The following is a 60,948-nucleotide window of genomic DNA, read 5'->3' as shown; positions in this document are numbered from 1 at the left end:
CTTCAGAGACACGAATAGCTGTCCTCATCATGGAAGTGACTCCCCTAGTCCAGAGGGAACGGTGCTTCCATGGGGCAAGATTTACCTGGGCAGGAGGAGGGCGGGGATTCTCAGAATACCCGCTAACACTTTGGCTGTGTCTTAAGTGGCACTTCCTTTATGTTAAGCACCTACCTGGTAGCAGACAAGACCTGACTCAGACCTCCCCGACTGGCTGTTCTCTCAGACAGCCCTGCTCCAATTGCTGTTTGCACAAAATATCCTCCCTCCTCTTGGACTTGGAGAAATAGCTGAGGGAACTGCACCAGGCTCCTGTCAGGGGGCAAAATCCACTTTTCAGGACTGCTGACAGCAGGAAAACATCTAGTGGAGTACTAATGATGTAGTATATGTCACATATATTACCAATTAGTTTGACCTCTTCACGTCAAAGCCCCTCCAAAAATGATTCTATCCCTGCTGAAATATACCCTCCACCATAGAGCTTTGTGTATCTCACATGCAGAATTTGTCTTGTTTATTTCTATCCATGATCATATGTCTTTTTTTTTATTTTTTTTTTTATTTATTTATGATAGTCACAGAGAGAGAGAGAGAGAGAGAGAGAGAGAGGCAGAGACACAGGCGGGGGAAGAAGCAGGCTCCATGCACCGGGAGCCTGATGTGGGATTCGATCCGGGGTCTCCAGGATCGCGCCCTGGGCCAAAGGCAGGCGCCAAACCGCTGCGCCACCCAGGGATCCCCATATATGTCTTTATTATCTTTTCCATATTTAACTAAGAACTCCCTCAGAACAGGGACTATTTCTTCAACTCCAAATTCTTGGTAGCACACAGTCTAACAGAAGTGGATTCTTCATGGTCATTTATGACAGTAATCGGTTCTATTTCTTTTTAAATTACAGATAGTAAGCATATATTTTAATAGCAAAATATTACAGGCACAAAAAAATGCTCTTTTTAATAAACTTAACCAAAGAATATAAATAAACATGGCACATTTTACAAAAAAGTAAGAACAATATGACCTACGCAAAGAAAAACTCTTGGTTCTACGAAAACAAAACACGCACCACACACCTCAGTGGGGATTCATTTGGAACTCCTTTGTGAAACTGACATAAAACATTTTAACTTGACATTTGCTTTATCTCATATGATACACATAACAAAATACATTAAAAACCTTGTTGAAGTATACAAAAATGCAATATAACTTCTGAGTCCTGGGTGTCTAAGTAACAGAAGAAATGTACTGATGAAGGTATGCACTTGGACTGCAAAAGCAGTGTTAGATCATAGCTTTGCACCATACTCTTTTTAGTTTTGGGGTCTCCCTCCACTTTTATCTCTCTTCCTACCTATAAAACTTCTACTAAAAAAGCAATATTAATAAAGATAAGAGGAGGGATTCGAATCTAATTATGAATTCTGGATGCCAGCATCTTGTTCTCTTATTTCAACCCCCTGATTCTAGCTTGAAAATGTGGAGTAACACATCATCATATATTTTGAGTGGATTTAGTGTTGCTCCTTTAACTGGCAACAGAAGTTGCTCTTGAATGAGGCTCAGGGTGCTCGGTGAAATCAATGCAAGGTGATTCTTACTTCCCCTGGGCCAGTGTGGACAGCTCACCCTGGGGAAGAGATTGCCATAGCACACTCTTCTCTGCTTGGGAAGTCTCTCAATCCATGGGCAGAAGTGTTGGATGAAGTCAAATTGGTGCTACAAGTGCTCTATTATTGTTAGAGTGATAATAATGCCAATTACTATTATTAAACTACAAGTCATCTACTATTTTATTATCTTTCCTCATTTGTTTTCTTACTCTTGAAAACATTGCCCCCCAAAATGATGAAGAGATTTTTTTTTAGGTTTTACCTTCCTTTATCTTCCTACCTGATAGTCCACAGGATATTTAATTCTCACAGGTTTATCATTAGAAGGGAGGGAAGGACCCTCTAGATTTCTGAGCCTTTTATGAAGAGAAAATAAATAACTGCCAACATTTCCCATTTTAGTTTTGGAAATTGTTTCTGTATGAAGAGAAAAGACAAGCAAAAATAACGCTGCCTCCCCCCATCTTTGGTGTTTGCTATTTCCATACACTTGATGTAGAGGCAGTCAAAGTACACAGCTGTTCCCGTCCTGGTTGATGGCACAACCTGGATGTCAGATGAGCTGACTGTAAGGCAGAATGGGACTCTAGGCAACTAATGTCAACCAGCTTGAGGACCACAGTGAGGGAAAACAAGATCCCTTTATCTTCTATTGGGCATTCTGAGAGTGAGCATGCCTGGGCTGGTGGTTCCATCTGTTTTCATCAGAACGATGATGCTTTGATATTCTCAAGAAGACAACAACATCTTGAAGGGCAAGCAGTGACCTGTGAGTCAGCAAATGTGGTGTGTTCTGAAAAGTCCAAATCCGCATCTGCTTTTGATTTGTTTTTAAAGAGAAATCCTTAGTCAGCTTTCCTCTGAAGCCTGCTGTGGATCACAGCATCAAGGACCATGCCACCCTGCTCCTGAGTCAGGACATCCTTAGTCAGGAAAGGTCTATTTAAAGATGAATGACCGAGATCGGATTGTGCCTTCCCCTTGGTCGAGCTGCTTTCTTATTTGAGACTGTAATAGAGCATGCACGTGCATATTTATTATTGAGTAATTTTAAGATAACGAACTTGACATATTAAATAAGACATGCTGGTTAGTAATAACATGGTGCCACTATAAATGAATTAATAGGTGACAATTTTCAGTATGGGTTTTTTTTTTTAAGATTTATTTATTTATTCATGAGAGACTCAGAGAGGCAGAAAGAGAAGCAGGCTCCCCGAGAGGAGCCTGATGTGGAACTTGATCCCAGGACCTTGGGATCAGGTCCTGAACTGAAGGCAGAGGCTCAACCACTGAGCCACCAGGTGCCCCTGGTATGATTTTCTATATTTTTCTCAGGATAAATACTGTAAAGTAGTTTCTAAAACACATACAAATTGGGAATTGGCCTAATACTTATGGCAGTTCATAAAATGCAATACTACTCAATGAATCAAAATGAATACTTAACTCTAAGTTTATTGATAGGGAAAAATGTTTATAATACATTGTCAGTGGAGCACACAGGTAAAAAAAACACTGAAGAATGACTAAATTTTGTTTTTGAATACTTATTTGCACAGGGAGAAGTCTGAAAGTGTGTGAATTTGATATTTTTTACCTTAATTTTCCCCAAATAATGATGTCACTTGCATAATTACAAAATACAAAGAATAAAAAGCTGATTCCTATCTGAGTAAATGTTTTATGTGGCAAAGTATTTCCCCACTGAATAGCAAATACTTCGGAACTATCTCAGACTGAGTGGTATATTTATTTGCATTTCAAACTGAAAAGATAACCAAAAACAAAAGTCCTAGCATCTAGAAAAGGATATGCAACAAATTTCTACATATCAGCTAATTACATAAAATATCAGGAAAAATTGTTTATATTGGAAAGCATCAAGGGTTTCAAGATGGTATTTATGAAAATTTTTAGAAAGCTTAAAGGATAAGTTCTTGACTAACGACTCACTAAGTTGCAAACATAGATACAAAAAAATGTATGAGACTGGTAAATTTTTATAAGTGCTCTGTCTTCCCCCTGGCAGGGGTACATAGGAAGTAGACCAAATAAACCACATTTTGTCTTGATCTTCACAAAGACACTGAAAGCTGAGCTAAGTTCCTCTGGCAACCTTCCTCCTCTATTTAAAAGGATTTTCTACTATAGAAATATGTCAACTTTCCCCTAACTGACCTTCTGGTCCCATGGGACCTCCTCTGGGCAAGACTGGACCAGGCTGCACACTCAAAGGAAGACTAACATACTTGAGGGCATGAGGCTAAGGCTCTGGGGCAGAGATCCCAGTGCAACTCTTTTCTCTTTTACCCCTGTCTACGTGCCTTCTGTGTCTCATGAGAATAAACAGACTATTCCATGAGCCTGCCAGTGGACATCCCATTGATTCTTGGGGATAGTCTGACACTAGCAACAGAAATACGTTTGAAATCATCAACATGTTACTTCTGAGTCCTAGGCATCCAGAGGACTTGTATAACTCACCAGTTTCCAGCGTAATATCTTGATCCACTCATCAGCTTCTACTCCTGTCTTTGCACAGAGATAAAATGTCCTGAATGGGAACACCAAGCTGATAAGACAAAAGAAACACATAAGATGCTCCAGACGGTTGCCTGAATATATCGGTTGAACAGTAATTAGAACATTCAACAGGAAAAAAAAGAATCAACAAAGCTACTGGAAGAACTGGTGAATTCCAGCAAGTGGCAGAAATGTTGAGGAAGTTGTAGATTCATATTATCATCATCAACCAGATTTCTATTTTCTTTCTTTTTTTGGGGGGAGGGGCGGCGGTCAGATTTCAATTTTCTAATGAGAATTGGAAAAAGAAAAAACATGACCAGGACACCCCCAGATCCTTTTGTTGCTTATGTCTTAGACTGAATACAACACTCGTATTTATAATACAATATATAATATAATAAACACTTTGTGTTTATTCAGCTGATGTGTTAAATGACTCAGAACCTGTGCTGTGATTCAAAGAATAAGTAAGTCTTATAAGAGTTTTCTGAAGAAACTCATTTGTGTTGGCTTGATTGGATGAGAAATTATCTCTCCTCTGTGGATGTAAGCAGTTTTAACTATTCAGAACACAGGAAAAAGGATAATAAATATCTTCAACTATTCATTTTGCCCGCTCTGTCATGAGTTAATCTCTGCTGGAAGAAGACAAACTTTCCTACTCGCATGAAAAACTTATTCTAGGAATATGGTAACTCTTCATTGACTGTCTCTTTGGCTATAGTCAAATCTTTTGACTAATAAGGTCAGCCCTAACTTACATCCTGCCTGTATTTCCTATCCTTACAGTTGGGATGCAAAACACTAAAAATCCTTTTTCCCTCCTCTCAAGAAAAAAAAAAAAAAAAAGCCTAAAAAGCCTTGAACTAAAATTCAGAAGGGTTTCTATTGCTTAAAGCCAAGCAGTATATCTTGTTTGTATCAGTAATTAATGTTGAATAGACAAGAAGTAAGTCCCTGTGCATAGAAGGTAAACCTTGATGTGAGGTCCAGGTGGGTGAGGAGCAGACAGTGGGGAGGGAGTGGTGCTACTGCGCACACACTGTATAAAACTTTCTGGAATTGTCATTGTTTGGTACTCCCTGTGAGAGACATTATTAATTGCCTATTAATGCAGATAATTTTTCCTTTCTTCTTGCTAACAGGACCCCAGGCAATAAATTATAATTAGTTGGGAGCAAATTATGATCCTACTAGTTTTCTAACTTCCCCTGCTGCCAGCAATGGCCATGGGGCCCAGCCCTGGCCAATGAGATAGGAGTGGAAATCTGATAGAAGATTTCTGAGAAAATGTCTGCCTTTGTGATCAAAAGGGACAGAAATGGCTGATACCAACCCTCCATCCTTCATGACTGACATGAAAATGTGAGGCCTAAAGCTGGAGTAGCTCTCATGGACACTAAAGTAGCAAGTGAAACATTAAAGGCCAAGAGAACTCTAGAGATGCTGGTGCTGATCTTGTCAAGCTAGCTGTCTGCCTCCTGATATTTTGTTATATAAGAAGTAATGCCCCTGCTGGCTCATATGGTTACTTTTAACTGAATTTTAAAAAGATACCCATTATTGGTTGATGTTACAGAATTAATGTTAATTTAGGGGGGGGGAATAATGGTGAGATTTTTATTCTTAAAAAGTGTGTACTAGAGTATATAGGGGTAAAGTGCCATGATATCTCCAACTTATAATTCAATTGGTTCAGGACAAAAATGAATAGTGGTAAAACTGACAGGGCAAAATGTTAATGATGCATGTAGCTGAAGGGTATATGGGCATATGAATCTTTCAACATTTGTATATTTGAAAAACATTAAAATAAAACTTGATGGGAAATAAGACACTTCTTTTTCAAGACATTTTGCTTTTCCCAGTTAGAAAACTGTCATAATATACTGATTTGGTTAGAACAAAACACTTTTGTGTCATCTGCCAGAAATTGCCATAATAATACAAATCATTCATTGTTGGAGGCAACAAAGTTAAAAATAAAATTGAGTAAAAAAACTCCAAAGGAACAAGATGAGAATGGCATCCTGTTACACGTATACTTAGGCAGCATACCACATAAAAAACTGTAGCCACCAGACCTGCCTATTTGTTTAAGTCCCTTTAAATGAGCCATTACGTCACACTCAGCTGGAAGCACTCCTGACATATATGTCCTGTGTGTTAGTTAAATCCATGTACCTCAGATCAGGACATTCATACACATAAGGACATTCAGGGTTTTTTCTTTTCTTTTCTTTTCTTTTCTTTTCTTTTTTTTTTTTTTTTTTTATTCCTCAGCGAAAATAATTGGCAAGAAGACTTTTGAAATCATTTTCTTTACAAAACAACTTACCAAAAACAGTTTACCCTTTCCTGTGAATAATCAAATTGTACAGCCGAACACTCTGTCAAGTCTAAGATCCGAATCGGTTCTGGTGACTTAAAAGAAAAAAAAAAAACAGCCTATTGTCATCACACACACACACACAAAAAAAACACATAAATTTGTTCAGCACCTATTTCCCTAAAAATCTTCCACTATGGCCATTTTATTTTCACTGAGGGGGCTGATCATGGAGAAGCTTACTAAGGGGTGTCATAACCCCTGGTTTGGGGATTGGCTAGTTATGAAACTGGATGTTAGAAGAAGATTGTCTTTATCAATTTAAATTTAACAGAGATGCATTTTAAATACGGAAGGGAATCATAGTTTTCTTTCATGTTTTTAAACTTCTGTTTTCTCAGAAAATTGGGGTATGGAAAGTAAGAAGAAATAAAATAATTTCAAATTGGCTTAATGAAATGGGCATGGGAAACAGATATTGTTGTTTGTTTGTTTGTTTGTTTGTTTGTTTGAAGTAGGCTCCATGCCCAGCGTGGAGTTCATCTTGGGGCTAGAACTCAAGACGCTGAGATCAAGACCTGAGCTGAGATCAAGAGTTGGGGATATTTTTGATAAAGGGAGAAATTGCTGCAGAGAGAGCTAATACATGGTGACAAGAGAACAATCCCATTGCCCTAAGAGGATGCTGTGCACTGGGAGCTAGTTGAGCCAGTTCAAAAGAGCAGTTGCTGGAACACACATCTCATCCTTGTGAAAGAACTCTGCTCGAGGCTCCTGGCTGGCTTAGTCCATGTAGCCTGCAGCTCTTGATCTTGGTTGGGGTCATGAGTTTGAGCCTCATACGGGGTGTAGAGCTAACTTAAAAAGAAAAGAAAAACTCTGCCCATATCACAAATCAAGAATTCATATTTCCAAACATTTATTGGTGTTTCAGTTGCTCATAGGGAAAAAAATCAGAGATCTCAATGGCAGATGTTCCTTCCATCTAGAGAGCTGATTTTTAAAAGGAAAAGGTATTATCATGTTTCTCACCATCTGGTCTTTGAAGTATTTCAGTTCATTCCTGTGCAGCGTGAACCATCTTGTTTTCCAGGTCTGAGGAAAAACAAAAACAAAAACAAAAACATGTAGGTTTTGGACATGGGAATGCAGTATTTGAACTGGACCATTTCCTTTAATTTGAAAAGAATCTAAAAGATTAGCTACAATAAAATATTGTTATGGCAAAGTCATCTCTGAAGAAAAGTTTGAAAATATCTACAAAGACCAAAATGATTTCATACATAGAGTTCATGATGAAGGCAGAGATATTGATAGATGTAAACAAAGTAATAGTCTATTATAAATATCCAAGGTGATTTATGACAAATCACTAAATGTTTATTAACTCTATGATAAGAATAGGTACCATTTTGTAAGCACCTATTATGGGCTAGATACTACCCTTGGAGATTTATATATATTACATCCTTTATACAATGCCAAAAATATTCTTGTTTAACAAATACACAAATTGAAGTTGAACAACCTCAAACTACATGATTTTCTAAGAGTTGTCTAAGAATTCCACAGTATTGGTAGCAGGTGCTGTTGGTTCCCACCTTCTCCCTCCTAGGTACTAACAGAACCCTCATCTTCTCTTGAGTGGCAATATGCCCAGTTAAAAAAACTAACAGACAACTTAAAAATAAGTATGTTATAAGCATAAATACTTTCCACCCTTAGGGAGCATCCAGTCTAATAGGAACACAAGTAACAATATTTAGGTTAACGTCAAGCAGGTTAAGTGCCCTGACTCTTAAAATAGGGAGGAGTAGACATATTCTATGAAGGCCTTCTTAGCACATTAAAATGAAGTAGCGTACTTTGAAAGGCACAATTACACAAATGGAGGGACAGTGGATGCCCCAGATTAGTAAAGTTTTAAATTGTGCTTTCTTTGGGATTTTATAACATAGTTACATTAGTGCCAGTGATGTTTTTGGCCTACTTTTAGGTAAACATTTTATACAATTTTGACTTCCTTGTTTAAAAAACAAGAGAGAAATCTTCTAGAGTTAACTTGCTACTTTCTTCCAGGATTGTGCCATGAAAAGGACTGTATGTTTTGGGGGCAGTGGCGGGTTGTAACAGTAAACTACTCTCACACCTTTGACATTGCCAAAGAAAAGTCAAGTGACTTTCCAGAATGTTGACTAATATTAGTGATAAAGATCAACTCTTGAAACAGGAAAATATTATAACTGGGTCAAAATAGGCAATTATGCTTTTTTAAAAGAAAAAGTCAAAGCAAGAATTTAGTCTACATGACATGTTGTCTGTCTGTGGCCGGTGCTAGCAAAAACATGTCTTCTTACCTTGACCAGGCCCCCCTGTTTGGTGAGGTAACCTTCTTTGGTGCCCAGCTGAAAAAGAAAGAAACTCCAAGTGAAGCCCAGAACTATTACAACATGATTTTTGTCTTTCTATTTCGGTCCTATTTGAACATGAAACACCAGTTTGCCTTTGACCTTTAAATAATTGCCTTACATTTCTTCCCCGAGACACTTGAAAATCCTCCCTGTGTTGTGAGAGACTGTTCCCAGACTGGATCATCTGGAGGAATTCTGTAGCAACAGGTGATCACTGGAAGACTCTCTTCTAACTTGAGAGTAATTTGCAAGCCATAAGCCACATCCCGGCGCTTGTAAACGTCAGTGTTGGGCAGTGTTAAGTGAAACCCAGCTGTTTATTTTTTATTTTTAAAAATATTTTATTTATTTATTCATGAGACGCACAGAGAGAGATAGAGAGAGAGACACACAGAGAGAGAGAGAGGCAGAGACACAGGCAGAGGGAGAAGCAGGCTCCATGCAGGGAGCCCGATGCGGGACTGGATCCTGGGTCTCCAGGATCACACCCTGGGCTGAAGGTGGCGCTAAACCGCTGAGCCACCTGGACTGCCCAACCTAGCTGTTTAAATTGTTGCAGCGGTGTTCCCCACAAAGGTGCCTGTGCGCACCCACACACACATTGACATTGGGTCAATACATCTAGGAAACTCTGGATGAAGTAGGAGCATTTCATTACTCCCCAGAGCCTGCATTATGCCAGTATTCCTTGTGAATTTTAAGAGGGAACATGAGAAATAGCATTTCCAATATTTATTTTATCACATGATCCTCTTCCATTCCCCCCCCCCACCGCCCCTTTTTTTTCAGAGACCATCTCTTGAGACCTCTATTCCGTGAGAAAGACTTTCAGGAATGCAGATTTATTCACATTTGCTTATCCAAAAGGGATTTGAAGTGACAATGAGTCACTTCTTAACTCACATAGCATTAATTCAAGGATAACACATAGCAGGCACCTATAAAAGGTAAGGACTGGTGGGGAACTGTGCAAATAGAAATATGCATAAAACAAGGATCCTAAGACGAAGAAATGTATAACTTCATAAATTGCAAAAACTGAATTCCTTGTAGGATATTTTGTTTGAGCATGACGTTACTCTGTATCTTACATTAGGCAGATAACAGAACAAAGAGAAAAATGTTTCCAAAGCAAAGGGAACAGAAATTTTAGTAGGAGGGAGTCATTAAAAAATGATGAATCCCACAACAGGAAAGCTAAGGAAGCTAACATTTTAGATAGGACTTATTCTTGTATCAGGCTTGCAAGATATATTATCTCACTTAATCTCTACCAACACAACCAACTGGTATTTCACATCTCCCAGGTCCAAAACAAAACTGCTCATTCCCGTCCCCCAGACCCACCCCTCCTGCCATCTTAGCAAAGTCCTCCTGGACTACCGTGTGACTCTCTTTCATGTACCACATTCAACCTGTCCTAAGACTTGTCTCTTCTACCTGCACAGCACACCCTGAAGTTCACCAGTTCCTACCCCCACTCCCCAGTTTGAACTACCACTGTCTCTCTCTGGACCACTACAATCGCCCCCTAAATACTCGCCTTGCTCCAAACTTTGGCCATATTCCATTTTCCACTTTGTGGTGAGAATGAACTGTTTTAAAAAAATGTTAAAGCTTAAATTATGTTGCTCAAAACTCTCACAATTTCTGCTTGGCACTTAGAACAACAACAAAAAATCCTTTATCTTGTCCTCCAAGGCCTTCTATGTTGTTCAAAGGAGATAGAGCTGACATTTCGGATGGGAGACTTCTTTTCCTGTGTAGCAGCACAGTTGGCTTCCATGGCCCCTGCCCATCGTTGGGAAACAATTTTCCAGGGCCTCTTACATGTCTGTATGTCTTATCAGCAAGGTACCGACAGCCCTTTGTTCCAGACCCATTTTTAAAACATGTTTGTAGAGCACACAACCTTAGAAGATGGAGAGAGTGTCTTCCTCCAGAGGAAGGGGCAGATGACCAGCGGTCTGCCATGAAGCCATGGAGCTTGGTTAGTCTGCGAGCAAGTCAAGTCCAGGCTCTTCACAGTTTTTGACACCTGCTAATGCCAGTAATGCTCCAAAGCACTGTGAATTTCCAAACACTTAGCTGGGTGGTGAGCCCTTTGAGAAAAGATCCACCCCTCCTTCCCTCCATGATCGCATCTCCTACCACATTTCCTCTCGCTCACTTCATGCCAATCATGATCTTCCTGCTAGTCTTCAAAATACCTCGATTTAGTTCTCACCTCTAGGCTCTTATACTGTTCTCTCTTCCTGCGACACTAGAACATGTTAGTAGTTTTCCCTATGTATTGATACACAATAAGCTCGGTGGATTTGTCATTATACAGTGTGGGTGCAGCCAGACTCCCCCAATTCCTCACCACTGTTTTAAAAACTCCATTATACAGACACTTCTATGTAGAGTCATATTGAGATATTAGGGCAGGAGAATCTATCTGATACTTGAAGTAAGCAAAGAAGGGAAGCAATAAGGCTTGCAGAATTGGGTTAAAGAGGTTTATTTCCACCCAAGTATGCTACCTCTCTCTCATGCTCACACCCGCTCTACAGCTTAGATCCTGCATTTTACTGTTGATAAAGAACACGTGTAGTAGGGTATGGTCCAACTGACCCTGATTGAGGATCTTCAGGGTAAGTGCAGTAGAGGAGAGTGTGAAGCTACATTGACAGGACAGATGAAAGAGATGTTGAGGTGACTGGTGGCAGGGTGAGGGTTCTCCAAGGCCTTCCATGTCGTTCCGTAAAGAGGAAAGTCAGGGAAGGGACGGGTGGGTTGGCTGGAAATCAAAGAATTGATTGGGAGGTAAGTCTTGCTCTGTTCATTGGTCTCTTTTGACTGGAGACTATTTATTGTCTTGCTTTCCTAACCTTGCTAGTTTGATGAGTCTTCCTACAACTGTAACAAAGCTAAAATATCGCTTTCAATCAGTTTCCAGGATTTTTATTTTTGAGTGGATGTAGCACAGAAACAAAAATGTAACATGCGCCACGAACCAGGCTAGGCTACAAAGCTACAAAGACAAGCTATGATTCTTATCCTGCGAAGCGTCAAGCCACCAGGGAAGGCAGACGCATGCCTAGGTAGTTAGGACCCCCCACCCAGCCCCCCTGGGTGATGGTTCCAGGACAAAGGCAAGCAGAGGGTGCTCCCAGCACAAAAGAGGGCCACTTTAAAGAAAGCAAGGAGGGGCCCAGGAAGGCTTTCTGAGAGACACTGGTCTCTGATGCCAGTCTTGAAGGGTGATGAGGGGATAGCTGTGGGGGGTGGAGGGGGCAGTGCGGGCAGAAGGAGCGCAGAGAAATGCACTTTGTTGTGAGCCTGGGAATGGCACAGGTGAAGCTGGAGGGACCAGAAGGAACAGGGCCAGGTGGGCCAGAGGACAGCAGGCACCACGGAAGGTTAAGCAGGGAGGTCATGTGATCCATCTGCTTTTTAAGAAGGATCTCCGGGGTGGCAGGGTAGAAGGGTGGAAAAGGTGCTGCAGACAGGAGGGCCACACATTTATAACTGTCATTTGTAGCGGAGTGTCTTGGGGGGATGCCGGTTCCAAGTGTAGAGTCGGCTCTCGGCATTTCTTCTGCGGGTTGCCTTCTTTCTGATCCGCACAAATCCTGATGCTCCTCTTACAGCAGGAGCATTTGACAAAGCAGGAAGGGAGAAGGACAGGGGAGCCCTGAGCACCGTGAGGGGACGGGCGGTGCCGGGAGGAATGTTTGCAGGGTCACAGCTCACGGGACCAGCGGAAATGGGCTCTTGAAAGACAATGAGCGCTCGCTGGGGCCTCACTGAGACTGAACAACGGCCCAGGGCCCACGTTGCAAAGAAGCGCAAATGTTTTCTGTCCGTACCTCTCCTTCAGTGAAGGAGAGAAAAAAAATAGGAAAAAACAATATCCTCGGGTTTTATAGTCAACTGTGAATATTTTCCTTCCGCAGACAATTGAAATGTAAATTTCTTTTTTCTGAATATAGGGAACTTGGATTACAGTTTGGCCAACCATGTGAACAGCAGCATCTTTCGTCCATCCTAAGTCAGGACGGGAATAGACGTGCCATTTTCAGTGTTTACAGTCCCATCACTATGGCATTGTATTTCTTGAGGATTTACCCTGGATCAGAGGAAATGAGTCATGGGCTTCAAACCTTATGTTCCTTTCCAGGTTTTATAACCCAAGTTAGAGTTTTCACGTGAACAAACGAATGTTTAAGAGTGTCTGACGGCGGATGGAGAGCCACTTACAGAAGGTGCAGTGGGCACGAGGTCATTCTCCGTTCTGCCCGTCTGCATTGCTGTGTGAACCCGGACAGACTCATAAATGGAAGGTTCTTCCACTTTCCTCGGATAGGGGTGTTTCAGGACAATCAGAGTGCCTGGGTGAAGACAAAAGAACATAATCAGAAGAGTAGACCCAGAAAGAAGGTCCCAATGCTAACAAGCAGAGACCTGGGGCTAGATTTTAGCCTCCTGTTTTTAGATCTTTTTCCGTGTTCATTTTCTTGACGTTTATCGAGTACCAACTATGTGCCAGGCACTTAGGGTGGACACTGGAGATATAAAGCATGATGAGATGATTTCTGTTCTCCTAGTGCTCAGGCAAAACTAGCAACAGATGTCAATAAACAGGTAGTCATTTAAGTGGACAGCGTGATGACATCAGTGTCAGAGATGCAGAGGACACATGCCAGGGACGCCCGGGAACCCGAAGACCCCTTCTATGGAACACTTTGGAAAAGCCTTCACGAAGGAGGCTACATGGGTCCAGACTTTAAGGTATAATTGGAAGTCTTCCAGGTAGCCTTTATAAAGGCTGTGAAATTAAAACCCAACAAATGCACTGGGGCATGAGAGGATTTATTCCATGGTTTCAGAACAAACTTGTAACAAATCAGTGGATCTCAAAAAAAGTGGACTCGTTGCATTTTCCCTACTGTCTCCTACCACCTGATTAATAAAATAAGCTACATGGGAATTTGCTTTGCTCAAGTGAACATGACCTGAACCAGCTTATGTATGATTGCCTTCACTTCCATCTGGAGGAAGAGGACTGGGCAGAAAAAGGGCCAGTCTTTGGGGGCTTGGGTGAGTCCCTCCAAGGCTGAGAGCACTTCTGACTCAACACTTCTAACCATCCCCCCTCTATACTCTTCCCTTCTCCCAATCAATTAGCTGATCGGGAACCAGATAACTTACAAAAAGAGTGAGTTAAGGGTTTCTTCCCTCTTGCTATGGTTTCTTGCTTTTTATTTTACTGGAGTCTTATAAAAGGCAGGCCTGAGATTGTACCAGACCGTGGGGGAGATATCAAGAATTCAGTAATGTATTCAACAAGTATTTATTGGGCTCTACTATGTGCCAGACACTTGTCCAGGTAATGAGGATACAACAGCAAACAAAGAAGATACAGCACCTGGTCCTCTGGTAGGGGAGCCAGAAAAAAAAATGAAAAGAAATAGAATATACATCAGGTGAGAGCAGTGTTCTGGAAATCCTAATAGAGCAAGATAAAGACATAAGGCAGGTGATGAGGGTGGCGTTGGGAGAAGAATGATATTTCATGGGGGTGGTCAGAAAGGCTTCTTTGAAAAGGTATTTTGAAAGATTATAGATAGTGTGGACCTTGAACTGGAGTAAGAAGGAGATAATAAGGACACAGAGAGATCACCTCTGCAGTTAAAAAGCACAAGATAATAATACTACACCTAAAACAAAGCCAAACCATTCTATGGTGCTCGGCGCTCAGGTATGCATGACGTACTGACTGCAAAAACACAACTGTGGCATCTGAGAGCGGACCAATGTGACACCCTGCTGTCACTTGAAAAGGGGCACTGAGAAAAGCCAGGAGAGGGTCTCTGACCTTGCCCCCAGACAAGAATGAGACCCTGACCTCCTCCCTCTTCTGCATCCTGTTCACAACTGTAGCATTGGGATCACAATGAAAAATGGCTTTCGCAGCTATCAGAAGCCTCTGTCCTGCCCTTGCACGTCGTCAGCGCTCTTCTGTCAATGTGATCCTTGCATGAGAACAGATCCAGTCATATCAGGACAAGGGGCCAGTTACAGTTTTACAGTCATAATGAAAGCAGAGACGCCTAATTCAAGAGCAGCCGTTGTACAGGCTCAGGGGCTCTGTGACACAATCATAGCATGCCAGATGCTTGGTGAGTGTGGGGTTGGCTCCAGGGTGACCCTCCCCAGAGACTCACCCCTAGCGATGTGCCCAGGGGTCACCATGGCATCATGGAAAGAGCCACTACTGGCGCTCAGTACCTATTGACCCCGGGCAGTCAGTCTAGCTCCTGTTTCCTCCCCAGACACGTGAGAATAATGACTCTTTCTTCCCAAGGCTGTTTGAGGCACCGAATAAAAAGTGTTTGCGAAAGGATTATGAAAATGTTAGATGTTATTATGCTTTGATATAGAGTATTTTTAAATTCGTAAATGAAAACCCAACGATTGCATCTTTTTGGAACATGAATGTTTAAATGTCGAGTTAAAAAAGACCCATGTGTGACATTCTGCCAAGAATAAAATGGCAGAGTCTAGAAGCCACTGACTACAGCTTGAAGACGAATGAGTGCCTCCTAAGCCCTTCCATCTGAGTGCGGGAGAGGGGACTGGAGCCCAGGGCTCCAAGCAGCTCACAGGTTAGAAAAAAATATGAAATCTTAATGCTTTCTTTTCAACGATGATGCTAAATTTTCATCTGTTTCCATATGTTTAATATGAAAATATATTTCTTTAATGATGCCTTAGAAAGATGTGCCTGGTCAATCCTGTTTTTGTCCACAACCAGGCATACCACCTATAGTGGTTTCCTATTGCTTCTGTAACAAGTTACTGCAGCTGTAGTGACTTAAAATAACTTGAATTTATTATCATATAGTTCTGGAGGTCAGAAGTCTGAAATGGGTCTCACTAATCTAAAAATCAAGGTATTGGCAAGGGCTGCTTTCCTTCGGGAAAGGCTCTAGGGGAGAATCCATTCCTTGTCTTTTCTAGCTTCTAGAGGCTGCCAGCATTCTTCCCTGGTGGCCCCATTCCTCCCTCTTCAAAGCCAGCAACAGTGCGTGTGAGGCCTGCCCACATTGCCATGTGTCTGGGGTCTCCCTCTACTGCCTCCATCTTTCACTTATAAGGGCTTGCAATTAGAATGGGCCTGCCTGGAAAACCCAGGATAACCTCCCCATCCAAAGTCAGCTAATAGTCCTAATTCCATCTGCAAAGTTAATTCCCTCTTACCAGGTAACGTAACATATTCACAGGTCCAGGAAGAGATGTGGGCAACTTTGGGGGGGGGCATTATCTTGTCTACCACAGTATTAGTGCCTGGGAGGTAAGCATAGACTTGAGGGCAAGTTGTGCTATATTCTAAGGATCTCTGGGTGGGGGTGCTGCTTATAGCCACAAAACTATAACCACTTGGAATTATAAAGCCACTGTCTTTTCAACAGGTGCATTTCCCAACGCTGTGAGTCCCTTCAGGGCAGGTATGGTCCCAAATTTATCTTTGTAGCTCCATCTCCTGGTACAGATGCTGACATAATGAAGGATTGATCAGTGATTGGGTAAATGAATGCCATAGTAATTCAGGTTCAAGTCAGAGAAGAGCCTGGAAGGAACCAGCCTTGCCAGGGCCACGATGACCCTGCCCTGGGGCAAGGACAGGACCACAACGGCATGTACAGCTGTTCACATTTCCAGTGGGGGGAGGGATCAAATTCTATTTCAAAAACCTCTTCTAAAGTTTAACCAACAAAAGCTAAACTGAGGGAAATGATAATGAGTCAACAGGAAAGTAGAATTGAGTATAGATTGATTTTTACTAGTAAGATGGTGAATGAGGCTAGATTGAATGGTGGAAGGAAGAAAATGGCAATCTGCGTATAAAACATTAGCTCCCATGGATAATCCTGCCTCCTAAAGATAGGTCTTCTTAGCTGACCATTCTGCCCAAGGAGAAAACAATACATAGGCTTCTTGGCATAGCTGCTGGGTTTACGATGATCTCGTCTTCTGTAGAAACTGCCCCATCCTCTACACCAGGGTAGATCCTCACAGGCCCTGGGTGTCCCCCACAAACATCTCACCCGGGTACAGTCATGGGATCCACTTCCCGGGGATCTAATTAGTTACTTCTCTGAAGAGAAGGCCCACTAACTTCAGTTTCTGAGCTACATGAAGGAGACTGTTCTTTCCTGCCTTTGACATAAAACCTGGTCTCAGGAAAGCTGGGTAGAGGTACATTTTTGAGGTGATCAGAGCAGGACCAAGGGAAGCATTTCAGTTCGCTGAAAGCTTCAGAGTTGGCATGATCACAGGGCTGATTCTTTATTGTCTCTTGGTGTTCATCCCACCTTTATATTCTGGGACGGAATAGTAATATCCTTAACTAAAACAAACAAACAAACAAACAAACAAACAAACCAGAAAAATCCACTTCTCTCCCTGTACTTCTCTTGACCCATTGTTTTTTCAATCAAAAGAAAGTTATAGAATATAGCCAACACAGACTCGTTCTATTTCCACCCAAGGCTCAAGGTAGTGCCTTGGCTCCGTAAAGGAGGAACTTGGGGTTAGTGATATTCAGGCCAAGTTAACTCCAGGATTTGATCAGAAGGTTTGGTTAAAGCAAAAGGAGGCAGGGGCTGGTAAAGGGAGGAGAGAGGAAACTCTACCGCCACAGGTCTTGGAAACCTGGCTGCGAGTTTCACTTCAGTTTCTGAGCTACATGAAGGAGATTGCTGCTTCCTGCCTTTGACATGAAACTTTGGGTTTCAGAAGCACTCGGTGGAGGTACATTTTTGAGGTGATCAGAGAGGGACCGAGGCAGGCGTTTCAGTTTGCTTTGACTGAACTGCTAACTTACAGGACACCCACTCTGTACGTAACATTGTGAGATTGCGTCGAAGGACTCCCTCGCTTGTATTCCTGCAGGACCTCAGGAACACAGCAAGGGCAGTCTCGAGCCTCAGGCATCGGGGTGATATCTGAAACAGAGTAGTGCAAGAGCACACAAAGCTCTTAAAAGGGAAACTTCTATTTAGAGTATTTCTTTTATGCACTAAAGCTAGTGCTTAACCCATCAGGTTTCTCAGCTAGACTGGAAGAAGTTTGAAGGTGAGGATGATATCTGGTGCCTCACTACATTGTCAGTAGTAATAGTGTGCAGCTCACAGGTGGCCCCCAATACATATTTGCTGAATTAAATGAAAACAAGACCACATCCATCCATGTTTCGTTATTGCTCTCGGGCTCAGAAAACACACTTTGCGACTGGCATATCCATGACAGGTTCCCCTGTCCCTTCCTGCCAGTGGGAAGTGGTTTTCTAGAGAGAACGACAGGAATATTCAGGATCTTTTCTCCTTTCTTCTTTGCAACCTGCTCTGCAGATGAACCTGAACCCATCATAAAATGGTGCTGGTGAAACTATGTTCATTTACATAGTCAGGGGCTTTAATTTTCCATTTCCAGCCTCACAGGGAGAACTACACAGAGGAATGAAAAAGCAAATGAGTCAGCCAGGTCAGAAGATTCTGTTAAAATACCCAAGTCAAGTCAGGTCATTCTTTCTGGAGCGGTCGCTTGATCTGACCTTTCATCTGAATCCACTGTGGGAACTGGCTTAAAATTTGGAGATGACATAAACATTTGATAAACACAAATTCAATCGTCCCTCACTGACACTTCATGATCCACCAAGGAATGTACAACTCTTGCATATGATACGTTGGAGTGAATTACTATAAAAATGCTTCATTAAAAACAGCAATAATGATTATTTATGCCATGCTAAGAATTATTTTTATAGTCTTACATACCTAATCTCATTCAATCTTCAACAGCAAGTCATGAACTATTAAGGCATGAACTATTAGATCATCGGCTCTAATTTATAAGATGATGAAACTGAATCTCAGAGAGGTTACATAATTTGCCCAAGGGCATCCAGCTGGTGAGCGGCAGAGCCTGGCGTCGAACTGGGAGTTCCTGTGTTTACTCATGATATAACATATTATTCTCAGCCGTGGTGGCCACACCGTGGAAACTCTGTGGCCCATGAGATGTTGTACTCTATCGTGTGCAGGAGAGCATACATAGAATGAAAATCAAAGAAACGGATTCTTTAGGAGGCAGCTTGAGGAAAGGATATGTGAGTTTTTGCCTCAACATTTCTCACCAGGCCTCAGTTTTTTCTTTTGTAGGGGAAAAATGAGATGGTCTGTGGACTCCCTTCCCATCCTAATATCCTAGAAATGTAGTTAAACACCCAGGCCCAAGGCAGGGGCAAGAATTATGAGGACGCTTGGTAACCAAAGGTGTGTCCTTTTTCCTATAAATGGACAGTGTCCATTTGAAGCACTTCCTTCCTGATGTCATTGTGTCTTCGTGCCTCATTTTCCTTTTCTTCCACCTTCCCATTCACACTTCACATAAATATGACGGGCCTACATAGGTTTTCTAGCCAGCCTTTTTCTGTTTTAAGATTTCCTCCGGTATAGTTTCTCAAATGGCAATTCATGTAAATAAAATAAGAACAGCAATAACCACAAAGACGAAGCTCAAACTGATTAACATTCTGTAGGACAATGGCTCCACATCACAACCCGAAAATACTGCTGCAGACCTTTTAGAAGAGCCTGGGGGATAGCCCTGCCGTGTCCTATGAACATGCTCCAATGTCGCTGTGGTGGGGATCTTCCCACCCAAACCTACTCGAGGTCACACTGTGCCGTGGCGATGTCGTGCTGCCGCGTCACCCGTAGGCCACTGGAAAGTCCCGGTGCTTCAGCACACGGTGGGCCTGGACTCCACTCCCAGCTCTGCTGCTCGCCAGCTGTGCTCCCCTTGGCCAAATAACTCAAAATGTGTTTTTATTTCCTCATCCGAAAGTGGGACCACTTTCACATTATTGTGGGTGTTTCAGAAGATTCAGTAATTCGATGTATGTGAAAACATCCAATAGCATGCTCGGAGGAGAGTAAGCACCCCACAAATGGTGCTTCCCTTTCCTTCCTTGCCTGCTTTTTCCTTTTTCAAGCACACATCATTACAAACTAAGAGAATTTCCTTTTTTGGCAAGCATACACTGAAGAAGTGATTCTTGGTTGTGGTTTGGCAAAATTCTGAGTTGTCGCCAATTATTTTCAGAAATGTCACACAACTCCCAAACTCCAATGAATTTTAACTTAATTTTAAATACCATCTGGGTAAAAAAGGCTGGCGTTACAAAATAAAATAATAATAACTATAGTGGTTACCAAGAGGTTGGGAATCCCCACATTAAGGCAAAAAGAGAAGTGGAAATTTGACATTTAAGAAAGAACCAGATAGGATCTTCAAAACTGAGAACCAATTATTATAAAGGGTAAGCACAAACAAAGCACTTGACTTGTTATCATATGCTTTCATGCTAGGTAGGTGATTAAAGTCACCGCACAATAATTCCTATAATAAATTATATATGACTATTTCACATACAGCTTTCTAATAGAAATCAAAGGTAATGAGAAAGGTAATTTTTGTTCTAATAATATTTGGACTTTTAAGGATAAAGAAATGCTACGAAGGGTGTCTTAGGTTAGGCATCTCCCCTTCAGTTCAGGTCATGATCTTAGGGTCCTGGGATTGAGCCCTGAGTTGGGCTGTGCACTCCACCCTCAGTGGGAAGTCTGCTGCTCTCTCTCACTCTCTCTCTCTCTCTCAAATAAATAAATTAAATAAGACAAATGCTGTCTAAATTTTCAAGGTTATGTGTATTAAACTTAGCTAATTACAAGAAGATACAGTAAAAATTAATAATGGACCTAAAGTATCCATGCTAATAAAGAAGTCTCAAATTTCCAAGTCTACTTAAGTTGAATTTTAAATCTATGTACAAATATGAAGGAAGTTTTACATAGCAGCTTATGATTACAAATGAAAGTCAAAATCTGAATTTAATCATTACTGAGCATACATACAACACAAAGTATCATTTCAAATGATATTTTGTATAAACTTTGGAAGTAAAAATTCATTGTCAGAACTTTGCTGGTTGCAGTGTTGCAATGCAGGCTTGGGTAATGAGGTAAATGGAAAGCAACATGAAATGATGAAATGTGGATAATTATTAGCATTTATTCTTTTTTTTTAAAAGATTTTATTCATCCATTCATGAAAGACACAGAGAAAGAGAAAGAGAGAGAGAGAGAGAGAGGCAGAGACACAGGCAGAGGGAGAAGCAGGCTGCATGCAGGGAGCCTGATGTGGGATGTGGGACTCGATCCTGGGACTCTGGGATCACACCCCAGGCCAAAGGCAGGCGTTAAACCACTGAGCCACCCGGGGATCCCCCATCATTTATTCTTTTACATACTGGGATGTATGATCAGGGTACGATACTGACAAAAATCCCTCTTTTCATAGGATTTACTTACTAGTGCAAAGATTTTTTTTTTAAAAGATTTTATTTATTTATTCATGAGAAACACAGAGAGAGGCAGAGACACAGGCAGAGGGAGAAGCAGGCTCCCTCTGGGGAGCCTGATGCGGGACTGAATCCCAGGACTCCAAGATCATGACCTGAACCAAAATCAGAAGCTCAACCACTGAGCCACGCAGGTGCTTCTCAAAGATTTTTTTTTTATTTTTAATTTTTTTGCAAAGATTTTTTTAAGTCAATTTTGCAATATGTTAGAAGATAAAAGAGCCACTGAGGGAAAGTAAGGGAAAAGAGCATACCGGATGTTTTTATGATATACTTGGGAAATGATTGGGATTTGACAATCAGAAATATCTTAAGAGTGTTTATGGGTGTTACTAAGGAGAAATTAGAGTGAACAAAAACTTTCACAGAGATTGGAAAGGTTAAACGCAGATTATAGCAAGGAAAATTATAATAATAGGACATTGAGGTTGTCAGGAGGTTTAGACCTTGCTTAGGAAATCTTCACTCTTCAGATTAGGAAACAAATATTGAGAATTTAAAGAATAGAGGCTAGGAATAGAATAGGAAAAAAGGTATCTTAAAATAGTATTCTTCCCTTGAGGTTAACACTTTTACCTCTCCTGAATACAAACATTCTCTTAGAACCCAGAGCCTAAGGGGAAGCTGGGTTTCCCTCTATGTTATATACAACTGTAAGGCGAAATGGAAGGCTATTGGCTATTTGGAGGTCCAAATAGCCCCTGATGGGCAATGCCCATCTTGCCCCTGGAGGCAATGCCATACCAGCCAGTGGATAAGTGTGGGGAAGTCTTTTTTAAATACATTCATTCTCCAGGCACTGCAGGGGGGGATGCTGGCATGACAGAGATTTGGGAGAAAAGGAGGGGGCTGAAATACCCAGTTCTATTCCTTTCCATTCCTAAAATCTGGAGGTAAGACTCTAGGCAGGCCTCATCCATGGTGCAGACAAATACTTCCCCTGGTATCTTTAATCAAATGAAAACTTTAAGAATTGGCACTTCATCTGATGGTAAGCAAGAAATCGTCAGCCTGCAGGTTTCCCAATCACTAGGAGTCAAAACCAGGAGCCAATACTTAAATGAATAAGAAGAGATCTATTTTTAGAAGGTGGCATCCTGGTTTCCATCCACTGTTATTCACAGGTCACAGTGCTGACTGTGGCTTCTGAAAATCTGCTGGGCTTAAGAGTCATCATGACTTCAGCACGTTATCTTGTTTCCTGAGGCCTATTACTCCCAGAGGGGCACAACTAGAACATTCATTTGTCATGGGTTTTTCCCCTTGTTCCCAGCCTCAGTGGCTTTGCCTTCATCTGGCTGTGACAGATAAGAGGAATATTTCAGAGTTAGGGGAACCTAACTGAAGGGCTGGAGTTAGTAAGCCTAGGACATACCCATAAACATCAAGAGCCTATAGCAGGGGTTCAAATAATAACACATTCTCTGATGGATAACGAATAGAACAGAGAAGATACAGCAGGGAGGATGAAAATCTTAGTTTCCTGAGTTTTACTGCAATAAATAAAGTAGTGATGGTAATGTTAATGATACAGCAAACTTTGGCTTTGGATAAACCACCATAGGAATCAGGATTATACCCTTTTTTTCCCCCAATCCCTAATGGATTAATGGTAAACCTTAGTTACATTAATGTCTTTACAGGGGAATTTAACGTATTTACAGGAAATTTCATTGTCCTGAATTCAATGTCAAGGAGCCTTGACTTTGGACAAGTTGTAGGTGATGCTTTTGCCTGGATATTGGACCTGTGGCAGAAAGGTTCAACCAGAAACCATTACATTCACTTTGATCTTAAAGTTTTTTGAGACATTTCGATAGGCAGAATGTATACTTTCTCCCTAACTTGGAGAAAGTTCAGAGAATGATCAAAGGAGTTAAAAATAGAGTCTAGAAGGAGAGTTTAAAAGAAGATAGCTGACGTTGCTTGGAGGAAAAAAAAAGCTACAAGATAACCCTTATCATGGCTTTGAAGCTACACAGAGTTCCCACTCATAGTTATCCATCCAGCCATCCATTCACTCACCCAAAGTGTCATGCTCTGTAGCAGGACCTGGGGTGTATGGAGAAGGACACACCCAATAGCAGATAAAACAAAGTCTTTAGCTTCAAAAATCTCTCCTCAATTTCTAGTGACCAAGAAGTGAATAAAATTGAGCATAGAGTTGGAAAAAAGTAGGAAGTCTGAAGTGAAGGGATTTGAGAAATTGGCATTGGCATGCCAATGACAAAGTAGTGATGGAAATAAATAATGCATGCCCACCTGCTATGTGTTTATGAGAATTACTGCTGGTTAAATGGTGAAGTAATTATCAGGGCCGACTGGAAGAATTTCCACCAGAAAAAAAAAATATAGCTTCAATTTTGTAGTTTGGAATATTCTATCATAGGCCTTGTGTGGTCAGTATAAAGTAAGGCAACTATTTTGTGGTTTCCCCTGTGCTTTTCGTCTATACTTGATACTGTCTGATTCATATCAGGTTCTATCCAGGCCACAGAAACAGTAGAAAAGGAAAAACCAGTGGTGGCATCTTTTCCCACCACAGTGAAGGTAACAGAAAGCCCACTGGTCATGTTTACCAAGAAAATGAGTGTGTACAAATTCATAGTAGAACAGTTGTGCTGTTAAGTCTTGAGTTCCTCTTCTACCTCAAGTTCTGGAAGTGCCCAATTTTTGATTAATTGAGAGTTATCTTCATTTAGGTCGCATAAAATTGTGATCTGTATCACAAATATTGGGGTGATCTTTTGCTTACTTTATTGAACTGGTACAGAAAAACAAGTTAGATAATTTAAATACCAGGGTAGTGGTTTTTTTAAAATTTGAATATTCTAGTTTGACATTAACCACTCAAACAGGGAAATTCAAAATTTCCTGTCCATATTTAAGTCCAGTGTAAAAACTTACAAAAACCAGGACAAGAGAAAGAGAATTTTATGGTGAAATAAAGGTCTTGCTCGAGAGCATGGCTGACTTCTAATCAATGTTTTCAAAATTCTGGAATCTTTGTGGAAACTTAAGTAAAAAAATGCCCAAAATTATCTTTTATGGCCCCCCAATATGCAAACTGCCCATACCTAAAATTATGAGGTATCAGAAAGTTGTTCTAGCCTTTCTTCTTTCCTTTTTTATTGCATTATTATTATAAAATAGACTATTTTTTAAAAATTGTCTATTTTTAATCAATCTGTTAAATAACACATTCTAAGAAAACTATCTACTTGGTACAGATCACATTATTTTCTCCTTAAGATAATATATATATATATATGATGTAATTTATTTATTAATGTCACATATGGCATGGTAATTGGAAAAAAGTTTCTAAACATACCTAATTGGGTAGCATATGCACATACTCAACAGAAGTGACAGCTACTTAATGAAATCTTCCTTATCCCTTCTCCATCCTGAAACAATGTCTCATAGGTCAAATATCTATCTGTTCATTGCTTACCTGTCTCACTTCCAATCAAAGGCTGATTTGCAAAATGCTTGACAAAATCCTTCAAAGATGAGAATTCATTAAAGCCAAATTTAAATGAATATCCAGTATATTCAACATGAAAGTGTTTGACAGAGTCTTTGGCTCTGAAAGGGAAAAAGAAATGCTTAAGGTTATTCAACAAATGCGTATATTTTTTTGAAGGGAAATATAACTTTAGATATTAACGTCACTATTAAACCTTTCTAAAAATGAGAATTACGACACAATTATTGAAACCACTGGCATTTTTAAAGCACTCGTGTTTTTGGCAAAGCTCTTCTCAATTTTTCACTGCAATGGAAAACAAGAGATGATTCTCCCTGTATGTTCTCTGACTTACCGAGAGGGTCCTTGAACAGTAACTCCTTTCAGGGGCATGTGTGTAAGACCGGCAGAGAATAGGGATGATAGAAAAGGCAGGTAGCACCCTCCCCAAGTTGTCCTCTTTGTGGCACTTACTTGTTTGAGAGTCAGTCTGAATTCTGCTTCTGTCACTTAATTAGTTGTGTGAGCCCAGCCCTTTTCTTGCCATGCTGGTTCAATGGCCTATTGAATAAAATATCTAATCTCCTACAATGTCATTTTCCATCTCATTTTTGGAATGAGGCAGAGCCTTAAATAAATTATAAATTATAGATATATATAATTATATATAAACATATATAAATATATAAATTATATATATTATTTATCTACAGATGCAAATAAATATATACTATTTGACTCCCACTCTTCCTCTCCTCTCTACGAATGGCCTGCTCCAACTTTAGCACACATCTGAAATCAGAATCACCCAGAGGGCTTGTTAAAACCCAGATTTCTAGTTCCTACCTCCTAAATTCCCGATTCAGTACTTCCAAGGTATGGGGTCTGGGAATTTGCTCTCCTAACCTATTCTCAGGGAATGCTGCTGGCCTAGGGACCACACTCTGAGAACAGCTGCTCTCATCCAAGTGGACCCATAATTCTCCTAGAAGTTTCTCCTGTTGTCCCTTAGCATTCTTAGTTCCCTTCACCTGCAACATCATCCTCTTTGTTTCTGATCAAGTGTCAGTTCAAATATTACCTACTCTACCAGTTACTGCATGATACTTCCATCTTGAGTCATTTGCTTTGCTCTCCTCAACCATCCAAACACTTACCTTCTTTCTTTCCCATTGGTTACTGCACTCTGCCTTGTAGTGAGCAACCTGTGTAGTGTCCCACTGCTGCTGAGGCCATACATCCTCAGGGCAAAGTCTGAATCTTTTACAACACTTACCAAAGTGGTTGGCATACAATGGATGCTCTCAAATATTTATTATTAAGGGAGTCAACAAATGAATGAGTAAAATAAGCTATATATATATATATATATATATATATATATATATATACACCACCTAATTGTAAGAAGCTTCTGATCTAATTGTTCAGATGAGACATATATAGGTGAAAAGCTAATATTCTTTGATCCAATAATTCCACAGGTTTGTTTGCGATTTTGGGGAGATCTATGCATTTAAAGGATGTGCAGCCTAACCACTTGATGAAATTTTGACCTTTGCTATTGATTAAAGAAAGCACCATTTCTGCTTCCACCCAAGCAGAATTTCATGTCTGATTAATAATTTTCCCAAAAATGTTATTTAGAAGAAGTTTAAGCAAAACAGAGTAACATGAAAAAATGTTAATGAATGTGTGTGTGTTTTCTCTATGACCCTCTTATTTACCCCATCACACTCCTATCGATTTCTGCCACTAGCCTTAAAGTAGGTGTATTGACTTGCACTGCTCCCAGGAGTGTAAGGGGTGGCAGGCAGCAATCTAACATGTCTTCAATTCTCAGTCCCTGGACTACATACACCTTTTCCCATTTATTCTATAAAATGCTAGTGTAGATGCTGCTATGAAGGGATTTTGCAGATAATTAAAGCCCCAAATTAGCTGATCTTACAATAAGGGAGATTATCTGGGGGTGGGCCCAACCTAATCACATAAGAGTCTTGGTAAAAGCAAATTTTTCTTTCTGGCTAGTCCCAGGAGATATCAGAGAGACATCAGAGAGACATGCTCTAGTTGGCCTAGAAGGAAGCAAACAATCCATGTGGTGAACTGCCTGTGGGAGCCACTTGTCAGGGAACTGTGGGTGGATTCCAGAAGCTGACCCTGGTCCCTGGTCCATAGCTAGATGGAAAATGGGGAGCTCAGTCCCTAGTAGCAAGGAAATGAATGGGAAAGAATGAAGAAAAAAAGAAGAATGAAGGAAGAGGACATAGAGAATAAACCAGATGAACCACAACCTCAGCCAGCACCTTAGTTTTGGTCTGGTAGGAGCCCCAGCAGAGAAACAGGAGAACCCACTTGGACTTCTAATGCACAGAAACTGTGAGATAATCAATGTAGTTGTTTATTTTTTTTTAAAGATTTTATTTATTTATTCATGAGAGACACACAGAGAGGCAGAGACACAGACAGAGGAAGTAGCAGGTTCCTCGCAGGGAGCCTGATGTGGTACTTGATCCCAGTACCCTGGGATCACACCCTGAGCCGAAGGCAGATGCTCAACCGCTGAGCTACTGAGGTGTCCCTCAATGTAGTTGTTTAAAGCCATTAAATTTGGGGTAATTTGTTATGTGGCAGAGAAAACACGGAAGTCCAGAAACCCAAAAAGAGGATTTTAAAAATGTTAATTCTTGTGTTTGAGCTCATAAAAGCCTGCCATCAATTATTTAGGGAAATACTTTTTTTTATTTTTTAGATTTTATTTATTTATATGAGAGAAAGAACATGCAAGAGAGCAAAAGCAGTTGGGAGGGGCAGAGGGAGAAGCAGATTCCCAGCTGAGCAGAGCCCAGGGACCCCACGATCATGACCTGAGCCAAAGGCAGATGCTTAACTGACTGAGCCACCCAGGTGCTCCCAGGGAAATAGTTTTGAAGCCAGTTTTTCCCTCTATCAGAGGGAGAGGAGCCTTAAAACACAAAACAAAACAGAACAAAAATGTTTCTAAACTGGATGAAAAAGAGGATTCAGAGAGAAAGGAGTGTAGATGTTGCTACTGAGTTAGTGACAAGGAGGCCCAGTCTACACAGAGGAGAAAAGAGTAGAGAAAACTTCCTTATGCCAGATCAGCATGAGAGATGCAACACGAAGGGATTCTTTTCAGAGGTATACAGAGGTGCCATCAGAACAGTAGCAAAACAATAATGGTTTGAGGTTAACAAGTGGGTGCCTGGGCAATTTCATGGAGTCCTCACATCCCTAGTTTAAGCAGACAGCAACTCCCCATGAACCCAGAAAGACTTGCTACATGTCCGTAGAGGCCAAGGTGACAGATGCTGACTGAAAACCAGTGACTCCCCCTGATTATCACAAGGCAAGGGCAGCTTCCCTGATGAGGAGCACAGCCAGGAAGAAGCAGGGAGGAGAGAGACTCCAGAAGGACTGGATCATCACAGGCTTGGGCTGGGTAGCGACTGGATTAATTTCATTAATATTCAGAGGAAGTGGAGCTTTGAGAAAGGTCAGTCCACTTATAGAAAAAAACTTAAAATTTGCCTTACTGCTGCTCGAGTTTGTGCTTATGGAAGCTGTACAGACATGAATCATTCTGATTTTTCAGGGGAAGCAGGGATATTAAAAGGGCACTGCGCCAGGTTTCAGGGATTTGGATTCTGGTGCTGTTTCTATTGCTGATTTATTGGGTCCAAAGACATTTTACCACTTTGGGTTTCAGGTTCTCCACCAGTCAAGCAAGACATTGAACAATTCATAAAGTGTCCTTCAGCTCTCACATTTTCTTCCCTGTGAAGGGAAGGAGGGAGAATGTTTCCTACAGCCCACCATTCAGAGCTTGGAATGCTTAGACCTGGAGATCTAACAGGAATCAAGAGAATTTTTTCTGGCAATGTAAGAATTTTGTTATCTGGTAATTTGAGTGTGATGATCAAGTCAATGTCCGTGTTAGGAAGAGATGGGACAATGTTGAATTCCTAGAGTTCTTAAGTCTCCTACCTCACAGAGAGGGAGTACAGCCCGGTCCGTTCATTGCTGTCCCTCAGAAGGTAGCTTCCATCACATCCGTTTGAGAGGAGAAGAGCCTCGGCTGCATGACGTGTGAGGTTGCCGTGATACCACCTAGGAAGGAGAGAACCACACTTTCACTCAGGACAAACCACAGGTTGACTCTTCCTTCACTGGATTTTCCTCTCAAAGATTACCTCAGCAATATTCTCCACCATGGGTAGTCCAGAGACCAAACTCTCAGCCCAAACATGAGGACAAGGAATGCTTTGGGCTGGGCTGAGTGGACTGTAGAGAGAATTGGCTAACAGCAGTGTTAGGGGTTGAGTTGTGTCCAGGAGATTCATATGTTGAAGTCTTCAGTATGTGACTTCAGCATGTGACCTTATTTGGAGATGAGGTCTTGTCTTTAGCAAGTTATAATGAGGTCATTTAGGGTGGGTGTCTTCCTATAAAAAGGGCATATTTGGAGACAGCCTTGCAGACGGAGAATGCCCTGTGAACCTGTGAAGACGGCCGTCTTACAAGTCAGGACGAAAGGGCTGGAACAGATCCCTCCCTACAAGCCCTGGAAGGGACCAACAGAAGTGACAACTGCATTTCCAGCTTCCATCCTCCAGAACTCTGGGACAATCAATTTCTGCTGTTTAAACCACCCATTTTGTGGCACTTTGTCATGGCAGCCCTAGCAAACAAACATACAATGTTACTGTGTAAACAAATTTTTTCAAATTCCAAGTCAAAAATAACCATAAGGATAAGGTTTGGCCAATTTTTTCTTTTTTTGATTTCTCTCTCACATTCTCTTTTGCATGTGCTGTACTGCATTTTGAGTGTTGGAAAACCACTGAGCAACTGTACTGGAGTCCATTGTCTTGACTGAAATGAAGTTGAACACAAGGAATTTTAACCTGGAGTTGATTTGCCTGAATTCTATCCAGGTGATAGATACCTCTACCAGCTGTACAACCTTGGGCAAGTTATGTAACCAGTCCGAGCCTCTGTTTTCTCCCTTCTAAAACAGGATTCATACTAGCCATATTTCATGGGCCAGTTGTAAGTACTGCTCACATTAACACACATGAAATGGCCAAAACAGGCCTAGCAAATAGCTGAACAGAGTACACAATTGTTACACGAAGCCACTGAGACCACAAGGCCATAACTTGTGATATCCTCTGTGGTGTGCTTTTCTTGTTGCATGAATATAATTGTTTTATTACTTTGAATTTATTTTGGATAACAGGAAGCTAGGTACTTGGGACAGTTGCTGCTACAAGGCTCAGGGCAGAAGAAGGGAAGGGGACACAGGCAACTACACAAGGGATGTCAACTATGTCAGTGATTAAAAAGCTATTGAAGAGGTATGTACAAGAACTTCAAGGAAGAACCCCAGTTCTTGGGAGTTCACCTGAGGGCGAGGGCTCCTGGTGTCATGAACCACCCTGGCATCTACTGTGACATCCCTCTGGCATGAAAGTTTAGCCTGGTAATAAAAAGTACACATAAGACCATCTGTGGAAGGAAATTTCTACATAGGTCTCCAAGCTATCTGTTTTCTAAATCTGCATTTCCCAATACATGCTTCTTTAGCATATTTCCTCTGTGGGGCACAGATGCCTCCATCCTGTATGAGAAATATATTTGCTAGCTGGAAGCAATGGCAAGGAGAAATATTTTGTAAGAACACCCACTAAGCTGTTTAAGTACAAAGCAGCCCGGTTCATTGACCTGATTCACAGATGAGTTCAAATCTTCTTATTACAAAACGCTTTCAAAGGATAATTGGAACCTTGAACTAGTACAATGTTGCATGTCAGTCATGCCTCAATTAAAAAAAAAAAGAATGACTGGTATAAAAAACTTCAGGTTTGGGTACAGCCAAAATTCTAATTCTTTTTGATAGGTGAAATCTTTAAAGGTCACAAGCCCTTAAGTACATTATACCAATAATTAATTTTTGGATGAATATTTTGGCATGAGGGTCCGTTTGAGCAATAGATCACTTATTTGAAATAATGAAACTTGATTAACAAAATTCTAAAACATAAAGGATTTGGATAGTCCTTTGGATTCTTTTCAAAAGAGATCCGAAGTCTGTATGAGATCCGAAGTCTGTGTTTAAAACATTTACAGATTGCCTGGATCCCTGGGTGGCTCAGCATTTTGGTGCCTGCCTTCAGCCGAGGGCATGATCCCAGAGACCCAGGATCGAGTCCCACGTCGGGCTCCGGCATGGAGCCTGCTTCTCCCTCTGCCTGTGTCTCTGCCTCTCTCTCTCTCTCTGTGTCTCTCATGAATAAATAAATAAAATCTTAAAAAAAAATTTACAGAATTCTTCTGATGATTATAGCTTGATGACATTTTTTTTTTTACTAAGAACTTTATTATGGTAATTTTCTAAATAATAACTATATATGACCAACACATAAGAAATACTTGAGTATAAAGCAAGGAGAATCAGACTGTGCTCTAATGTGGAACATGTCAGCACACGTTAATTTCTGGGTGGCAGCTTGATTGAGTCACTATCGCTATCCCCTGGGGGTTTTATGGAGTCCTGGGCTTGGGATAACCTAACACAGAGACTGTCACGCAGCCTCCTAACTTCATGATGTGTATGGGGCAGTGGGATCTTCATTCCCCAAAGAGCTCTTCCACATATATCTGAACTTCCTCTTCTAGTTAAGTATTCCTTTCCTAGAAATTTTGATGAGCATATCTTCCAGAGAGGTGACTATAGGTCCAAGAACATTACATGTTCTTTATAGGAATATGTCCCACTTTTGGTAAGATTCAATCAAGACCTCATTCACACAAAGAGCTAAAGGTTGAAAATAAAGTTGATATTTTCCCATAATCAACCTTCTCTACATTTTATCATTCAAATTTTTATTTATTAAGCTTCAAATCTGTGCAGAATATTGCACAAGACTTTATAGAAGGCAGGTCAAAGGGAACAAAAATGTAAAAGCCTCAGTCTAGAGTCTATTCATTAATTATTTTTTTAAAAAATATTTCATTTATTTATTCATGAGAGACACACACACAAAGGCAGAAACAGACAGAGGGAGAAGCAGGCTCCCTGTAGGGACCCTGATGCGGAACTCAATCCCAGGACCTCAGAATCACAACCTGAGCTGAAGGCAGATGCTCAACCACTGAGCCACTCAGGTGCCCCTGGGTTCTATTAATTTAGTCAAGAGGATAAGACAAGTACTTTGCAAACTCTGTCCAAGAGAATGGTTCCAGGGAGAAAGATCAAGACCATTGTTGGAATGAACCAATACCTGAGTGGGCCTTAAAGGACATGTAAGTTGTTTTTTTAAAGTGTGCATTATTTTTTCTGATTAGAAATCATGTATAGTAAAAATTAAAATATGTACACATACAGAAGAGAAAGTGAAAGTCTCTCACAAAAGAGGAAATATGTATTTCAAATAAATCTCAATACTAATCAGAGAAATGCAAATTAAGATAATGTGATTATTTTCTTTATTTGCCAGATTGGCTAAAACTGGAGAATTAGAGAGGATTAGGTATTGAAGAATACAGGGCCATGGCTATTACCATCTACTGTTGGTAAAAGGGTGTAAGTCAGAGGGGAATCTAGCACATGTGAACAGAACATGGATGGACGTGTGACCAGCAACTCCTGTTCTAGTGTCTGCCTCCAGAACCACTCACACATAAGCAGATGGAAATAGGAACAGAGGTGTTTCTTGGTGAGAGTAAAAATTTGAAACCAGCCTAAATATCTACCAACAATGAAATGATAAAGTTGAACTCAAAGGATAAGATTATGTAATAAGTTAACTGAAAGTGAAAAGGTGTTGAGAGCATTTCATTGCCAAGTGATGAGGGCAAGGGGTCAGGTGCTACTGGCACTTTGGGACGGGGGCAGAATGCTTAACTCCTAACAAAGAACAGTGCAGTCCTGAACAAGTGAAAATTGTCCTGCTCAGAAGCCAAGCGCACCCCCACTAAGAATCACTGAAGATGTTTGTGGTACATGCACACATCAAGGTTGATGGACCCCAAAATATGTCAGTAAGTTAGAGGAACTAGTGGCAGGTGCAGTATGATACCACTTATTAAAAAAAAAAATCTTTTCCTTCCACCCAAAAAATAAAATACATATATATTTACATATAAAGGCATGTAAACACATAAAATAAATGTCTGAATAAAAAGGGAGCCTGAGTGGCTCAGTTAGTTAAACATCTTCCTTCGGCTCAGGTCATGATACCAGAGTGCTGGAATCAACCCCCTCATCGGAATCGCGTTCTACCTCTGCCTCCCCGCACCGCCGCTCATACTCTCTTTCTCTCAAATAAATAAAATCTTAAAAAGAAAAAAAAGTCTGAAAAAAATGCACACCAAACTCAAATCCTGGAAAGAACCAAGATTAAAGATCCTATTAATTTCTTCTTTAATCTAACCTCCAGAGATAGCCCTGTTAATAGTTTGTTTTATTCTTTGATTTATTCAACTATTGTGTGCTGAACACTGGAACTGACCTAGCACTTTGGGGATTGGGAGAGGGAAGGAGAAGGGGAGGGAGAAAGAGAGAGAGAGAGAGAGAGAGAGAGGAGAGAGAAAAACTTTTTCTCCATTTAAGCCTGGTATGATTTGGAATGACAATTGTTCAGGGAGCTATTCCATGGGAAAGGAATTAGGAGGAGTGCAGACCTAGAAACAAGAGAATGGTAGGTGTGTCTGGTATCAGAGCACCACTTGGTGGTGTGAGTAACTGGGGGTGAGTGCCAGCAGGGCACAAAGGCAGTCAGGGGTGGTGAGATAAAGCTGGGTGGTTGGCCAAGTTAAATAGGGCCCTGGATATTGACAGATCCTTGGTTGATGGCTCCACGGATTTTTATGGCTTAATACGCACATCTGACAGCTCATTACTTAAAGTTCTAACTGCATGAAACTGGGTCCCACCTAAGCTCCTATCATTGAAACTGTGGTAAAAAAATTATTTTTTGATTATTCTGATTTTTAAGGGGATGGGTCAGATTTTGAGGAGCTTGAAGTTTGTAAAGTTTGGAATTCTCTTTAAGAAAATTAATATAAAATTACCAAAACTAAGAAATCATTTGGAATGAGAAATCACAAAAACTTACAGATTTAAAAAGCTGAGAAATATTACAAACATCACAAAACCAAGAAAAATAACTTATTTTCATTAACTGTCTCGCATACCATTATACTTTTTTCCTCTACATTTTTGGTTGTATTATCTTTGATTATTTCTTCATATGACAATTTTATAATATCTTTTTCTAGAGAGAGAATAGAACAATAATTTGGTCTTTTATATAGACTATTTAGAAATTATTGACAGCATAGAAAAATTATTTTCAGGTTTATTGGTAATGAAATTTTTTAAATTGTTGGCAGATTCTGGGACCTCTATCAAATTTCTCTCAAATATGAGCTCTAAGATTCCAGGATATTTTACATTTTCATGTATAGGAACTAAACTTAAATACTTTTTGAGTGGATGACATTTATTAACTATATGGCTGTGGTCTGTGCTAAGGAGGGGCCCTGAAGCTGAAGCCTCATTGGTTTTACAGTAAACTTCTTTCTGGTGACCATAAAAATTGTATATACTTCTAATCTTTAAAAAAAATCAAACAACAAATGTTTAGTTTAGGGGCGCCTGAGTAGTTCAATCAGTTAAGTGCCCGCCTCTTGTTTTTGGCTCAGGTCATAATCTCAGGGTCATGAGATTGACCCCCACATTGGGCTCTGTGCTCAGTGGGAAGCCTGCTTAAGCTTCTCTCTCTCCCTCTGCATCTTCCCCTGATCGTGCATGTACACTCATTCTAGCTCTCTCTCTCAAATAAATAAATAGATCTTGAAAAAAAATGTTTAGCTTAGTAAATAAAATCCATGTATAATCCCCACTGCAACCACAAATTTGGTTTATGAGTCTTTTTAAAAATTCTTTTGTACAGTATGTGATTAAATCTCAACCCTAACGAGACTCTTACCCAGTCTTTGGTACATATTGTCAATGACAGGAACTTACTACTTTATAGGCAAGCTCTTTACATACTGCCATGATTGATGGCCAGAAAACTCTTCCTATACTGAATAGCTGTTTCCTGCTGCGTAGCTTTCCACAGATGGTGCCAGAGCTACTTATTGGAGTTCTTTTTTTTTTTTTTTAAGATTTTATTTATTTATTCATGAGAGACATGGAGATAAAGGCAGAGACATAGGCAGAGGGAGAAGCAGGCTCCCCATAGAGAGCCCAATGTGGGATCATGACATGAGCCAAAGGCAGATGCTCAACCACTAAGCCACCCAGGCATCCCTACTTCTTGGAGTTTCATACAGGATACTTAAACAAATAGTTAAATCATTTATTTTTTTTTATTTTTTTTTTTAATCATTTAGATTGTACATTTTCTCTTTCCTTCACCTTCAACTTCTCTTTTTATGACAGGCTTTCAGTTCCTTTATCACCCAGGGATCTTATCTTCTTTGAATACCTTCCAAATTTTAAAAATCTATCTTAAAGGTAAGATCTGATGTGTAAAACTAAGCCTCAAAGGATCTCCCTTATTCTAGGGAGGTACACAGTAGAAGTAGTATTCTGCTAGGTACACAGTAGAAGGCAACCCAAGATTGCATTCATTTCTTGACAATTGCATCATGCTGCTGATTCATGCCGCACCAACAGTTGATTAAAACTCATTTTCCTCTGCTGTTCGGTCACGTCTTCCCCAACTGCATTAGGAGGCTGATGTTTTCAGAAGTAAGTGCAGTAAGAAACCTTTTTACAACTAGCAAACACCAACTGAAAAGAAATGCTAATAAGCAGCTAACTTGGATCATAAACGTTTATGTAGTGTATGTAACGTGGAGCGTCAGTGAGAATTCTGGGCAAAAGAGACCATGCCTTTGTCTCTGGTCATTTCCTTAGCTCCCCTGTCTGCTCCAACTTCCAACTTGTTAGGTATGTGACATCCAAGTAGCAACTTTACTGTTCTCAGCAGTCAAGGTGACTAATAACAACACTATGGTAAGAAAACCCTTATGTTTCCATATGTTGGAAACATATGGAAAGTCTGTCTTCTTTTACAAACTTTTATAATGATTCTTTAACTTTTGCAGGAGAGAACAAGATACAAGATTTGTTAAATATAAAACATTATAAATAGCAAGTCTTGTATCTTATGCTAGATATGATATGCTAGACATTGTGCTAGGCATGGGAATAGTTTGGAATAAGGTTCAATCTTTCCTGAAAAAAATTTAAAAAAAAAATTCTTTTGGTCTCATTTTTTCTGAAGAAGTAAAAAAGAGCAAGAAACTATTTATAACATACATTCAAGTAATGTTATATTCTTTTTTCCCCCCAAGGCCCACACATTGCTATAAATATGTTTCAAGGCTAATGGAGGTAACAGAGCAGAGACTCCTCAAGCTTCTAAAGAATATTTGCACTGGGTTTACGAGATTACCCAAACCAGCAGTTGACCTTGAAGGAAACAGTGGTGTTACCCCTTCCATGATATAGTAACAAAGTAGGAAACACACACCCACTAAAGAATTTTCATAGCTGCCTCTCAGTTAGGTACAGGAAGCCAGCTCAACCACAGAGAAAGACAGACCAGCTAGATCCAGCAGCTGGTCCTCAAGCCAGCCCCTTCTCCCATTCCAGTGCAGTGCCCCTTTGTACTAGAGCCTTCAGGGAAATTGCCCCAGCATATTGGTACCTTCATAGTTTTTATCCCATTGTGTTTTATTGTCTTAAGTCACTGATACAAAAATTAATATTTCATTTCTCTCTCTCTCTCTCTCTCTCTCTCTCTCACACACACACACACACATATTGTAGGCACACACAAAAAACACAAAGTATTATAGGAAACAACACTGTATTTCCATAGGATACTTACTATATATCATTTTCTTTTCTCTTCCATTTATTTTTGACAAACATGATTGTGACCCACTACATTGACTTTATGGACACTAAAACATTGTGCCTGGTGTTTGAAAAACAACACAAAGCCTTGCTACTCAGTGCTCTGCCATCTTGTTAGATATGTACATTCTCAGGCTCCCCTACACTTGTTGAACTATAATCTGTATTTATCAAGAGTCTTATATGATCTATAATGAAGTTTGGAGTTTGAGAAACACAGAGGTCAAGGACTCTTGATCCTAAAAACTTTGTTTCAGTAACTTTAATGGTTTGAGTTCACGGTGTTTCTCACCTAAAGAGGAGTACACAGAGAGCAAAGAAAGTACTAGGTGATCTTAAAGGTCTAATGGGGAGGAAAAGAGGAGGATTTGCACACAGAAATTTCCCAAATAGCTGCACTCCTAGTGATATGGACAGTAAATGATATAAGAGGGGGAGCTCACAGGGGACTGGCATATCAGGGAAGGCTTCATGGAGGAGGAAGACCATGAATTGACACTTTTTAAGAATAAATATAGGTTTAAATAATGAGAGAAAAGGGTATTGTAACAGGAGAAATGGCCTAAGCAAAGGCACTGTGGTTGACACATGCATGGCATTTATAGGGAACAGAATGTCTAGTTGGAGCAGAGGCTTTATATTGAGCAGTAATGCCAAATAACATTGGATGAACAGGTGGGCATAGGAAATGGTCTTTCATGTTAAAACTTGAGCCACTCAACCATTTGGATTATATATTTCTTGGCGAGAAAATTTCTTAGTAACCCACATCTACAGATTATTTAGATATTTATTGATTTATTCTTCCCCTTCCGGGCAAAGAGAAGTGACACAAAATCTACATTCAGTCCCATCAAAGTTATAAATAAAATATATATTTCAATCTAAAGCAAGAACAGAGACTCCCAATTGTGTGACTGTAGCTAAAAGTCCTTGGAGTTGAGCAGTCAATAAAAACACTCTTTAGAGAATGTTCTTTTTCCTTCGTTTTCAAAATTATTCTCACTTTTGAATGATACAGACACACTCTTTGTACCCTCTAGCCCAAAGGCAGCAAATGTATAATGTATGATGTCCCTCCTCTCTTTAAAGGCCATGGATGATATTACTAATTTATCTGTTTTCTTTCTGGCTAAGGTTATACTTGGCCTCAGAATCCTTCTCAACACACAGTTGATAGAACATAAGATAAAACTATTGAGCAATCCTACTCCAAACAATCTTAACTTGGGTTAACCCATCCTTAGCACTTGAATTGTTCTACAGGATTGCTTGGCTGCTGATTTCCTTCATGTTCATTTGGTCATGTGATTGGTTCTAAACACCATGACTCTGTGAGAAATAAAGTTCTTGGCCCTTTACGCCATCAGAAATTGTGGGTTTAGGATAAGGAAAAACCTTGTCAGCTCAACTATCAGCACTGCAATGCATATTATACTAAGGTCGTGCCAATATCTAGGATAAGACAGTGTTCTCCATATAAATACGTTATATCCCATATTCACAAATGTGAGCTTATTTTTCCATTGATCATAGCAACAGACCCTGTCCAAGTGGAGAGAACCAAACAGGCCTTGCAAAGTTTTTAGATATTAATGATGCCTAAGAGAGGCCTAAGTGTTATGCAGAGGTTAGGCTGAAGATAAGCTCACCAAAGTCCTTCTAATAAGGCAGTTTCTATCATACAACCTGCTTGTCTGTGGCTTTTCATATTGCCATTCTGAATGCCCACATTTACATGTGCTAATAGCAGAGCTAAATGCTGAGGCCAGCTGCCCCGGGCATTAGGAGATATACCTGAGTGATGATAGAAGCAGGGCTCTGGCTAGCTGGTCAAATGAGGAACTGAAGGTAGGTCCGAAACTTTGGGTTTTTTGTTTTTGTTTTTGGTGTGTGGGGTTTTTTTGTTGTTGTTGTTTTGTTTTGTTTTGTTTTGTTTTGTTTTGTTTTGTTTTGTAGGTGTCAAAACTCTCTAAAGCAAAACAGGACTGAAGGGAAAGAGAGAATTTTCCCAGGAGTCGGAGATCAGGGAAAACCTGTTCTTGAAGGAGTCCAAGGAATGAGGAAAGAGTTCTGAGGATGGAAACAGAGTCAGAGGCAGAAACAAAGACTCATATAGTCAGAGAGTGGCACAGAGATTCAGAGCCAGAGAAAGGCACAGTGGCTCCCACATACAGCAGAAGCACACAGGGCAGTGGCTTGGGAAACACAAAACAGAGGGACACAGAGTATTCAGGGGACAGAGGCAGAGAAACCAAAGAGAGAGAAGGACACAGACCCATAGAGATCCGCAGAGCCTCACTCATAGATGAGTCGCCACACCAGGGAACTCAAGGACTTGCAGGGACCAGGGGGGGCAGTGTCATGGAGCCCAGTGTGGGAGGATGGGTGACAATTTGTATCTCATTCCAGCCCAGGTCCTTCAGGCCATCCCCAGGTCAGCCAGCACAGTGCGGGAATGGTCACAAGACTAAAAGAGCATTACTGGTCCCCCAGGGATTGGGGCTTAACAACAGTTTGATTTGGACTGGGAGCCAAACCTCAGAGACTGATTGGTAAAAATATTTCATGGATAAGAACTTGCAGAGGCCTGGAATGTCTGGGTAGAGACCCACGCCAGAGATTTTCTCAGGAGCGCTCATCCGCAAGTGGAATCAAGCTTGACTCTGTGCTCATTCTCATTATTCTTGTAGTCTGTTCTGCATAAAATACTGCTTCCAGGTCATTATTGTCTTTGGACTGGAGTTACTGCTGGCAAGTTGCTATTGCAGGTGGCTACAGAAGACAGAGAGGGCCACTTTTAGCAAGCTACAGCTACCGGAGAGAGTCCCAAACTTTGTAGGATGAAAAAAATACAAACAGATCTTTGTTATTAGTTATCTCCTCTGTGTTGCATGGTTCAGATGATGCCTCTCACCATGTGTAAAAACTTTCAGGTACAAGGGGACAGAATGAGTCTGAGGGTAACAAATGCAAATGTATCATCAGGGTTGGTGTGGAAGAGGGCTAAAGTCAAGGACTTTAAATTCTGGTCTTGATTTTGACTCAACTTGGGGGAATTCAAATCTTCAGACATCTGTTCTTTGCCAAGTGGTGGGCTGGCGTGGAGCAGACAAGGATGAATCAGCTACATTCCTGCTCCCTGGGAGTTCACCATGTAAAGGAGTTTACTGTGTTCAGCTTAGAGCAGGTGGACAAACCTCTCAGTGCTTTAGGATTGACATTTGTGAAGTGTAGTATCTAGAGAATCAATCCAAGACACAGTATCTACTGGTGTTAAGTCAGAATTCTACAACTGCAGACAACGTTAGAAATAGGTAGTGGTAAAGAAAACAAAGAATGAATTCAAAGACACTTGTGACATTAAAGTTTTCAAAATACCTTTGACATTATTTTGAAAAACTATACAAATGCAGAACTCATTCTTACTGGAATGTAAATCACTTACTGTGCTTAGCTAAGTGGAATTACTGGCTTCTACCTCCTTTCCTCTCTTGCTGTTCCTAGGTCACCATTCTAGTTCCTTATTCACCAATCTGTAAAGTCCCTCATTAATTAGTTTTCTTGGCTCTGGACCCATTGCTACCTATCATGAGCTCAACTACCAGATTTATTTACCAGATTAATCTAAAAACAAAACATGACGACCACGTAATTCCACATTCCGAAAAGCATTCAGTAAGTCCGTATTGTCAAATGGAGTTTGACCAAAGTCCAAACTCTTAATCTATATAAAGCCTTCTGGAATTTGGACCAACCTAAATATCCAGACTTTAATAGAGGGAAACAGGTTGATCCGGGGAAAAACCAGACCCAGAACTTGCTTTGACACAGACTAAAAATAGATGACGGAAAAATATCCTATCAGAAAGCAAGAGAAAAAAATATATATGTGTTATGGCCACAATTTTATCTGTGTGTGTGTGGGGGGGTGTATTTACAGAAAAATATTTTTAAAAGACTGAAGACAGGTTGAACAATATGTCATTCTGGATGGTTGTACATGACTGACTTTTGGGAGCCTTTATATCCCAAATTTTCAATAATGATTATTATTTTTATTATTATTATTATTATAAAATAATGATTATTATTTTAACTGTTTATTATGAGTAACTTCAGTAAGTAGAAAAATAGCATATATAATAGAAAAAATAATATGCATACTTAAATAATACCCATATTTTAAGTAGCATAATTTTCAAACTTTGGCCATATATTCTTGATATATTTTTGGATGAACAATTTAAAAGTTGATTTTAGATATAATGACACTTTAAGTAGTCCAGCGTGGGTTTCTAAAAAGTAACATTCTCTTTCCTAACCATATTTTTATCAAAACAAATAACATTGCTTTTATGCTTTTTAAAAGCTATAAACAAACAAAAAAAAAAAGCTATAAACAATAAATAAATAAATAAATAAATAAATAAATAAAATAAATAAAAGCTATAAACATTTTTTTAAAGATTTTATTGGGGATCCCTGAGTGGCTCAGTGGTTTAGCACCTGCCTTTGGCCCAGGGTGCGATCCTGGAGTCCCAGGATCAAGTCCCATGTTGGGCTCCCGGCATGGAGCCTGCTTCTCCCTCCTCCTGTGTCTCTGCCTCTCTCTCTCTCTCTATGTCTATCATGAATAAATAAATAAATTAATTAATTAAAAAATAAAAGATTTTATTTATTTATTTGAGAGAGAGAGAGTACAGGGAGTGGGAGAGAAGCAGAAGGGGAGGGTTTAGCAGACTCCTCGATGAGCACCCAATGTGGGGCTTGATCCCATGACCCTGAGATCATGATTGGGAGCCAAAATCAAGAGTTGGATGTTTAACCGATCAGGCCACTTGATGCCCCTAAAGTTATAAATATTTTTAAACAAAAACAGATAATGGGGGAAGACTCTAGTGGGCAGGTGGCAGGGAGAACATATGACCATAGAGAATCTGGAGGTGAAGCAAGCAACATGGTTAAGAGTCCACGAGGTAAAAAAAAAAAAAAAGAGTCCACTAGGTGATCTGTACTGGTTTTAGACAGGTCCATAACAGGGAGTAGGAGCCAGAAACATGTGGGCTCAGAATAGGAATTTATCCTCTAGGGGAGTTGGGAAGAAAAAGAAATTAATGCAGGCTTAAAAAAAAAGGGCTATGGCTATGGCTATGAAAATAGAAACTAGAAGAGGAAAGGCAGGTGGATGTTCCACTAAGAATGAGGCTTCCCATGGGGACTCTGAGAGGTAGAGCCCAGAACCAACTGAATGAGAGCTCATTAGGTGCTGAGTCCCAAGGATGAGAGGCCCAGAATTGTGTGGATTTCTTTTACTTTTTGAATACTCCCGTGTTTTGCCACTTTTACCCCTTTACTCATGCCATTTTCTCATTAGCAAATGTCATCTTTTCTGACATCAACTGACAAATAGCTACCAGGTCCAAAGCCATATTGTCCACAACCAGTGAGCTCCTTCCTTCTTGCCATGTGCTGTGTGCTTTATCTAGACACAGTCATGACCCTCAGCCCCTCTCCCCTGCATTCTAACTACATGGGTGTGTACAGTCTCTGTCCTCTGTGCTGTAAACCCTTTGAAGGGACAGCCATTTCTTCTTCTTAATTTCAATGTCCCCACACTACCTTGCATAATGTCATCATTCAACAGCTGGATCTATGAATGGATGTGAGTGTGAATGAATGAACAAAGTGACCCCACTCAGTCTGAAGAAGCTTTGTGGACAGATTTCCACATGTAGGTAGAAGGAAGTCACCACCACTCACAGAGGAACAGAAAACACAACTGAAGAGGAAATTAATTTGAGTCAAGGGGAGACTGAACTGTACACTAGTTACATATTCCCCTACATCCATGAGAGAATTACCTTCCATTTTTAGAATCCAAGATTATAGAGTTGTGCACAGAAAAGGAACAAGCTCTATAGCTCTACTTGGTATCAGAGCTTTGTAAACAGATTCCTTTAAAACTTTGACTTTAGGGGAAGCTGGGTGGCTCAGTTGGTTGAGCCTCTGATCTTGATTTTGGCCTGGTTCGAGATCTCAGGGTTGTGAGATAGAACCCTACATCAGGCTCTGTGCTGGGCATGGAGCCTGCTGAGGATTCTTTCTCTCTCTCTCTCTCCCTCTGCCCATCCCCATCTGCTCACTCTCTCTACAAAAACAAAAACAAGGGCAAAACTTTGACTTTACTATACTTAGCCTATTCTGTTTGTCTAGCTCTGAAAAATGGAATCTACACAAAATTCAATAAAGTTTTGATTAATTAGGGTATTGGCCTAGCTTTGTGTGCATGAGAATGCATATTTTGTGAAGAACTTGAAAGAAAAATGTCTTTTATTTTATTTTTTCTGTATGTTTTATCTTTTTATTTTTTAAGAATAGTATCTTTTAGTAATAATATTTGTAGTAGTAATCACAGAACTTGCTTTGTGTCTCTCAGTTCATAGTAGTACTAACAAATAGAGCTACTATCATAAGAAGAGACAAGTTTGATGAAAATTAGCAAATTGCTTTAGTGCACAGTCATGTGAGCCTGGAACAAAACTTTAGGATTTAAAGATTTTTGAGCATGTAAACTTGGACATGTGATAAAAGCTCTGTCCTTCACTTTTCTCATTTGTAAATGGAAATGATATTTGTGATAGTATCTATCACAGTGATGTGTGAATTTAATAAATCATACATGCAAAGAGCTTCAAATAGTGGCTGGCACATAGTGACATCCAATGATTACCGTTGCCATTATTAGAACATAGAGCTTCTTCGATCAGTGGAAAGAGCATCCGCTTTGGGGTAAGCTCTCACACATGTCCCTCAGCTGCACCTCTATGAGGTCTGTGACCTGGATGGTTCACCAAACTTATCTGAACTCACTCTCTGTCTCTATGAAATAGGCCTAATTATACCACATTGAAAGTGTTACTGGACATAACACTTAGTGACATAATGGACATTATGGCATGATGCTGGCACATAGTATGCGGTCAGTAAATAATGACTATCACAACAGATTCTCTGCAACTTGATTTTTCTACTAGTGAGTCTTCTTGTATGTAAAGTTGAAATGCCAGTACCTTCTGAAGACAAGAGCTAGTGTATGCAAAACTGTCTGCCTCATTATGAGGACTCATTTTGATTATCATCATCTGTTCCCTGAGTCAGCAAACCACCCACCACTCGAGGGCTAAATCCTGCCAGGGTACAAGTTTTTGTATAGATTAAGAGACAGGAATTATTTTATATTTTTAAATGGTTGGGGAAAACCATAGAAGAATATTTTATGACTCATGAAAATAATATGAAATTCAAATTTCACTATCCATAAATAACATTTTGTTTGAACACTGCCACGGTCATTTGGTTCTGTATTATCTACGGCTGTTTTTGCATGACAGTGGCAGATGTGAGTAGTTGTGGCCAAAATCATAAAGCTTGCAAAGCCTGGAAAATTTGTTATCTGGTTTTTTACAAAAAAAACTTGCTGACCCCTGATCTATTCTAACCTCCTCTTATATGTTCAGGGGTAGAAAAATTAGAGATTGATTGACTGATTGATTTAATACACTGTCTTTGTAGGAAACATTGTTATAATCAAAGAATGTCTGGAACTTTAAATTATTGGCTAACTAGCAGTTTTATATCTAGTTAGTTATTTAGGTGACCTCTCTAGTAGTCACTACTTGTTTCATTTCCCCATTGCTTCATTTTGAAAGCAACAAACAGCCCAGCTGTTCTCAGCCCACCTCTTCCTTATCACTGACCATTCTGGGCACCCCTTGTCCATTCCTTCCTCCCCACAGTCCACCTCCTTCCCTAATCCCATCCCTCCAAAGTATAAATGAAGCTGAGCAACAATCACAGATGGTTTTATTTCCCCTTTGTTTTGGACACATTCATACATTTCTAATTAAAGAAAATAAATGTTTTTAGATTGACCCTCTATAGATGAGACTCAACAGTGCCTCAGAGTTCCATGATCTGGGTACTTTAGAAAAGAATAAACCAGTGTTCTGAGTAAGCCATGTGTGCCCTAGAAAGGCAAGTGATGGATTGATTTGCTGCAGTTCAGGGTTTAATTTTTGGAGTTTACATATTCGAGAGCCCGAATAAAAATAGGGACCAAGAACAAGGATATATGAACTCTAACCGTCGCATTATCTGTTTATATCTATGAAAAATAAGAATATTGGGACGCCTGGGTGGCTCAGCAGTTGAGCATCTGCCTTTGGCTCAGGGTGTGATTCTGGAGTCTGGGAATCAAGTCCCACATTGGGTTCCCTACATGGAGCCTGCTTCTCCCTCTGCTTGTGTCTCTCATGAATAAATAAATAAAATCTTAAAAAAAAAAAGAGGAAAATACGAATACGAACATACAAATCTACCTAACAACTCAAGTAATATATTTAAAATAATTCAAAAATTAAGTCATTAAAACCAGCCACTGATTATTTATCAATTACATTAAGTCATATTGTTTTAATGGAGCCTTTTAAAAACTGAATTAATCCGAAGTTTTGGTACAGATCACACCTAACCAGTGACTTAAAGTCTCAAAGGAAGAGTCTCACTTATATTCAGAATTCTGCAAGGGGTAACAGTTCGTTTTCGGGTTTTCTGACATATTAACACCTGCAAAAGGTATATCAGAGATGTCCTGAAGGGGCAAGAACTTGCTCAAGTCCATTATTAAATTTCCAGGAATTTTACAGGTGGGTTGTTGAACCTTTGGCAGCTTGAAATTGCCTGTAGTAGAAGTATAGGCAGACTCTAGAAATCATCCCTTGTCCAAGTGGTTTATCAGCATGCTATTGATCATATTTAAATAAACCATACTACTAAATGTTCTTATTGGGGAAATGAAAATGTTCTAAAATTGATTTATGGTGATGTTTGAACCACTCTTTAAAGTCACTAAAAATTGTGGATTTGTATACTTGAAATGAGGGTGTGTTATCCGTAAAGTACACCTCAATAAAATTGTTAAGCAAACTGCTTCCAAACCAACAAACAAAATGTCAACATTTATTAATGCCTTTAAGATTCAGCTACATTCCCAATAAGTGAAAAATAAAATCATACTTTTCTCAGCACTTCTGATGGATTTATACTCTATGCAGTGACTCCCAACCTTGGTCTCTCTCTGGAGTCACTTGGGGAGTATAAAAAGAAAACGCTCACTCCCAAGAACCTAATGTCATTTGTCTGGCATGTGGCCCGGACAGCAATTTTTAAAAACTTTTTGTGTGACACCAGTGTACAGCTAAGGTTGAAAACCTGAACCAGAGAGCAATTTTCCCAGATTAACTGCCGCTTGCCTTTTATGGAAACCATCATCAAATGTTTAGTAAATGTCCAGGCCGTTTGAAATACAGAAGTCTTGGTATAAAGGTACCTGGTTTGGGTGTTTCTGGGTTGTATTAAATGCCCATTCTTTGACAACAGAGGGAAGGCACAGTTCTCTTTTCCTTGTGGGTTTTGCCCACAGTCACTTCCTGCTGTGGGCATATGGTAGAGAGAAGAGACATCATTTAGCTCATCTCTGTCATCCAAGGAGGTTACAGCGTCACTCAAGCATTGGATGTGGGCTCATAGAACCAGAATTGAGTACCTCCTTTGTCTCTCTTCTCTTTTGGAGCTTCCTGCTGATCATAGGCTGGGGATATTGATAATGAAGCATGTAACAAATTATACTTTAATAATTTCATAAGGCTGTAAGTGAGAGGGATCCCTGGGTGGCGCAGCGGTTTGGCGCCTGCCTTTGGCCCAGGGCGCGATCCTGGAGACCCGGGATCGAATCCCACATCGGGCTCCCGGTGCATGGAGCCTGCTTCTCCGCTCCGCCTGTGTCTCTGCCTCTCTCTCTCTCTGTGACTATCATAAATAAATAAAAATTTAAAAAAATAAAATAAATAAAAACATACCTTTAAAAAAAAAAAAAGGCTGTAAGTGAGAGCCCAAGGGTCTAGCTTTAGTGCCTGGACTTTGTGACACCTCTTTGGATGCTCAGGGGTATTTTACCCTTTCACTTTGGAGATTCATCCTAGAAGAACAGTGGTATCTGAGAACTCTGAATTCCCAGTAAGGGGAGTAGACTCTGGAAAATTCTCACTGTTATATCTGATTTATCTAGTGAGGGTAGAGTTCAGTTCTGAGACCTCCATTTTAAAATCTGAAGGCTGGACTTATGGAGAACTTTTACAATAATACCACACAAAAGATATAATCTCTGCTGACTTAATGCAGAGATTTCATCCCTGTTTCAGTTTTTCTCTGGCAAAGAACATAGGCTTTTGCAGGTTGAAATCCCAGTTTTGCCATTTGTTGATGTGTGATGTAGGAGAGTTCTTCAACCCCTTGGGTGCCATTTTCTTCCTTTGTAAGTTGGAGATAATAGGCTCTATGTCACTGGGTTGCTGTGGAGACAGTGCTATTTATGAAGAGGTGCTGGTCTTGCCTCTTGTGAAGCACAGGTGTCAAAATCAGCCTCATTAGGATATTTCTGGTGCTTTAGGGTAAAGGTCCAGTTTTTCCAGGAAACCCCCTACACCTCTCTTGTGTAATACTTGCTTCTTTTATTAAATACCCTGATGGGTTGTCTCATCTGGTCCCTTCTTAAAGACAGGACTAGGATGATGCCACCTTACCTAAACTTATAACCTGTTTGAGGCAGGAATTTTATCCTCTTCCTGACTTGTTAGTATTTAAAAGGCTCAAAGTTGCACCTACAAGACACACATACATACAAGACAAATGCAGTGTCAGGAGAGAGAAACACAGATGAGACAGGGCAGATACTTCCTCATTCTTTCTCTTTTGAAAAAGTCCCTCTCCGATGCAATAGGCTAGGCTTTCTGTTTATCTTACTGGCAATGCAGCCCTCTTACTGTCAATAGCTTAGAGCTCCAAACTTCTGAACAGCACTTTTATTCATAAACCAGATCTGCACCAAGGAAACCAAGTAGCATCGACTCATACATCTTGATCCTGTTCCTAGTCTCAAAGAATGCCCAACATTTGATTTTTGTCCCATTTTTTCTGCTTACATGTTTTCACACTTGGGAAAATACTATATGCCTTTAAAATGTGATTGGCCCCAAGCAGAAAGATGCCTAACAGACACAAAGGGGTGAAGTGGAAAGCGAAGAGGACTGAGATGGCAGGGTGCTGAAGATAGTCAACCGAAGTGAACATCTGGGAGGGAGTTGGGAGTCAATGGTCACCCAAGAAGTACTTTGAAAAGAAGACTTGCTTCTTACCCCAATTCCTGAAGCAGCTCAGCATCTCCATCTGATCTGCTCCACAGATCTGAAGGATCCTGGGTGCTCATCTTCCCTTCGAGAGACTCTGCTCTGCCCATTCGCGCTCCTCACGTCCCCGAGCCCCTGCCAGTTGCTATGGGAAGAGGCAGAGAGAGAGAGAGAGAGAGAGAGAGAGAGAGAGAGATGGGCTCTACTGCTCCTCGCGCTCTCCTCCTCTGAGAGAGAAGCCTGCTGTGGCTGGGCTCCAACCAGGGAGGAAGTGAAACTTGGGTTACTCCTCCCACTGACACTCACCACCCTGGCCCTGAGGCACGGGCAGGAGTCTTCTGTCAGCCAGGAAGTATGCAAACGTAGGTAGCTACCTCGGAGGGCACCCACACTGCATCATGCAACATGCAGTTTCTGTCAAAGGAAAGTAAGATGAAGTCACCCCAGCTGGGCTCGGACTATCCATCCATTCACACTCCTTTGGCAAGGCCAAACATAGTTTCTCCCAGGTGCTATTATCAGCCCTGGGAGAAGAGGGTACAGGCAGGCACCCCCATCTTCCATCTCATGCGCCAACGCAAGGGGCTCCGAGGAAGCTTCTGTATCAGGAGCATCTTTACGGCAGGTGTAGAAATCAGAGTCAAACCACTAGCCTCGATCCTCAAGTCTGGTTTTTAGTGCCTTCTCGATACTTCTGCCTTGATTACCCAAGCTTTTCAACATGCCCGTGGCATTCAGACTGGCAAGATTCAGAGACAACTGCTGTTTTCTCTGAGGAGGAAGGATGGGGTGAGATGGCAGGAAAAGTTGGAGGGACCAGCCTGGTGCGGGGAGCCTGGGAGCCCCCCTCCTTCACTGGGCGTACTCACGGCTGGTATCGGTGCAGCAGAGCAGCCCGTCTGCCTGCAGGTGCTCAAGGGAAACTGCAGCAACGCTGAGTGTCTGGGAGTCGGACGAAGTGAGGTAGTAAATGAACAAAGAACATGTGTGGCTTCCCGCCTTCTCTCTCTATTTACATGCAGGAGAGAATGTGCTTCTGGATTCTTTCCCTTCTCTCTATCTCTCTTACCCTAACTCACTCAGGGGTCACAGGGGTGCTCTGTAACCCAAGACCAGCAGCACTGGCATGACTAGGGGCTTGTCACAATGCAGAGCTTCTGTCCCAGCCTGTCTGGACCAGTATCTGCATTTAAACAAGATCCCCAAGGTGACTCCCGTGCCCGTTCAAGTTTGAGGAGACTGTCTTGCAGGATGCCAGGACAGAGGAGCTGTTCCTAAAGCAGAGGATCTGCATCTGGCACCATTCCGCCTTTCCTTAAGGTTCTTCCCTTGGGAAATGTACAAGGGAGGTGGGGGGGTTGGGGTGACTGGGTGACAGGCATTGAGGGGGGCACTTGACGGGATGAGCTCTGGGTGATATGCTATATGTCGGCAAATTGAACTCCAAAAAAAAAAAAAGAAGAAGAAGAAAGAAAAGAAAAGAAAGAAAAAAAAAGAAAAGAAGAGAAAGAAAAGAAAAGAAAAGAAAAGAAAAGAAAAGAAAAGAAAAGAAAAGAAAAGAAAAGAAAATCTTTGAAATAAAAAAAATAAAAGTTCTCCCTCGTGTTCCTGTTTGTCAGTGATTTGGGAGACCCTGGCTTACTTTGATTGTGTGGGAGAAATTCCTGATGTCTAAACACAGCCTGGGGGAGAGACTAAGCTCTGATAACACTCTTGTAACTGATTGTACGTGAACATTTACAATTCTTTTTGCTACAGCATGTACGGAGAGGAGCACAGGGTCCTCTTGCAACAGACGCCAGCCCCGGCCTGGGAGGTGCTGAATGTACATTTGGCAGAGATTGGGGCATCTGGGCAGAGATTTCCTGTTCTCTTTCCAGAGCTTTTTGTTCAGTGTTTCAGTATCTATCTTGTTCCCATTTTAGCAGATTCTGGTTTTTCTTTTACTTAACCTCTCCTCTCTCTCTCTTTTTTTTTTTTTTTTTCAGGGAAGAAGCAAAGCTTACTAATATCATCCTCTTCCCATTTTCAGTCTTCCTGCCTTCCTCCTGTTCTCATTTTGCTACTCCATTGGTGACCCTCTCCTCTAATGTCATTCTTTCTGTCACTTACCCCATTTCCCCCAGGCAGTCTCCTTTCCCTACTAGCCTCCTGCTCCACTAACTACACATTTAGCATTGGAGCAGTACCAGTTGCTGCAGCATTACCACTTGGATTCAACAAAATGCTGGATAGTCATCAAAATACTGGATTGTTTAGATATTATACACACATAAGCATATTTACATATATGTATATATATATATACACATACACACACACACATATATATATATCTCAAGAAACTGCAACTTTTGCTTCCAAATAGGAGGTATATATATATTATATTATAATATAATATCATTAACTTACTTCAATATTCTTTTAACTTACTTAATTTTTAACTTACTTCAATATTCTTTTCAATAGTAGTGGTTCCTAGCACTAAATTCTTTCCATGTGGGTTTTGAACATAGAAATGGATACAAACAACCAAGCTGTTTTAACAATTCTGGAACATGTTATGCTTTGTTGGAAACATTTTTATTTATCAAGAAATCTTGGGCCTTTATCAGAATGACTATCACATCCAAACCATCAATTTTCTTATAAAGAGAAATTTGGGGAGAGTTATTGTGTCTAGATTTGAATTTCTTTATTAGAAGAATGGGTTTCTAGGACTTGAGACTCCTCTAAGGAGAACTTAAAAAGAATGAATATAGTTGAAGATCCTTTTCGATCTTACCCTAATTTATTTCTCTCTACAGAAGGCTTAAATATCACAATGTCTGCTTTTTACCTGGTTACCTGGCAATGGCAATTTTACTCATTCTCTTCACAGAAGGAATGGTCTTTCAGCTTCCTTGGTTAACTGTTTGTTATAAAATAAGCATGCTCTCTCTTTCTTCATCATTTATGTTGGCGGGAAATAAAGGATACATTCTGTAAGGGAAACCATGGCTTGGGATTACCATGGACCAAGGTTACCATAGCTTAGTGTTGAGGCAGCCTTACTCTGTTTCCCACTTTCTGTTCTCCCGATCCATGAAAAAGAAAAATAAATAAATTACCATTTAATATTAAATTAGAGCACAGAAACAGTGGAGAAAGAAAGGACTGACCACATTTTCCAGCTGCAGGACAGCTCTCCAACCCGAGGGCTTCCATCGCTTCTCTTAATTCTGTGGCAGGCTCAGAGCTGCCATACTGCTTATAAAAATAGACCAATTTAGTTTTGCTTGAAGCCACCACCTCTGTGTTCTCTGCCACAATTATGTGATCTTTAACCCAGTTTCAAAGGCTAAGGCAATTGGGTTGTCTTGAATTAACTGAGACCCTATTTTATTTTCTTCTCATCTCTACAAGCGGTCTTAGCTTCTTTGTTGAACAGGCTGCCTGGATATGGCTAAAGCTCACCAGCCTTCTGAACCTTTCCTTGTTCCTCTTTTTATTTCCTCCTTTCTCTATTGTTTTCTCACTTTTCACTTTCAATAGTCAATCCTGAGCTCCATTCCTCGCCTTCTTAATCTAATGGGAACTATTGGTTCCTTTCGCTAAACCAGTGGTGCGATTTAATTCCCTCATATCATCTTGCAGTGTTTGAGAGTTCTATAGAAGTAGTAGAGCACAGCAATGCAGAGCACCCATCAGGGAAGGTGGAGAATCTAAAGTCCCCTGCAGCAATGGGAAATCCCTGTCTCGCACTGAGACTCCCTAGGAATCACACTGTGGTAGGCCACCCAAGAAAGCTCCGTTCTGTCAGAACTTCTCAGGGGCCATAGGTGGCCCACACCTGCTGTAATCCAGAGTAGAGCAAAGTCCCAGGCTCCATCAGGGCCACAGGAAGGGCGTGCCAAGGATCGAGTTTATGGGCATTGGGAACTTTATCTCCATTCCTATCAGTATTTTCAGCTGCTGTGTTATTGAAGCAGAGATAGGGTATCTTCTAGATTATAGGACATACACATTTGGCATTCTCCTCACTCTCTTCAACTAGTTTTTCCGTCCTCCTTGCTCCTCCTTGAACTTGGTTCATTTTTGCCTCAGGGCCATATATTGCTTTTACTTTTTCCTGGTTTTCTCTCTCTCTAGATCTCATGTGGTTTCCTCTTTCACTTCACTCAGGTGTTTTGTTCAAAGGTCACCTTCTCAGGAAGGAGCTTCCTTAGCTACAGTATTAAAATGCTTCTCCTCCTGCCCCTAGCCTATTCTTTGAGTTCCCTTACTCTACCTTACTGCTTGTCAAAGCACTCGATGTTGGTTGTTAAAATATTTCCATCTAAGTTTGAAAATAGCTACTGCTCTGAACCCCTGAGTGTCCCCCAGTCATCCTGGCCATCCCTATTCCCAGACATCTGAGACCTTTCCACTACCCAGTAAATGAAGAGGGATCTCTGGGACTCTGTTCTAGCATTAGAGTCAGCACCCATGTTTATTCTGATTCTTCAATACTTGTGGCATGCTAACTGTATATGTAACAGATGTACTGTAGTATAATTTATGTACCATAGTGTCCTGAAAGTATACAATACAACGATTTTTAGTAAATTTACAGAATGTGCAGCCATCACCACAATTCAATTTTAGAATGTTTTCATCATCCGAAAGATTCCCTGTATTCACTTGCAATCTCAATATTTTGGATACCTCTTCTGTTTAACTCTACCTGAATTAATTATATAGGGTTTTTGCTTACTTGTTGTGGCAAGTAAATTATATAATATATAAAGTGATATATTCTATATCTATCTTTATTTCTCAGCCCAAATGATCTTCCACAGTGTGAACTTGTTGCTCTTCCATCAAGAGGTGGTACCTAATTCCCCTCCTTTGAATTTGGCCTATTCTTGGTGATCACCTGTGACCAATAGAACATGGTGGAAGTGACACTGCATGACTTTCGGGGCTAGGTTGTAAGAAGCCTTGCAATTTCTGCTTGATGTCTTGGAATACTCACTCTCCAGACATTCTGTCTAAGGTGCTCCCTTTTAGAAGCTAGCTGTGATGTCAAGAGAAGCCCAAGTCACATGGAATGTTTTACTCTGGAATGTGTGTACTCTGGGTGACAGTTACAGATGAGCCCAGCTCGAATCATCCCAATCCAGGTTCCAGACACACTACTGAAGAAGCCTCTAGATGATTCCAGCCTCCAGCCATTTATATGATTCCCAGTGGTTTGAGTCTTGCCAACTGAAGGCTCAGGCTCTGAAGAGCAGAGACAAGCCATCCCTTCTCTGCCTTGTTTGAATTTTGGATCTAAAAAAATACATGTACATAATAAAATGGTTGCTATTCTTTGCCGCAAAGTTTGGAATGGTCTCTTTCCCAGTGCTAGACACCTGAAACACTTGTTTATCTCTTGGGACACTGCTTGGAATGTGAGCTTCAAGTAGCAGTTATCTTGTCTTGATAGCTATGTATCCACATACTGCAAATTTTATGTATCAACTTAACCGGGCCACAGGGTGCCCAGCTATTTGGTCAAACAGTATTCTGGGCATTTTAGTGAGGGCTTTTTAAAATTACATTAACATCTAAATTGATGGATTCTGAGTAAAGCAAATTGCTTTTCATAATTGAGGGGACTTTCTTCAATCAGTTGAAGGCCTGAATAGAACAAAAAAGACCAGCCTTTCCTGAGTAAGAGAATTCTCCAGCAGAATGCCTTTAGACTTCATCTGTAGCATCTGTCTTCCTGATTTTACAGCAGACGGCCTGTGGCCTCAAAAGAACATCAACTCTCCTGGGTTTCTAGCCTGCCAGCCAACCCTGCAGATTTTGTACTTGCCAGCCTCCATAATCATGCGAGCCAATTCCTTATAATAAATCTCATTTCTATTTATACATATCCTTTTGGTTCTGTTTCTCTGGAGAATCTTTTTTTTTTCTTCTAAGATTTTATTATTCTTAAGTAAATTCTATACCCAACATACACCTTGAACTCACAACCTCAAGATCAAGAGTTGCACACTCCACTGATTAAGCCAGCCAGGTGCCCCTCTCTGGGGAATCTTAATACAGCATATCCATAGACCCTAAGACAGTAGTTCTCAACTGGGAGCAATTTTGTCCTCCAGGGGACATTTGGTAGTGTCTGGAGACATTTTTGGTTTCACAACCTGAGGCACCTACTGGCATCTGGTATATCGTGCTGCCAAATATCCTAGGCATACATAACATCTAACCGCAAAGTATTGCCTAGTCTTAAAACATCAGAAAGGCCAGTCTAGTCTACCTCAGCACAATTTTTTATCACTCTAAGAACATCATAAAAATGATGATATCACAAATCCACTAAAGGCAGTTATGTAAAGTCACCTACCTGAGGAGAGAACTGTAGTGGGATTAAAAGCCAGTCCTGTCCTGCTTCTGTCTACTTTACTCTGTCCACAGAGCCCAGAAGGTAGGGTGGAGTCCTGTGCACTCATGGACGGCATGGATAAATGGTCTTCATAGGACTTTTGGTACAAAAGATAGAGCAAAAATCAGGAGGGGGACCTGGTCTTCAGCACATGTGAGGCGATGTTTCAGGGAACTCCCAGAAATTATTGGGGAGGATTTGAGGGATAAAGGGCTGAGGTCCTTCTTTTAAGAAAGGCCTAAGTGTATGCAGGTAAAAGTCAAGGAGCATTCACCTGGGATACTGAGGTCCATCTTCCTTTGTGTCTACCATGTATTCTGTGCCCAAGGCCATCTTTGGCATTCAGTCAGTTCTGCATAGTTACAGGAAGCCAGGCTCATTGGTTCATTGGTGATCTTTGCCAATCAGGTGATGTGAAAGGACTGAAGCTTTGCCCTCAGTGGTTTTAGAATAACAGTTTTCCCTGTTGACAGCAGATTGTATTAGTCTTTTTTCAGAGGACGATGATAATATATTTAACTGGATGAGGATTTAGAAATATTCAAGAGGTTCCTAAAATTCTAGAAAGAGGGAGATGTGACCAACATGAGGTAACTTAACTTCCATAAAAAAAGACAGTAATGTATGTATAAATTGCAATGAGTTTCCATAGCCACTTTCCTTTGGATATCATGAATGTTATGTTAATTAGGTAGAGCAGTTTTCATTATTCTTGGTTTGTTTGTTTGTTTAAGTAGGCTCCTCCCTCCCCCAAATGTGGAGCCGAATGAGAGGATTGAACTCACACCCCGAGATCAAGACCTGAGCTGAGATCGAGTCAGACGCTTAACTGACTGACCCACCTAGGTGCAATTCTGGTTATTTTTTAAGTGACAAGAAAATTGGGACTCAGAAATGGTAAGGGATATGTTAGTAATTAGCAGCTCCAAGAACAGAATTTGTGTGTATCATCAGTCAGTGTCCAGGTTAGAAAGTAGAAACCATTCTAGATACTTCAATCAGGGAGGGATATAATGTAGGGAATTGGCTACAAAGATGTCAGAAGAACAAGAGAAGTAAAAGGGAGATTGGGAAGCTGTGACTTCCTTTGATCCAGGCACACAAGTCCTCATTGCTGATGTACTGAGGGAGACACTGCCACTGCTGGTCTGGGGGACCTAGGAAGACACGCTTCTGTAGATGCAGCCGAAAAGTGGCACTAATGCTTCTCCAGCTTGCAGAAGCCACGATTGCTGCTGGAGGTACTGCCTAAAGCAGAAAGGAAAAAAAAAAGATTTCTTTCTTTCTCCAGTTTCCCAATTGACAGACTCTTTCTAGAATACAGTTGGCAAGGGAACCAACAAAATGTAGTTGGTGGGCTTCCAGCCCTCTGTCATATAAGGAAAATAGGGGTCAGGAATGCAGGAATGGACCTGCAACATATATTTTCATTCTAGGTTCTTTCCACTATACCTCACTTTTTCCTGTGTTAGGGTATGCCAAATTACTCCTTCAGGTAGACTCAACATTTAATCCTTTAACATGAAGGAAGTTTAATTCTTATGCATGTAATTATCCAGCACGTGTACTGAAGTCAGTGGGGGCAACCTCTACCTCATAGTCATTTACAATCAGGCCTTCAGTGGTCACACCATATTTAACACAAGGATTTCAAAATTGTTCTCAGTTTCATAAATCCAGTCAGCATGGAGGAGCAGTTAAGGGAGATTTTTATGGGCTAGACCAACAAGAGACACATATAACTGCCCCAATTCCACTGAACACAACTTATCCTGTGGCTCTACCCAACTGCAACCTAGAGTTTAGAAATGAAATCTAGGGATCCCTGGGTGGCTCAGCAGTTTAGCGCCTGCCTTTGGCCCAGGGCATGGTCCTGGAGTCCTGGGATTGGGTCCCACTTCGGGCTCCCTGTGTGGAGCCTGGTTCTGCCTCTGCCTGTGTCTCTGCCTCTCTCTCTCTCTCTCTCTCTCTCTGTGTGTGTGTCTCTCATGAATAAATAAATAAAATCTTAAAAAAAAAAAAAAGAAATGAAATCTAGCTGTGTACCAAAATAAGAGGAGAATGGATTTTTCTTTTTTCTTTTTTTTTTTTTGCATTACTAGTGATGTCTGCCACATCTCCCGTCAATGTAAAGATCTGCTTTTAAAGCCTTCAAATCAATCCTTTGAGCACAGAATAAAGAGATCTGGCCTGAGAAAAGTCATTTGAAAGAGATTTGGAGTTTTGGTAGCTTTATTACTTGTGAAACATCCATGAGATAGTACAGCAGATAGATAGATGATAGATAGGAAGGTAGATGATAGATAAAGGGTCAAGGACTTTAGGCAACATTAACAAGGACAAACAGCACCAAAGCCAGTAGAGCTCAAAGTCCTGCCCCGTCCTCCTGGTGAGAGCATAGCTTGACTTTTGTTCTACATCCACCACTCCAGTGGACTCCAACAAACTAAAATGTGACCGAATAGGATGATGGAACTGTGGATCAGTGTGGGAAGAGAAGCACAGAGGGGCTGTGATGGTTATCTGTAAGGGTCAAGGAGCCATGGAAAGGAAAGGATGACTACTTAGTCTTTGTGTCCCCAGGAGGCAGCACTTGGTTGACAGGGTCAAGGTTACATGGCAGAAGAGAAAGACTTTCAGTATAAGACTTGCCCAGGCAGGCAAACTTATTAAAAAATTGTGCTTCTTTATGCATTTTCTTAGTAAAAAAAGTATGTTCCAAAGAGTGGCTATCTATATGAACAAAGGACTTGAAGAGAATTCATAAATGAGAAAATGCAAAATCCCACTGGTATCAAAGAAATATAAATTGTGTTAGTAATGGGATCCTGTTTTTGCTTATGGAATTAGCAAAAATGAAAAGAAACAAACAATGCTGTCTCCCTCTTACCTAACTGCCTGATAGTAATACTCCGAGTCAGTGAGTTCTGATGTGATCAGCATTTTCCTGCACTGCTGTAGGTATGTAAACTATCCATTTAGCAGTATAATTGCTAAGGCTTTCATAAGAAATGCTTAATCTTTGATCCAGTAATTCTGTTTCTAGGAATTAACCAAAATACTCTGACAAATACAATAATATTATAGTCATCTTCATCATTACATTATCTTGTAAGAGTGACAGGTTAGAAACAACTAAAATGCATAACATTAACAGAATAGTTAAAACATGTTTACCACAGCCCAATAGAGTGGATTATTATGCAGCCTTTAAAAATGTGATTTATTAAGGGCCTTTAGTATAGATACATAAATGACCTCAATCATGTAAAGAAAAATTGATAGGAGGAGAACATGCAGGAAATATGCCTCTCCTAGGCTGGAAGCATCTCTGGATAGTGGAATTATGGACAAATTTTTAAGTGCTTATTTATGTTGTTTTTATACCTTTTAGTTATAAAATATCATTTTAATAATTAGTAGATATAAAGTAGAAAATCTATTCTAACCTATTAGAAAATCTAAGAAAAAGAAAGGAGTATGTTTTTAGTCATATAATTTTAAGTCAGAGAGGCTAGAGCATGTAGAAAGCCTGGGAGTCAGCCAGGCTGGAAAAGGCAGGGAAGTGAAGGTGGTCTGCCCCTGCCTGGATGAGCATCTTATAGTTGATGTTGTTTGGAATTGAGGGTCACTGGTGATAAATAAAAGCAGACTGACTTATCACTGGATTCATTCTTGTTGCTCAATCTTACTGGCTATCCTTGGAGTTAAATTGCTCCCTAAACCTTCCTTTCCCCTTACTTTGTAGCTACTACTGAAGGGATTCTTATATTTGGGGGAAATCACTTTAAAAATCCCTTTTAACTTTGAGATATTAGGACTTTGGGGAAACAATCATACAGGATTCTGGAAACTATCCCACACATGCCAAGTACGCATCATACTTTGTGTTGAGGCTGGGGATCATGCTCATTTAATAATATACCTCTTACCACAGTGAATCAACTGCTTTCAGATAAAGTAAGGTTTATATGTTATTCTAATAATTTTAAGAAAGCACATGTGCATGTGTTTTAAGAGGATTACTTTGTTTGATCTCTCTCCTATTTCCTAGAACTGCAGCGTGGCTTTCTTATCAGGTCATTCAAACAGATTACGTGATATTACGCTCTTTTCCGCAGAGCCTTTACTTCAGCACTCATTTTACCATTTTAAGACACTGTGTCTTAAAAATATGCAAACATCTGCATTTGAGGGTTCTTGTGACAGGTGCTGTTTGCGCCAGCGAAGGGAGGCACCATCTGTATGGAAAGGTCAGGCCTAATCGTCTTGGCACTGATTTCTGAATAATGAAAGCGTGTACTGAAATGAAACCTCTAACGCACCAGCTTTTGTTTTTAAGTTTGCAAAAGTAGCTAACTCAACAAAATGAAACTATCAGGTTACCCATTTTCTAATCTTGTGGGCTTTATTTAAATCCTTTCTGTCTTTTTGGTGAAATTCACTTGAAAAGACTGCTGTAGTAAACCTATTGGTGCAAATGACAAACGTCAAGGATTACTTGACCAACTGGCCATCCGAGATATTTCTGAGACACTCTGTTTCCCAGAAGTGATAGAATCAGGTTATGAAAATGGGTCAGGCTTGAAATCACCCCTAATAATGTTCACGCTTGGAGGGGAAGGATGGTGCAGAGTGAATGGAGCAGCTTTGCTAAGCTTCAAAAAGTTTTGGCCCACCGTAGGGTGGAAATTAAGAAACAGAAGTCTTGGAACTTTTTGTGGAGAGCGTCTTAGGTAGAATCAATTTCAATTCCTCTGTTTAACAAGTTGGGCAAGTGGGTTGACCAGTAACAGAAATACTTGCCTAAGGTCCCACAGTGGGTCAGCAGTGGTGCTGAGTGAATCTGACTTAGCCCACCGTTCTTTCCTTACTGCTTCCAATGATACAAAAATCAGCAAACCTTAGTGCTTTTTTATTTTTAAATCACTAAGTGTTTTCTGAGATATTTTAAATCACTGAGTGTTTTCTCAATGAAATTGAGAGTAAACTTGAACCTCAAATATATATCATTTGTCCATTTGGAGCCTGAGTGAAATAGACTACCATTTGAGGGAGAAGACCAGGATTTACAGGTCCCTACATTGCTTTCTTTGAAACTGTATCAACAAATATCTACCTTAAAGTAGCCCTAGGAGCTGTAAGTGTTGACATGATAGAAAATATAACTTGACTGTAGTCACCTGGTGGTTTGCATTTGTAAATTAGCCCCGCAGTCTAGGCACCTGCTGTAGCCCCCTCCTCTGCTTCCACGGAGCAGGACTTCTGCGATGAGGATATCCTGCCACTAGGTGGCAGTCATACCACACTGGTTTGAGTGCTCTTTCATCTGCAGAGCAGATTAGATCCACTGCTTTTTTTCTCCTCCTATCTACAAAAGTTTAGCTCTTTATTAAAAGAATGGAGTGTTACCCGACACCATATTTATAGAAGATACATTAAAAACCAAACTATTAAATGGTTTAGATGTAATTCATTTTCTGTCTCACCAAGATTCCTTTGTTCCTGCAATTATATTTTCAGCACTTACTTTTCCCACTCATTTAGTAAATATAAATCTTCAAAGCATTTTATTTTTCATTTAAAATCAGGGCTGTAGGTATTATTAAACTGCTAAAGTAGCACCCCTTCATTGTCATGCTGACTGGGAACGGTGAGACCTGTTTAGGTACTGGGTCTCATGGTGGAAGCAGCTGGAGGGCAGCCCCTTGTTCATAGGGAACGTATTTGGCTACAGCAACAATTTTGAAGTAGGTCGAGTTTGTCACTGCTCCTTCCACACCCACAGGTCTGGAAACATACAAAGATGAAGTCTTTGGTATTTCAAATATGTTAATGAGAGAAAAGAGAAGTTTTCCTTAAAACGTAAATGTGTTTGTTTCATCTTGTCTTGTGGTCTGTATGAAAGGGACTATTACCAAGGTGAATTATTTCCAGAAGGTTAAGTGGAGAGAGGAGGCAGGAGGAAGGGCAGAATTATAAGGAACTGGGATAGGGTTTTAGGGAGAAACATTGAGAAGGAGTCAGAGAAACTGAAAAAGAGGAACCTGACTACACTGGGGAGGTGGGTGGCTCTTAAAGCAAGAATATGCCAAAAACAAAAAGGATGAACCCAGCCCCAAAGGGAGTTTAAGAATCTGCAGGCCATGGAGGAGCAGACATGAATGACTCTAGAGGGTGGGGAGATGAAGTAAGCACCCTGGAAGACCAAAGGCCAAGCTCTGGAGCAGGGCTTCTCCCAGTGGGCCCAACTGGGCTCAGGGCTCAGGAATCTGCATCTTTGACAGTCACCCCGGTTGATTCTCATGGCCTCTAAAGGTTGAGGTCCATTGGAGACTGTGGAAGAGCCCACAGACCATGAGTGCCATGGTGATAGATTTTCAGGTTTCTAGGGACATGAGTGTCGTAAGCCTGATTGAAGAAAACCAAGCATCTCATGACCTAACCAGTTGTACCTCTTTGCACCAGTCAACACTTCCTCACAAAAGAAGGCTCA

At 40.6% G+C, this 60,948-nt stretch overlaps 1 protein-coding gene across 1 annotated transcript; it reads right to left on the bottom strand.

The window, feature by feature from the left end:
- Window positions 1-674: 674 nt before the first annotated feature.
- Window positions 675-48,262, bottom strand: DAPP1 (dual adaptor of phosphotyrosine and 3-phosphoinositides 1). The gene is made up of 9 exons (XM_041757923.1): window positions 48,062-48,262; window positions 28,850-28,972; window positions 24,824-24,957; window positions 13,134-13,264; window positions 8,835-8,882; window positions 7,510-7,572; window positions 6,487-6,572; window positions 4,107-4,194; window positions 675-2,627 (listed from the first exon to the last, which is right to left on the bottom strand). Exons 1-9 carry the CDS (start codon window positions 48,160-48,162, stop codon window positions 2,559-2,561), a joined length of 843 nt encoding a protein of 280 aa, XP_041613857.1. The 5' UTR covers window positions 48,163-48,262; the 3' UTR covers window positions 675-2,558.
- Between the last annotated feature and the right edge of the window lie 12,686 nt (window positions 48,263-60,948).

Source organism: Vulpes lagopus, chromosome 6, assembly GCF_018345385.1.
Source record: "Vulpes lagopus strain Blue_001 chromosome 6, ASM1834538v1, whole genome shotgun sequence".
NCBI classification, from domain to species: Eukaryota; Metazoa; Chordata; class Mammalia; order Carnivora; family Canidae; genus Vulpes; species Vulpes lagopus.
Note: the sequence above shows the minus strand (reverse complement) of the source record. Positions and strands in the feature narration are given on the sequence as shown.

Bases quoted from the DNA above. Each gene is read 5' to 3' on its own strand.
- DAPP1 (XM_041757923.1), bottom strand. From the start codon at position 48,162: ATGGGCAGAGCAGAGTCTCTCGAAGGGAAGATGAGCACCCAGGATCCT. The intron at 8,883-13,133 runs GTAAGTGGCTCT...TTTCTTTTTCAG, and splicing joins TCGTGCCCACTGCACCTTCT to CTGGGCACCAAAGAAGGTTA. The intron at 7,573-8,834 runs GTAAGAAGACAT...GTTTTTCCTCAG, and splicing joins AACAGGGGGGCCTGGTCAAG to ACCTGGAAAACAAGATGGTT.